This window comes from Brachionichthys hirsutus, unplaced genomic scaffold (genome assembly GCF_040956055.1).
Source record: "Brachionichthys hirsutus isolate HB-005 unplaced genomic scaffold, CSIRO-AGI_Bhir_v1 contig_863, whole genome shotgun sequence".
NCBI lineage: Eukaryota > Metazoa > Chordata > Actinopteri > Lophiiformes > Brachionichthyidae > Brachionichthys > Brachionichthys hirsutus.
In genome coordinates this window covers 100226-169529 of record NW_027180390.1, presented here as the reverse complement: position 1 = coordinate 169529, position 69304 = coordinate 100226, and the positions used below count along the sequence as shown (strand labels likewise).

General features: G+C 41.5%; 8 protein-coding genes across 8 annotated transcripts in view; 4 read left to right on the top strand and 4 right to left on the bottom strand.

Moving 5' to 3' along the window:
* LOC137914491 (tumor necrosis factor receptor superfamily member 16-like) overlaps positions 1-4889 on the bottom strand; it is a 22457-nt gene extending 17568 nt beyond the window's left edge. The window contains exons 1-2 of the mRNA XM_068758029.1: positions 4839-4889; positions 863-1004 (exon numbers count right to left, since the gene is read on the bottom strand). Of these exons, the coding sequence (XP_068614130.1) occupies positions 863-1004; positions 4839-4874 (178 nt within the window). The 5' untranslated portion in view covers positions 4875-4889. The remainder of the gene's footprint in view (positions 1-862; positions 1005-4838) is intronic.
* A 7220-nt stretch (positions 4890-12109) lies between these two features.
* LOC137914483 (band 3 anion exchange protein-like) lies at positions 12110-19012 on the top strand. The gene is made up of 17 exons (XM_068758021.1): positions 12110-12196; positions 13061-13199; positions 13574-13709; positions 14130-14202; positions 14918-14960; positions 15048-15232; positions 15651-15861; positions 15939-16142; positions 16233-16381; positions 16489-16683; positions 16817-17065; positions 17194-17283; positions 17519-17685; positions 17794-18035; positions 18136-18305; positions 18517-18690; positions 18773-19012. Exons 1-17 carry the CDS (start codon positions 12110-12112, stop codon positions 18851-18853), a joined length of 2595 nt encoding a protein of 864 aa, XP_068614122.1. The 3' UTR covers positions 18854-19012.
* Positions 19013-24183: 5171 nt separating this feature from the next.
* LOC137914494 (ataxin-7-like protein 3) lies at positions 24184-25764 on the top strand. The gene is made up of 7 exons (XM_068758032.1): positions 24184-24234; positions 24328-24460; positions 24634-24805; positions 25080-25180; positions 25300-25322; positions 25484-25529; positions 25685-25764. Exons 1-7 carry the CDS (start codon positions 24184-24186, stop codon positions 25762-25764), a joined length of 606 nt encoding a protein of 201 aa, XP_068614133.1.
* A 2149-nt stretch (positions 25765-27913) lies between these two features.
* On the top strand, positions 27914-35106 carry LOC137914492 (SWI/SNF-related matrix-associated actin-dependent regulator of chromatin subfamily D member 2-like). The gene is made up of 13 exons (XM_068758030.1): positions 27914-28045; positions 28793-28986; positions 29642-29684; positions 29783-29905; positions 30844-30963; positions 31501-31596; positions 32088-32189; positions 32300-32461; positions 32855-32952; positions 33054-33189; positions 33263-33385; positions 33755-33856; positions 33950-35106. The coding sequence occupies exons 1-13, from the start codon at positions 27914-27916 to the stop codon at positions 34001-34003; spliced, it is 1485 nt and encodes a 494-aa protein (XP_068614131.1). The 3' UTR covers positions 34004-35106.
* A 312-nt stretch (positions 35107-35418) lies between these two features.
* On the top strand, positions 35419-38399 carry LOC137914493 (26S proteasome regulatory subunit 8). The gene is made up of 12 exons (XM_068758031.1): positions 35419-35456; positions 36042-36113; positions 36209-36278; positions 36370-36467; positions 36555-36611; positions 36812-37042; positions 37116-37242; positions 37350-37540; positions 37633-37731; positions 37806-37916; positions 37993-38079; positions 38263-38399. Exons 1-12 carry the CDS (start codon positions 35433-35435, stop codon positions 38314-38316), a joined length of 1221 nt encoding a protein of 406 aa, XP_068614132.1. The 5' UTR covers positions 35419-35432; the 3' UTR covers positions 38317-38399.
* A 35-nt stretch (positions 38400-38434) lies between these two features.
* On the bottom strand, positions 38435-44070 carry LOC137914488 (MAGUK p55 subfamily member 3-like). The gene is made up of 18 exons (XM_068758026.1): positions 44034-44070; positions 43683-43801; positions 43496-43573; positions 43281-43361; positions 43064-43201; positions 42696-42777; positions 42148-42233; positions 41982-42056; positions 41639-41835; positions 41484-41548; positions 40934-40951; positions 40697-40732; positions 40291-40449; positions 40099-40179; positions 39649-39742; positions 39455-39563; positions 38898-39014; positions 38435-38779 (listed from the first exon to the last, which is right to left on the bottom strand). The coding sequence occupies exons 1-18, from the start codon at positions 44068-44070 to the stop codon at positions 38600-38602; spliced, it is 1752 nt and encodes a 583-aa protein (XP_068614127.1). The 3' UTR covers positions 38435-38599.
* Positions 44071-57307: 13237 nt separating this feature from the next.
* Positions 57308-59772, bottom strand: LOC137914480 (protein HEG-like). Its single transcript, XM_068758018.1, has 6 exons — positions 59661-59772; positions 59520-59562; positions 59290-59327; positions 58760-58847; positions 58373-58568; positions 57308-58241 (listed from the first exon to the last, which is right to left on the bottom strand). The coding sequence occupies exons 1-6, from the start codon at positions 59770-59772 to the stop codon at positions 58071-58073; spliced, it is 648 nt and encodes a 215-aa protein (XP_068614119.1). The 3' UTR covers positions 57308-58070.
* A 7797-nt stretch (positions 59773-67569) lies between these two features.
* The window catches only part of LOC137914490 (zinc finger protein 281-like), a 3654-nt gene continuing 1919 nt past the window's right edge, over positions 67570-69304 (bottom strand). The window contains exon 7 of the mRNA XM_068758028.1: positions 67570-69189. Coding sequence (XP_068614129.1) covers positions 67570-69189 — 1620 coding nt within the window. The remainder of the gene's footprint in view (positions 69190-69304) is intronic.

The following is a 69304-nucleotide window of genomic DNA, read 5'->3' as shown; positions in this document are numbered from 1 at the left end:
GCTGAATCAGTTGAACACTGTACGTTTATGCTAGATAAGGTTCGTCTGTGTTAGTTAATAATAATAATGATTTCCAGTTTAAAATGTTATAAATGCCCAAAGTCGAGGACCACCTGTATCCCAAATACTTTTGGGAGATAAGGATAAGGATATCACTGCGATATCTGCTTTAGACCAATATACTGCAGCAACTACTATTATCATTGACAGCTATAAAGCTGACTACAAACTACTATATAGAAAAATATTGTTTCTAAGATAGTAAGTCAAAGTTACATTTAACATTTATTATTGTAGAGGATTGTGTAAAACACCGCCAACAGCCATGAATAAAGTGCTTCCTTCAACAAATATAATGGCTATGACTTCTACAGGAAAGAAAATGTTAACTTAATAAAACTATTAATGTCATATAAAACAAGATGCTTGCCAAAAACTACATAAACCATCAAGGGCTGGATTTATAAACGGTTTTACAATCCAACACGGTTTCTGGATCGTAACCCGTGAAGAATCATTGTAATTTACGATCCCGCGTGATTCTTGTGACTCAGACATAAAATATCAAAACTGTTGCTTGACCCGAAAGTACAAGAGAAGATATATGAGAGGAGAAATAACTTACAGATAGATTGTCAATTTAAGCAATTTAATGCTTTTGTGCATTAAATCACGGCCGCATGACCAAAACATCAAAACACACGTGACACGATGAGCATGTGTGTGTGAATCTAGGCGTAGGGCTTACTTACTTATTCTGCTCTCTTCAAATGTACCTATCGTTTCTTGTGCTTCTGCATCACTCAGACTTTATAAATTGTGTACATGAAAACCAAACAGTTGTTTTTTGTGTGCGACTCACTGTCAAGGCAGGGGGAGCAGACGGTCTGTGTGGCTCCGCATGGTTTGATGACGCCCTCACCGGGTTGGCACTGCAGACAGCATTCACCGCTTCTTGTGTACTGGCCCGACAAACAATCCTCCTTATTGGCCAGAACCCCAACCTGCCAAACACCAGAGAAATAACTTAAAATGGGACAAAGGATTGCTGACATGGATGTATTGTCATAATCATAACAACGTTATACCACTCTGAAATAAGCAATTCAACAAATAAGTGCTTTTCCTTTATTTTCACCACTTTCTTGGGCCTGAAATTGTAAAAAAAAAGGGGGAAAAAAGAAAAGCACATAAATAAACAGAGTTCAGTGAATAAGACTGTTTCTTCTTTTCTTCTTCCTCAAGTCATATTCCATTCCCTTTAAATTTATTTAAGAAGCCGCAAGCTTTCCCAGCCAGCAAAAAGCTGCAAGACAGATATAAAGGATTGTGCAACAAATGGTGGGCTGGGAAAATAACAGAATTCTCAGTTATTCCAGCTTCATTCCCATGTTGATGTGTATTTTTAAACTCCATCCAGTAGTTTATCTGTAATCCTGCTAATATAAACAGACAAATAGACAAAGGCATCAAAAACATAACCTTGGTGGAGGTAAATATATACTAAATGCCAAATCCTCATCAGTTTCCTAAAAGCACGGAGGAAAAGTCACACTTTAGTTGCTGCTTATACCCATCAGAACATGCCTGGGACCTGTCATTTTTAAATGATCGCAGAACAAAAAGCTTGGAAATCATTTTCTAATCCTGCATCAAATATGTGTATTTTGTGAGTACTAGTCACACACACGGATACAGTAATAAAAGCAAATGGTATTACACACTTAGAACAGAGAAAGATGGAGTATGTCTTGTCTGCATTCTTCAAACATTGACCTGTTGAGTGCTTTAACTTTTGGCCTTTAGCAACTTTCTGTCTTCACCTGAGACCTTTGAGTTGACGTGACCTTCATATCACTTCATGCTAATAACAGGTCTTTGTTACCTTCAGCACACCTTTATCCCCTAAGGAAGCCGTGATAACTGCAGCGCCCTCTGACACCAAACCAGAGAGGTCTGCTTTCATAGACAAATCAGAAGTTAATGACTAATGATTAATGACGATTTTTTTATGGAATTTGACACAGTCATGTAGGGTGGGGATCTCTGTCACCACCGAATTCCATCCGGATCGGATCCATAATGGAGTCAGTAAAAAATATTAAATTTTAACATTGAAAACTCCATTTACAGATTCAAAAATATGTTACAAATACTGTACACATCAACTCCGATTCACTTTTACTTTTCATGGTTGGCGTATATAGATACCAAGAACAATTTAGAACCTTTTGGTGATGATCCAGATCACCATGTGGATGGTCTAAATCCAATTAGGAGGGGAATGACCTGCTTGGCAGAGGTCAGCGCTCTCTGCGTGCTTTTCAAGTTGTAAGAGCGACACAATCAGCTCCAATTCAGAGTATCTGCATCCATTGAGAGCTGGACTCAACTTTAAATCATCGGGTTTCCGGTGTGTTTGGAATGTTCTAAAAAACATCAAGTGTCCCCTCAGGCTCCTCTGAGTCAGCTTTAATATAATCACAAACACCCTCCTAGGATCTCGATGGTGGTATGGCCCATTTACATTCACTATGGTATTGTTTAAGTATGCGGTCCATATTCAAGAATGTATCAGTGGCCTTTGATTTGGACGTTTCATGCAACATGCCCGTCTTAATATTTAGCTGTTCCCTGAAACCTTTGTATTATTGCAAAAAAAAAGGTTTTTTAATACAAAATCTCACATGACCAATAAAAATGTGAATCATGAAAACGTGATATTTATTTAGTTGTCCTGACGACTGATGATAAGATCTTTAAAACAGTGAGACTGCTCTGATAATTTACTGCAGCACTCTCTCCTGCACACGGCTTGTATAGGCAATGAACAGTTTGAGGTTAATCGAATCTGTCACTACACACACACACACATTAACCCCTCTCTCACTTTGTGTGAGCTGCCCCCTTATAGGCCCACACTGTCCACACCCATCGGCCTACATGCATTCTCACACATGCATAAACAACCTCACATGTGAACAAACCTGCTCCAAAATGTCTGTCTGACACCTTTGAAATGTCTTGGAGCTGTCAGGTTTTTGGCTTCTGCTTTGTTTTGTTTGACCCCATCACCCTAGCTCCAGGTGTGGGTGCAACACCAGAACGTCCCAGAGACGTTGAGCTGTCCATACAGATTAATTATTTGGTAATAGGATTTAAAACTCGCACAATAAAAGAACAGGGTGCCCAGCGAGTTGCTGCTCTACTGGAATGTTTCCTGTAATTGGTTTTACGGGGATCTTGTAAACTGTGATCTTCGACTTTGTCAACTGATCGCCCCAAAGCTAAAACACAAAGGTCATTGTGTATAGCAGGGCGGCAAGTGCATGCAAAGTCATGCACAAAAGCATCTGGACACATAACTTCTCTGCTCCAACCAATCTCACTAATGCTTCAGTCAATTTTCAGTTGGAGGCACTTAACCTCTGGACCTCAGCTGTCGGCACTCGTTAAGCCATTAGAGTTCCACTATACAAGCCCGCCTATAAGCTTGGGCCAATTTAAAGTGAACTCAAACTGCTGCTATAACACAGGTGGCAAAGGCATTTGCAGCTAACACCCTTCAAATCAATCCACCACCTCCAGGAGGTGTGGATTGGGGCGCACTGCAACCCGGATCCATATACCAGTAAGTGGCTGAAGATGGACGGACTGACTCTTCTAATCAACTGTGTGAAGCACAGACAGATGGATGGGGGAGAGACGATGTGAGGGTGAGGTGGAAGGAGGGGGGTGGTGGTGTTCGACCTGTATAAATATTGCATGTGCTGAGGCAGCAGGAGATGCTTATCCATCAGTGGGTGCAGCTGTCATGTATCACGGATGCAGCCATGTTTCTAAACCAGAACCTAGCCGGGCCTGCAGCCCCACCTAGCCTGGAATGGTCACGTCCTGCGAGATATAGAAGACAATGCATGAAAATATTTTTTGCTTCCTGGGCCTGCATCAAAGCAAGAGAATCACATCAGCATGTGACTCATTAGAAGTGTCTTCTTGAGATTCCTGCTGTACCTTTCGACTGCATGGTTGGAAGAATTCAGGGAGGTCACTGGAAGCCTCATCGCTGAACAAACGGGTTATTGGTGAGACTGCTGAGGTATTGTCCTTCCTGTAGCACCATGTGTTACTGAGAAGGGTGGAACTGCCCCCCTCAGCAAGTGCAAATATAAAGTATCAACGTCCGGACAGGTGCAGGTTCAGGTTAGTGCGTCAAAAATGGACTAAAAACTTGTAACATTTGAGTTTTAAGTCAGTTATGGTACAAAAATTCACTTAGACTTAACTTACAACTGCCCTCAAAACATGCACCTCTTTGGCCTCATTCGAAATGGCCATGCAAATTCACCTTTCAGGGGGGCACCATCACGACTCTCTTCGGATCAACCCCCCCCCCCTTTCTTGTCCACCTACCTTGTGCATATTATGTGTCTTTTTAATTTTAATTATTTTGCACCTGTGGCGTAATTTATTTTTATTTTATTGTTATTTTGCATCAATTGAGTAATTTAATATTCGTTTTATTTGTATTGTTAATTGTCGATGATTTATGTACGAAGGACTTTCAACGGAAATAAGACCGCAAGGGCTTTTTTGAAATGCTCCTCTAAGACAGTATGCTGGACTGTACTTGTACTGTAATACATGCTACTGTGTGACTGTACTTGTACTCTAACATTCTAATAAATATATTCATCATCATCATCATCATCACATTGTTTTTGAAGTTTATAACAAACTCTCTGCACTATCTAGCATTTAGTGTCCGCACACTGGAGGGATTTACGCACGGTAAATGTGTGAGAAACATTAAACTCACACTTTAAGAGGTTACTCACCACTCCGAGTAACGCTGCTATGAAGACGGAGTTCATCCTGTATCTGCCCTGTGTCTTCAATGGAGAGTCAGATCGGATGCAGCGCAGCAGGATGCGGCTCCTACCGGACTCTCATCGCTGCGTCCTTGCGCTTCTTCTGAGATTACTTCTAGAAAAAAAATAAAAAAGAAATTATCCAAGTGACTTGTCGTTACTGAATGTCTTTTGCAAATCCGAATTCTGTGATCGCCAGCAGAATCCAAACGGGGAGCAAACTCGCCGAGACTGGCCGATTGGATGTTCGGCTCCGTGCGCTTTTCTCCAATTGGGCACATATGTCAGGCACGCTCACCTCAGAGGCGTCGGGGAAGAGGCCATCTCCTTTTCCACGCCCACTAAACACACACGCGCACGCACGCGCACGCACGCACGCACACACTTGAGCCTCTCTCTTTATCAGCATAACATCCCGGGATGTTCTTGGTGAGCGGACGAACATACCACCATAATTTATATATTATTTATCCTGACAAATTTAGTCTTGCAGTAATCATCGATTTAGGATGTAGCAGACAGACCTCAGCAAATGCATTTAATCCTGATTAAATATGTTTTATCAATATCGCCCTCTCTTCAGCAACTTCAAACAATGAGATTAATTAATTCTCTATAGTTCAGTCTCGGGCAAATGTACATTTTATCTATACATTTGAACACCACACAGGTTTGGATCCAATTATTTGCAGCAGTACACATTCAAGAGCCAAGTGAAAAGCAAATGTTGGATAAGAGTGTGTTCTCACTAGCCCTGAATTCCTCATTCCATCACAACCCAGTCCCCAAAGGGTTCATAAAAAAGTGATTGCTGTGCTCACTCTTCTTGCACACAGACATATCATTCATTTGCACAAATTTAGACACATCACAAGATAACACTGCTGCCTTTATGCATAAAAAGCAACTCAGTTTAATCTGGGATAACACCTGAGGCCAAATGTTTGCCTGATATAACCCCAGCAGCATGTCTTGTCCTACGTCTGATCATGCCTGATCATGTTTGGTGTGTTTTGTGCATAAGAGCAGCAGGTTGATCGGAAAAAAAAAATGACAAGGTTTACGAGCAAATGTTGTGACTGTCTGTCATGTTTGTGCATGGTCGTCACTGAGTGAATTTCTCTCTCTTGTGTGGGTTTTTTTTATAAAAAATAATAATAACTGAGCTCACCTGGGCACGGTGACGCAGCAGGTTGTGACGTTGCCTCACATCGAGAAGGTCACAGGATCAAATCCAACTTGTGGCCTTTCTGTGAGGAGTTTGCATGTTCTCCCCGTGTCTACGTGGGTTTTCTCCAGGTTGTCCGGCTTGCATTTAAATATTTTCTTATTTTACCCCCCCTTGAAAACAGGCTCAGATTATTATCAGGTACCGGTAGATCATTTTCATGAGTCAGAAATTATAAAATTTGATAAAGAGAGAGAGTGTTCGGTGAACCATTCAACCCCTCGCTGCTAATAAAAACATTCCAAATTGTTGTTGCCCTCATGAAGGAAACGTTTGTGCCTAAATTTGAGTTGCGCCTCAATCATCCCGGAAAAATAGTCCCTCAAACACGGTGGGTGCTGCTCTCTATCTGACCATTATGCACATGTGTGTTTAAGACTGAATAATGTTGCTGCTTGTATCATCACCATGAGACAGTGATTTAGATAAACCCTTTCAGGACTAAGGACTGTAGGGCAAAGGAGGCAGGAGAGAGGCGCTGGTGTGGGTGGATAAATAATGCATGAATGACAGAGACAGACAGGCAGACAGACAGACAGACAGAAAATCATATTTAGAGTCACCATTAAAGCCAAAAATAGATTTTCAGTATGGCCTCTTAAATTCCCCCCCCCCCCCCCCCCCCCAAAAAAAAGAGTGCAATTAATTCCATCTGAAATCGAGTGTTTAAAAAAAAGCTGATGATACCAAGAAGGTGATTTCGAATATCAACTGAAAGGAAAACAGAACGGACAGAGGTGCTCAAAACACATTAAATACAAGAGCAGCAACATAAATGGAAACATGACTATTGCTGATTTTATGATAAAATATTTTTTTTTATTAATATTCGGCATTTTCTCACGATAATGAAAAAGAGAAACAAAAATGTATAGATATTTCACTGAAAGAGGGATGTGAACTGTCTACTTTTTTGACACAGTTCACATCCTCTCGTATCCTCAGTTCCATACTCTGTGTACTCAGACACATGGGCACACACACACCTACACACACACACACACACACACACGCACACACATTTATCCACAGGGCCAGCCACCTGGAATACAATCCTTTTCTCGGAACCTGAGATGAGACGGTGAATCTCCAAGACCACCCATCCTCGGTCCACTCAAACAGATGGTCTTTGTGTGTGTGTGTGTGTGTGTATTTATGCCCCGTGTTTATATTTCACAGCGTTGTGCATGATCTTACATTCACCTTCAACATGTGACCATTGTTTTACTTATTATTTTTTTTTACCAGTGATGTTCTGAGGAGGAAGAAGAGACCACCTGTCAGGCACACAGCAACGGCAGCAGCAGAGGAGCACGAACCACCCGGGGATGTGATCCACAATCTCCCTGCAAACGTTCCTTTCTAACGTACTGTAAGAGATAAACAAGTTCAAAGAAGTGACGTCTATGTGCAGAAAAGGTTTAAGCTTCTAGGTATGTGCAGATATTCCCAATCTCCTTGCACACTGAGGAGATGAAAAGATTGTCTTCATTTTTTACAGTGACAGAGTAAACCTTGGACATGCCAGATGGCAACTAGCCCCTCTTCTTCCCTCGGGGGTCCCTCTTCTGAGTTTTATTGATCTGATCAGTTCCTCTTTTCTTTTCTCTCTTATCTTCAGCTCCATACTCTGTTTACTGCTTTCCACAGACACGTTACAGAGCAGTACATTAGAATGTGTTGAATATGTTGAAAAATCTGATTCATTAATACGGGTACATTTGAATTTGAATATTTGTTTTCCTGTTTACTGTTACATCCGACCAAATGAGGTGTTTAACATTTCCATGTACATTTATTGGTTCCACAAATGCACCAGAAATGAACTGGCCAGAGTGATTAATTTTAAGACAAATTTGATGGTTACAATTATTTTTGCTACATAATACAATAAATGTGTTTGAAACAAAGGCGAACATGATTTGAGATTTCATTTCTTGAATAGTCATCTTCAAAATAATTGCCATAAGCTTTACTAATTCCCAATACACCGAATGAATGAATGAATGATTGTGTCTCCCTGTTGAAGCTGTGATATGACCTTTCAACTGTGTCCTCGGCCCAGAGACAATATGAGCTCTACTTCCTGATTAAGGCATCTTGACATAATTAGAGCAATCATTGCTGCTCTTCTAATCAAACTGATGCCCATATGTTTGTGCATGATATGTTTGTCCCTAATGGAACAACAATGAATGTATTGATTTCAAATGTCTTTTTGACTTCTGATGCACCACAGATATTGAAGGTCGTTTTTAAACAGGCCTGTGTTGATCAGATTTGAGCAGACCCATTTTAGACCTAAAATTTAGCCTCAGGCTTTTGATGCTCAGTGCAGTCCATTATACATTTAGAGACACATTCACCTGATGTGAATCTAATATACAGTATGTAAGTACTCTGGCCACAATATTAATCTACTGGAATCAGACTCGAGGTTTTGTTGTACTGTATCACAGCAAACTTGGATTCAACCAAAGCATCTAAAGATGATTGAAGTCTGGGAAGAGGCTACCTTAGAGGGATGATGTTTTTAAGTCATTCTTTCTCCATCCTGTATTTGATTTAGGTGGATGTGTGACTTTAAGTGCAAATGCATTTCATTTCTGGTTTTATTTTTGATAATAAAGATGTGTGGTGTTTTTTGTGCCGGGGGATGTTGTCAGAGCTGTGTAGGGTAAGCAGCTGTATAGAAATCAGATCATGATTTAATTTCATTTAAAGTACTTACTTTATCATAAAAATCTTGCAGTTGGGTAACATAGTTTTGAATAAACTAATTTTTTTTTTCTTTCAGATTAATCAATTAAAGGATCAGAAAATTGAAATAATTAAACAGAACTAAAACAGCCAAAATAGATAGAACTTAGTAAATCCTCACATTTGATTATTTTGAGTAATTAATGTTTGGTACTTTGTAAAAAAAAAACACACACACAAAACTGCTAATTCACTTTCTGTCAAATATTAATATCACAATAGGAGCTGGTAACTAAATGTGTCAAATTATTATTCAGTGTCAATAGATTTCTGGTCTACACTCATTAATTATAATCAGGTTGCAGACTGAAACAAAGCTGCCCCCTGCTGACCATTATCCTGTCTGACATATCTAAAAAAAAAAAAAAAGCCAGCTAACATCAAGCAGTAGCATTGCCAGAGATGTATTTATTTTTTGCCGGTGCTATGGGGTTGCTCTTCAAAGAAGGTGTTCTGAATGTATTTTTCATATTTCATCGTTGTGTCGGACGTCTTAGTGTTCTATTACACCCCAGACTCATGTACACTCAGACGCATTTTAAAAAGTATCCAGCAACACATGGGCTAGGGATGTAAAAATGATAAACATACTTCAAAATATATAATTCCACGCAATTATGCCACGGACAGGCCCTAAACACAAACAGCAGCAAACAACAGAACTGGGACTTTTCTGTGCTGCTTTGCTTCTGGGTTCTCTTTGTGTTCCGGCTTACTGCCACTTCCAAACATGTACAACGTAGGTGAATTGGCCACTATAAATTGTCCGTAGGGATGAGATTGAGCGTGAGTGGGTGTGTGTGGCCCTGCAATGAACTTGTCCAGGGTGTACCGCGCCTCGAGTCAGATGTAGGCTCCAGCGATACCTGATCAGTTTCTTATTTTTCTTCTTGTTTGCTATGTTCTTGTTTTTCAGTCTCTTCTGGTTTTTAATCTTCTCATTATTTGTTTTTGTCATTATGATCAGCTGATTATTCTAAATATTTGCCTCATACATGGGCAAGTTTTTTTTCATTTGTTTAAGCAAATGATAGAGGCATTGGAATAGTGTCCAGTTCATTGTAATATTTCTTGTGATTTTATATGGTATGCCTCATCTTCCTGTTCTGCTTAGTGAATGAATGACAGATCACACCTGCTGCTGCTGCTGGCTTCAGGTTGCATTTTATACTGTTTCAATACTTAATACTAAACACTCTACATTTGCTGATGCATGCATAAATACTCTATGTGGGCAAGTAAAGAAGTCTGATCTTGCCTTTATTTACTGTGTGTGGATAAATAAAATGTTATGTTGCACAATATACTGTAATGAATTGGGTCGGGTCAATTACATCTGCACATCGAGAATATTCATTTGATTGTGTATAAATGTAATGTACTCTTTGTTTTTGTGTATTTTGTCATTTCATACTTTTTAATTAACTACATTTCTATGAAAGCATTAAGAATCAAGTTTTTAAATATTTACATCTATATTCATACCATTCTATACTGTATACTAACTATACACAAAGATTATTCCTGTTGTAGCTAGATAATTAATTGTAATATCTCAGGCCTTGGTTTCAGGAGACTGATAGATCCGAGATGTTTACCGTCTTAAAAAGAGACAACGAGAAGATGGAAGCTGAACAAAGTTTCACTGTCCATCCTGGTGATGTTGGAGGTGAGCAGACAGGCACGACATTGAAGTCCAAGCCTTTGTTTCCTCCAAACACAGGTATTAAATATGATATATACCAGATGCTGGCAGGATAATGACACATGGGACCTTTTTCCAGCACATATCAAGCCATTGTATTTACTGTCAATATTACGGGCGAGAGCAGGTCACTTTTGGATGTGTGTTTCACGGAGAGCTAGAGCGTTCGTGTCCACTTTTCTGGTGTGTGTGTGCGTGTGTATTAGTCCCACCTATTGCCAGGCTGCTTGTACAAATACATAGAGAGGCAGTTTTAAAGAGCTGCTGTTTATAAAGTCACGCTTTTTTGCAGTTCTGGCGTCAGTCACTTGTCACTGCTGCTGACTTGGCGAGTGCCTGAAGGAGGTAAGTGTCACCTTTTCTGCCACAGCTCTGAATGGTATTTGTCTAATAATACAAGCAATGTTGTCACTGTAACTTCATAGCATGCTCTAAATGGAAGTGCAGCTCTTCTTGGGAAGTACAATTTTGTTGTCCAGTGGTCAAAGCTGCAGGAGAGGGATTTTAAGCCAATATAGTGTGCAGAATAAAGCTTTGCAAATCCTTCAAGTGGAAGGAACTCCCAGAAGTTGTTAAATGTCCCAGATGTCATGCTTTCATATTGAGGTGAAACTGTGTAGAAAATGCGCATTTACTGCAAAACATGTTGAGGTGACCAATAAATAGAACCAGTTCAATCTGGGAATCCTTCAAAACACAGCAAGACCATTTTGACTTGTGGCAAGTGTTTGTCATGCTGCAGCTTCAACTTAATTAAAGACATCATTAATTAAAGAGTTAAGAAAAAGCCTTGCGTAATATAAAAACGCAAACTCTTTATTTGCAATGAAGTTTCCTTTGCAGTCAGATTTTCTTAGTAAGTGAAAATGCATCTCCTGTATATTATTAGTATCTGTGAATTACCATCGTATTATTTTACCCAATGTAAAGCAATGATTACAAAAATAATCTTTTCTCAGAAAAGGATGCTCATCTTGATTTTCAAAATTATTTATTTTCATTGTGGTGCATTAAATACCTGCATTTAAGTGTTTACTGAATACAAATGTACAATTGTGTATTTAATGATTCACATAAGAGCACACACACACAGAGACACACAATGTACAATCTCCCGTCCCTTTGAACATCCATGTTTTGGAAATAAATCACTCTGTAGTTACAGACAACTTCATCGCTCTGCTTCAGTCTGAGATGTATTTCAACACTGAATAGATTTTACATAACCACAACCTGAATCCATGCGATTTCTGTCTTTGTCATTTATTCTGCTTACACTGGTTTATTTTTACTTTCAAACACTTAGAACGGTGAATGTAAAGAATAAACAAGGAATATATTCGTATTTAACATTATTTACTGTGTTATTCTTAAAGTGTGTCAGCGTTGGTTTGTAACCAGGTCCATTGTGCTCCAGCTGCCTGAAACATCAACACTAACACCAACCCCAGTGCAGAGCATCAGGTAAAAGCACACACACACACACACACACACGTACACAGAGACACACACTCCAGGCACACGACATGTATTGATAGTCCAAACATGTCCACAATGAGCCATCAGCCATGTCCATGCTGGAAACTATCAGTGGCCCAGAGCCTGGAGCCTGTGGGCGGCGACGCAGAACAAGTGACATGTTTACCTTTATAGACACAAAATATCACCTGGATGTCGCCTCACACCTGATTCTGATCCATATCCAGAGCAGCAGTGAAGCCAAGTAGCAACAGGAATGGAAACAACTGCTTCATGTAAAATAGAAGTGTCTTTGTGATGTATTGAAATATAAGGATGATCTTATCTGATCCAATCATGAAGGGGCCAGAAGATAAATTCAGACGAAAAGCTGCAGAAAATATTCGATGTTTATATTTTGACTTTGGATAATCTGATCGGTTTTGGTCCCATGATGACAGCAAGTCAGACAAATATGTTGGAGCAACACAATTAAGAGCATTAAAAACAAACATTAAAATCTGAAATCAATTCTGTAAACTACCGGAGAAGTGAGTAATGGATAGCACATTTCATGTGTTACAAATAAAATATTGCACAACTGACGTCTCATCCCCTCATTGAGTTATCTACATTAGAACTATCAGTTCATCTGGTGGTGACCAGCAGTGATACTGTCACCAGACATAAAGGGCATGTTGACATCTTTTTTGGGTTGCTGCTGAAAAAACACTCATAAGTACTGCAAAAGTTTAAATACATATTGAAAATATGAGTATTTTGCAGTCTTTTAGCATTAAATTCACTTTGGAGTCCAAGTATTTAGAGATTTGCCCCAATGCTTCGCTACAGTAGTGACTTTCACTGACAGCTAGGAAGCAGCAGCTGATAAACACACACTTAAGTCACACCTGTGGGTGGTGCGAGCTCGATTTTTCCACCTGCTCCTTCCAGATTTTCACTCTGTGCCTCGAGGACACAAGCATGATTGTGCCTGTGTTCATCTCAATATTTTTGTGTTTGTCTCTGTGCTTTCAGATGGACGTGGACCCGAAGGAGCTGATGAAGGACCAGAAGGACCGATGGGAGGGACACGAGGATGGGGTGTGGGGTTCCTCACACATCTCCTACCTCACCTTCAAGAGCCTTATCCAGTTGCGTCGCAGCATGAACACAGGTCGATCAAATCATTGTCAGCACATTAGAGTACATTTACTCAAGTATTTTTCATAAAGTAGATTAAGTATTTGTACTTTGATAGAGTCCGTCTATTTTGTAATGTTGGAGTTCTACTGTACTCCTTTAAGAGGAAAATATTGGATTTACAAAAACCCGACAGATTGAGTTCACTGTTATTTTATGATTGCCATTATTTAAAGTATAATAAATAAATACAAGGGGCATTGCCACAAATTAATATAATCAAATCTCATCCAACTTTCTTCACCAGTATTTAAGTGATGCTTAAACTTTAATGCTTTGATATTTAAGGTCTACCTATATAAAAACTCACAAAACTACTCTCTCTTTTTTACTATTATTGTACAACAGGTGTGACAATTTTCGATCTTGAAGAGCGGACTTTGGCCGGCATGGTAGAAAAGATGGTCAATGAAATGGTTAACAAGAAGGAGATCAGACCCGGCGACCGGGAAGGCGTGCTCAAATCTCTCCTTCAAAACCGCAGGTATCTTCTGAGACATCACCAAACACTGACTCAATAATAAATGACCTACATTTAGGCTTCCAGCCGACGCTGTTATCCAAAGCTGCAAATGACACTGGAAGCTTTCAGTGTCATTCTCAGATAAAAGCTGAACAGAACATAACGCATCAAACCAGTAATTATGAACCTCTGTCTCTGACCACCCTGTCTGTCTGCTTAGGTCTTTATTAAAGGTGAACACTGTCTTGTAGTGAACTCGGTCACGACATTTGCATTTGCTTGTTCAAATTGTTTGTTTTTTTTGTCAAATGAAGCCCATTTCAAAGGTATTTAATTTGTTAATAATCACCAAGGATGTTGAAAAACTGCAGGGAATAGATCATCTGTGAATGCGTAATTTCTGTGTAACAGCCAGTGACATGTGTCGTTCCCCCCCCCCAGCAAATCAGACGACCCGGAGAGCCAAGCTCTGACTGAAGGGGCCGACCTGCAGAAATTTTCAGTCAAAGAAAGGGTAACATTTTCCACTCGTGTGAACCTCTCCTGTCACAATGTCACGATCTGATATTGCAATGCTGAGATGATGGCAGTCATCGTGAAGTGAAAGCAACTTTGCAAGAATGACATGAGAGAACTTAACTTGTTTTAGAGACTGTTGTTTGGGGGGTTTCTGTTGGGCTTCCTCTGTTTTTTTTATTTGATTGTGATGCATGTATACTTTCTAATAATTATTGAATACTGGAAAAATTGCATGTTGGATCTTTTTTCAGCTTTATAGGTTGCAAAAAACAAAGTGAAAAATAAATTTGCTTTTTTACAAACAGTATATTATTTACTGATTGTAATTTCACACATGCAAAATATTTAAATACTTTATCTAAACCTGCAGCTGCTCTTAGATAATGATATATAAACAATGGCCTTCAGTATTTTAAATGCATGTAAATTTGATAAACGTTTGATGAAAAGTTGCACATTTAATGTAAGGTTTTTTTTCGGTTATGTCACTTTAATGTGAATAAATCAAATCGATTAAACATAGTGTCATCTAAATGCTCTATTATTATATAATTTAAACACATTGACTCAACATAACACAAAAAAATCCCATTAAATGTGACCATTTAATATAAATTAACACATTTTACTGTTTTATTTTTTTAAAGATGCTTCAGTAATGTGAGGATGGGAAGGTCTTACTCGCGTCTGTTTATTCTCTTTTCCTTCAGACGGATGAATCCGACCGTGTGGAGGCCTCCATGGTGCTCGTGGGTGAGCTCGCGTCTGCATTGTTTGCTTGAATGTTTCCATGTTTTTCTTTCCATTCAAGAGTTTGACATTTCTGTCTGTTTGAACCAGGAGCTTTGGACTTCCTGGAAAGACCCACAGTAACATTTGTGCGCCTGAAGGAACCTACAGTTCTCGAGTCTGCCTCGGAGACCCCAATGGCTGTACGCTTTGTCTTTGTCATGGTGGGCCCCAGCAAGGCTGACATGAACTACCACGAGACTGGCCGCACAATGGCCGCCCTAATGGCGGATAAAGTGAGTCAGCTTTCTTTCTTTTTTACAGGCCTGGATATGTGTGAGCAGCGACACAGTAACAGAACTCAAAACTATTATTTTGCATTTTCATGTTCAGTTTTTGATGCAGAAATCCAAGAGTCTGAAGTCATGTGGAGACTAAACCTGAGTAGCTTTAATAAACAAATTAATAATATATTAATAATTAATAATAATAAACATTTCTATCAATGCATCTATGTTTTGTTGAGTGGAGCACTATCGCTAATAGAATTTACCTCTGGGATCAATAAAATATTCTGATTCTAATTAACAAATTAGTCCAATTTTAATACTTTGTTAATGTAAGATGAGCTAAATGTAGTTAAACTTAACTACTGTTGTCTGGTATAAATTCAGTCATCAAGTTTCTATACCACTTGGACTACGTCCATCCCAGGTGTTCAATCAAGCAGCCTCTAAGGCAAAGAGTACCCGCGAGCTGACGGACGCCGTGGCCGACTTTACGGACTGCAGCGTCGTCATTCCGCCGACTGAAATCCAGAACGAAGAGACGCTCACCTCTATAATCAGATTCCAGAAGAAGCTGCTGAAAGGCAGGCTGCAATCTTCCAGTCCACCGCCTTGCCAGGAATCCAAGCCTCATCAGGGTGAGAATATTACACATCTAAAAACGGTCCCTTTTTTTGATTAGATTGTCGCATTGACGTTATCTCCCCCCCCCCAGTTTCCGACTCTGCTGCGCCTCCACCTGATGACCCGTTGTCCCGGACTGGTCGACCGTTTGGCGGTATGATTCGAGACATGAAGAAACGCTACAAGCACTACAAGACTGACATCACAGACGCTCTCAATGCCCAAGTCCTCGCTGCCGTCATCTTCATCTACTTTGCTGCCCTGTCACCGGCCATCACCTTCGGAGGATTGCTCGGTACGTGTGCTAAATTCTTTCAGATGTGGTACAGTTGTTTTACGTGACAGATTCTGTAATAAAATATTGTTTAAATCTTTGCTACTACAGCTGAAAAGGTGGACGGTATGATGGGTGTTTCAGAACTCCTGATCTCCACCAGCATTCAGGGGATCATCTTCTGCTTTGTTGCAGCCCAGCCCATCCTGGTGATCGGCTTCTCCGGTCCTCTCTTAGTGTTTGAGGAGGCCTTCTTCGCCGTATGTTGCGCAGTGAACCGTATCCGCATGTCCGTCAATTATAATTGTGCTTGGTTTATCCATATGATCACACTGAACTCAACCCATCCTCTTCTTCCTTCATTCAGTTCTGCCAGACTCAGGGCATTGAGTATATCGTAGGGAGGGTCTGGGTTGGAGTGTGGCTGGTTGTCATAGTTGTGGTGGTTGTGGCCTTTGAGGGCAGCTTCCTGGTGCGTTTCATGTCACGCTTCACGCAGGAAATCTTCTCCATCCTTATCTCCCTCATCTTCATCTACGAAACCTTTGCCAAGCTAGCAAGGGTAAACCCATCTTCACCCAATTCACATACTTCATCCCTCCGAATAAATAATAGATATATTAGTTTGTCATTATATTGCATTTTCTCATATCCGGGTTATAATGTTTTTTCATCTCTCCTGTTTTTCTCTTTAGACATTTCAGGCCCACCCATTGATCATGAATTATGATCACGTGAATTCAACTCTCGAAAACCCCTGGCACCCAAAGGTGGTGGAGACACTCGTGTATGACAATGCCACCAGCAACACAACAGTTGTCGTCCACACCATTAAACCGCCTTACCCCAACACAGCCCTGCTGTCCATGTGCCTCATGTTGGGCTGCTTCTTTATTGCTTTCTTTCTGCGCCAATTCAAAAACGGCACTTTTCTTCCTGGAAAGGTGAGTTGTAGGAGATTATGTAAAAAACCTCTTCCTAATTACGCAGAAACTCGGGATCCTCATTTGCCAGCCATTTCATTCAAAGTTCAAACTTTTAAATTATGTTTCTTTGTGTCGCTGCTTAACAGATCAGACGTTTAATTGGGGACTTTGGTGTGCCCATTTCCATTTTCCTCATGATTGTCGTGGACTACGGCATTCAGGACGCCTACACACAGGTTAGTTCATTAGTCTCATTTTCCAAAGCCCAGTTCATGCAAATATTTCTGATTACATTTTAAAGTAGACATTTGTATTTTGACTTTAATCAATTATCAAGTGCCCATTTAAGCTGTTTCATGAGGCATTACTGTTCTCAAAACATGTTCAGCATATTTATGGAATCTTATTTTTAAGATGGCCATTGAAGAATTATGAAACCAGAATTAAAGATTGAAAAAAATCATTTTACAGAAACTAGTGGTTCCCAAAGGTCTGATGGTGTCCAACCCAGCCAAAAGAGGCTGGCTCATCAACCCCTTTGGAGAGCATGAGACTTTCCCTGTGTGGTTGATGTTTGCATCCTGTGTCCCGGCTTTACTCGTCTTCATTCTGATCTTTCTGGAGTCTCAGATTACAACGTGCGTCAACAATATTCACTCGGTGATTTGTCACATACACATTTGTCAGTGCCAGAAGATATATTTCCCGGGTTAACTCATTTTGACTCATATTGCATCCATTAACAGGCTCATTATCAGCAAACCTGAGAGGAAGATGGTCAAAGGATCTGGATTCCACTTTGATTTGCTGATTTTAGTCACCATGGGAGGATTCAGTGCAATATTCGGCCTGCCGTGGCTCAGTGCTGCCACGGTTCGATCCGTCACCCACGCCAATGCCCTCACCGTCATGAGCAAAGGACCAAAGCCTGTGATTGAGAAGGTGATGGAGCAGAGGATCAGTGGCATTCTGGTGGCACTGCTGGTCGGTACGTGCTATTTAACGATCCCATCCTATCCCATCATTTCTCTGCATGTCTGGAAATCTAAAGGTGTGTCCTCACCATGTGACTCCACATCTGCTTTAAGGTGTATCCATTTTCATGGAGCCGATCCTGAAGTTGATTCCCATGTCGGCTTTGTTCGGGATCTTTCTTTACATGGGAGTTACCTCACTCAGTGGCATCCAGCTGTGGGATCGCATGCTGCTTCTGCTCATCCCAAAGAAATACCATCCTGATGAACCCTACGCGACCAGAGTAAGACTCTCAGGATTGTAGGATAAACAAAATACAAATGCATATAAAAAAAATACTGGATGATGTGATATGATCATTTCATTCATATAATATATGAATATTAGTAATCTTATTATTGTCTCAAGCGCTGGTCACTAAAATAATCACAAACCAAAAATGTTGTGAAGTTCTCTGTAATTACACAACTAACACATCTACATGTTGGCTTCAGGTGAGCACAGGACGAATGCACTTCTTCACGCTCATCCAGATAGTGTGCCTAATCATTCTGTGGATTATAAAATCCAGTCCAGCATCCCTGGCACTTCCCTTCATCCTCATCCTCACCGTCCCTCTACGCGTGCTCATGACTGGGCGTCTTTTCACTCAGCTGGAAATGAAATGTGTAAGCGGTTAATTCATTTCATTTCTGAAAGGGGGCGTGGAACGTGTGCGTTTTACCACTAATTGTCTTCTATCTGTTTTAGTTGGATTCTGATGACGCCAAAGTGACTTTCGAGGAGGAACCGGGACAGGATGTATACTATGAAACTCAGATGCCATTGTAGATGTCATCTTATTTGAACAAAGAATATTTAATTGTTGTTCAAAACACAGATTTGTGCTCATAGATAAATGGGTAGAGGCGTGGATTGTGTATTTTTGAAGAAGATACAGATGTTACATCTTTATAGTAAAAACTGTTTGTCAAACATTCCTGAGGAGTTTCCAGCAATTACACATTGTTGTTGTTGTTTATTTCATCATGTTGTATTGTTTCAAATGCCTTGTGCTTTACATCACTAAAGCTGGAACTATTCAGAAACATGTTTTTACAAAACTGAACAAAAATAAAGAAAAGATTCAGGATTCCAGATTCTTTATTGTCATTATGCTAACATAATAAAATCGTGTGAAGGCCCACGGCTTAAGGCACACATAGGTACATAAAGGAAATACAAAATCTCTCTTAAAACAACGATATATATATACACATCAGAGAGATTGAGACAGAGAATCAAGCAAACAGTGCAAAACAGCAACAGCAGCACAGTGGGACAGGCACAGAGCGTCCATTCCGAGTCCCAGATCACCACAGGGGAACGACTGCTTTCCCCGCGCTGGGGAAGAAGTTGTTCCTGAGCCTCGTAGCGCTGCTTCTTATTGTCCTGAACCGCCTCCCTGATGGGAGCGGGACAAACAGTTTGTGGCCCGGGTGGGTGGGGTCTGTGGCGATGCGTCTGGCCCTCCTCTGGACTCTGGAGGTGTAAACTGAGTCCAAATCAGGCAGACGGTGACCCACAATCCCCTGAGCTGTCCTCACCACCCGGGATAGGTCCTTCCTGTCCTGCGTCGCGCAGCTGCCGTACCACACGGTCGCACTGAGACACAGGATGCTCTCTATCGTGGCCCGGTAAAGGTTTGCAAGCAGCACAGAGGAGAGTCCAGCCAGCTTCAGCTTCCTGAGGAAGAAGAGCCGTTGCCGGGCCTTCTTCACCAGGTGTCTGGTGTTGAGTGTCCAGAAGAGGTCAGAAGAGATGTGGATGCCCAGGAATTTAATGTTCTGCAAATTTACAGATGAAAATGCAAATATTATAAATACAATGATTTTTGAATACTTTTTTTAAAACATGAAACATACATGAAATAATCATGAAATAAAATAATGAAAACAATGCTTAAGGTTGTAGGGTAGTGCAAAAATCATGTATTTCCAGGTAACCTTACTATGAATGCAATGTTGAATCATGCCCTGCATACATTATATTTTTTATTATATTTTTTTTTATAATATTTAATATCAGATCAACCCATTTTTGTATTTATCTACTTAAATTTAAATTATCAGGCGGGTTGGGGGGGGGTTAATCCAGGTGACAACTTTCCAGTTCATCTAATCGCCTGTTCGAAATGATAGTACACAATAAAGTGAAATACCAACTCCAACCACTAGGCGGACACACCAGTGAGTATATCAACAGGAAGTACAATATATAGAAGGGAGACTAAGAGAAAAGCTACGACCGGGGAAGTTTTCATTCAAGAGTTTGCTAATGAGGAGCAGTTTCTTTTGAATTTACTAACATAACATGGTACCGGGAGTGTTCAAACTCAAGTATGGAAAGTGTTAAGCCGCCTGAACATCTGAATTGGACTAGAAACATGGACTGCGAGTGGAGAACGTTCAAGCAGCGGTTCACGCTCTACCTGCAGGCCGTCGGGCTGGACGACAAGCCCGACGCGCGGAAGATCGCGATGCTTCTCACCGTGGCGGGGGCTCGGGCGGTGGAGGCCTTCAACACGTTCGTGTTCGACAGAGAAGAGGACAGGGCGGACTACGACGCGGTCGTGACGAAGTTCGACGAACATTGGTCGCCGAAGAAGAGCGAGGCGTTCACGCGGTACGTGTTCCGCTCGCGCGTACAAAGGGCGGCGGAGAGCTTCGGCGCGTTCGTGACGGACTTGAAGCTGAAAGCGGAGGCGTGTAACTTCGGACAGCTGCGAGAGTCGATGATCCGCGACCAGATTGTGTTCGGAATAAACGACGAACGAGTGAGGGAGAGATTGCTGCTGGAAATGGAGCTTACTTTAGCCGGTGCCATAAAAATGTGCCATGCTAACGAGCTAGCTCGGCAACATCAAAAGACGCTCGGTGAGCCGAGGAAAGAAGAAGGGGGAGGAGGAGGAGGAGGAGGAGGAGGAGGAGGCGTCGCTGTGGCAACGGTGTCAGGAATGACGCTGAGGTACAGAAAATCAATAAACGAGCAACAGGAAGGCACAGAAGAGTTTACGTGCGAAAGATGTGGATCCCGACACGCACGTAAACATTGCCCAGCGTCCGGAAACGGCCTCCGGGCTGATGTCAAACAGGAAGAGGCTGAACAGTTAATAACAAACAATGTGGAGCAGGACACGTGGAACGGGCCATTGTATATAAAAGAGGAAGTCATTCCTGTCAAAGTGGAAGCGGAGACCGAAGACGACTTGACGGTTGAGCGTGACGTCAGACCCATGAAGGTAAACGCCGCACCTTCATCCCGGCGAGGGTAGAAGCCGATGATGGAGGGTAAATCCACGCAGAGGGGAAGCTCGGAGACGGAGGACATCAGCTTGTGTTTGTTGTTGTTGTTGTTGTTGTTCCAGATGGAAATGACTCGATTCGCTTCAGTGAGTGACTCGTTTAAACTCCATTCAGTAAAAAGAATCGAGGTGGCTACACTAAATATATCAGCAGGGAGTACAATATATACAAGAAATATATATATATATACAATATATAAGAAAGAGCCCCGAGCGATTACTTTTTCCTTTATTGAGTTTGCTAACAAAGCACCTGTTCAGAGAGTTTTTCTTCTTTAAGGCAATAACGTTGTTCTGCTCGTACATCCAGATTCAGGAGCTCCCGGCGGTGAGCGTCCATGAAAGGGTGGAAAAGCGTGGAGACGTTCAGTTTGTCATGCTGTAAGTAACGGACAGAAGATGGCCTCGCTTCGTTTCTCTGCTCTAATGCCTGTCGTCTCCGTGAAGGAATGGACAGCCGTTCTACTTTGTCCCGCATTCTGTGATTCCCGCCGTTGCTGCTGCTGCTGCTGCTGCTCCTCCAGCAAAACCCGCTAAAGCCAAGTCAAAAACGTAAGTTCGCTCTCTGCCGTGTTTTCATCCCGCTGCCGTCTGGTAACTTGAGCTCTCTCGCGTGTCGCAGGAATCGTTCCAACAAGAAGTCGGACGGCTGTCATCCGTACGTGAAGAAGCCGCCAAACGCCTTCATGCAGTTCCTGAATGAGCAAAGGCCGCACGTGGACCTCAGCATCCGGCTCCTGGGGAACGGGGCCGTGAACGCGGCTCTGGGGCAGAAGGTGAAACCTTTAGTTTCTGGATGTTTTTTACGCTCGCATTTAAAACATCTCGCCGGGGTGCGGGATGCGTCCTGACTGACTTGTCCGTTGTCTTCTGTCCGCAGTGGAAGTCGCTGTCGCAGGAGCAGCAGGATGTATATTACACAAAAGCTAAACTAGACAAAGAACTCCACGAGCAGCAGCACCCAGAATGGTCGGCGAGCGATAACTATGTAAGCAGAGACGCGCGCCTCGTGCTCCACAGCATCCCCGTTTGTCTTGAGCTGAGATCTGATGAAACGTCATGTTTGCTTCTGTGCAGGGCACGAAGAGGAAGAGGAGCAGAGACAGAAAGCGCTCAGACCTCAGTCATTCATCTGCTTGAAGATGACATTATTATTGTTGTTATCCTGATAAAAAGAAAATAAAAAAAAATTGAAAACGCTACATTTTTGTTTTTACTCACATTATTCATCAGCTGCGTTCAGAGATCTGAAACGTTTTCCATATTCAAAAGAACATTTCTCTCAAATGTTGTTTGTAAATCCATCTAAATCTGTGTTGGTTTACGTGGAAGCATTTAGTTACGCCTGGAATAGTTAGCAGGCCTGAGGATGCAGATGCCACTGATGTCTGATGCTGATATGTTAGTGCACAGGGGTTACATCCAAAGACAGGTAATGTAGGATTTACCATTCAGAATGAAACTGGGAGCATCCAGGAATTTGGAAGAAGGTCCCAAGTAACAGGTTTGTCTGATGAAGAGGAAGAACAGGAAGCAGAAGGAACCATCAGCCCTGACCGATATATTTAGTTTGTGCCTGTTTGTGTCATCTCTTCTGTATGAATGCTAATGTGTACTTCCTCTGTTGGTTGGTTACTGTGGACAAGAGGGCGGGGGGCGGGAAACGTATAACCAAGGCAACGAATAAAGAGACGAGATGAAACGAACGACGCAAAGAACGAATTGGAAAGGGTTGTAATGTAAGATGAGATGAAATGGAAAATGGGAGCAGAAAAAAGGATTGTTGCTCTGGAAGAATCAGGACTCCTCTTTGAAATATTTATGGGTGTTGGCTGAGGTGTGAACATCAGAGTGACATCAAACGGCTGCTGCCTAAAGCATATTTCTAATAGCCACATTTTGAGTTTGTAAATGTTTGAGGCGATTCTCTGCCTGAAACGTGACCAAAATAAGTTTCAAATCTTATTCGTATTCTCCCTGGGAAATGTCTTTCACCTTGATTTCACACCAACAACCAAGTCCAGGCTCCTCTCAGGCATTAATCAGGAATAAGATTATGAAGGCTGCTTCTCCTCCTCCTGCCTGCGCGCCCCTGGTGACGCGCGTTCACATCGATGAGTAGCCGCTCGGCGGAAACCCGGTGCAGCGATCGATTGTTACTGTCTGATCTCTGTGATGTAAAGATGGATGCCTTCCCAAATAGGTAAATAAACACAATTAGCCATTCGATGCGCCGTGATGGCGGCGTCCGTCGACAGGAGACTTTCCTCCGGGACTTCGGGGCTAGTTCTGCGCCCTTCGCGGTGCGTCTGAGGCGCTGAGAGGCGAACAGCCGCAGTGCAGTCGCGGTGTTGAGTTCAGGGACCAGGCTCGCCGGAGCGTTAGTAAAATGAAACTTAACCCACCTGCGGGCGTGGAATGAGCCGAGTCCTGCGTATTTGTGACGGTAATGTGCTCGCTTTACCCGCGGGAGGGGGGGGGGGGGGCTTTTAACCTCTGTTGGAGCCCCCCCTGGCACGTTCAGTTCCTCCAGTCATAGCCGCGCTCTTTGTTTTCTCCGGCCAGGTCTGAGCTCAGCGACTCTTCATTGGACGGGAACGCTCGCTCTTTCTATTGTGTGTTATTCTCAGGTTATAAACGTGGGACGCGTCTCCCTGGCAGCGTTCCAACGCGCACTAGCCACATCACACGCAAGGCATCAAGCGCCGTGGCACGAATCAAAACGTCCTTTCCTCCCCTTTTCTTTGCAGCCCTGTTCTGTCCGACGCTTCAGCATGACCGACCACAGCAGCGTCGGCTCGTCTGCTAGCTCTGGCAAATGAAAATGGAGGAGGTTTCAATGTCCAGCCTGGACAACAGCAAGCTGGAGGTACAGTTGAGCAAAGTACGTGGCTTTGGAAATGCAGATTGCATCTGCAGACAGTGGTCTGACCGGTGTCTCTCTGTCCCCTGTCCCTGCCAGGGCCTGGCGCAGGACATCCTGTCTGACCTGGTCGAGGACGCGTGCCTGGGTCTCTGCTTTGAGGTCCACAGGGCTGTCAAGCAGGGCTATTTCTTCCTGGATGACACGGACCAAGAAAGCATGAGAGGCTTTGGTGAGGACAAAGTCTACATTAAAAACACAATACAATTCAACCACCCTTACCCACTTGGTGATGAACGGTTCATATTAATGACAGCGGTGGAAAGAAGTTTGTATTTTGAGCTCCAGGACTGTTCCTTGGTGATTATGAAGCAGGACAGTCGATTCATCTGTTGACATTTTCAGAAATTGTGGACCAGCCAGGATTGGACGTGTTTGGCCAGGTGTACAACCAGTGGAAGAACAAGGAGTGCGTGTGTCCGAACTGCAACCGAAGCATTGCTGCCTCGCGTTTTGCCCCGCACCTCGAAAAATGCCTCGGGATGGGACGCAACAGCAGCCGCATAGCCAATCGCAGGTGAGACGGCTTAGAGATGGATTTTTGACATTTGTCCTGCAAGAGCAATAAAACTCATCCTTTTACAACGAGCATGATGACACAATTATGAAAGTATTTGTTGTAAATTGTAGTATTAATCTTGTGGTGGCACATTAATCATCACGTTATTCTCCTTGTCCGTATAGTACACAAAGTAAGCGCAACAGACATCTCAAAATCCAGTTTTAACAAAGAAAGTATTTGTTTTATAATCCAGCCGTTATTAGCAGCACCATTGTGTAATCTCCTACAGAATAGTCACTGGTAACAACGCCAACAACAAGTCGGAGAGCGACCAAGAGGACAACGATGACGTCAATGATAACGACTGGTCTTACGGGGCAGAAAAGAAAGGTATTGATGCAGCTTCTTGCCTCTTCATCGGGACGCTCGATGCCGATTGACGCGATCAAATGAAGTTGAGCACACGTTAGATTAGTGTAACCTGAAATGTTCTGACTTTCTTTCTAAAGCAAAGAAAAGAAAATCTGATAAGGTACGTTCCTATTCTCAATATTAAAATCAAAAATGATTAGCAGAACAAACGTGGGGAGTTTTATGCTGTTTAATTGTCAGAAAGACATAAAAAAAAAAAAATATTCATTCATTTTGATTTGTCCACTCGACGAAAGAAAACATTTTGATTTCCCATCTCAGAACCCAAACTCGCCCAGAAGATCCAAATCATTCAAGCATAAGAACAGTAAGTTAAAGAATCCTTAACCTTATTTTTTGTTTTGTCTTTTCAGCAGTTTGTACTTTATGTACGTCAAATATTTAGAACATCAACTTCAAGAAAGCCTTCCCTGAATCTCTGTACTCATCTTGTGAAATCCAACCCCCTGTTTATTCCCACAGACATGATGGGTCCCAGACGTCGCATTGACAACCAGGAAAGCCCTCGCATGCTGATGAAAGACGAGACATTCCCTCAATGAGGCTCTCTGCCACGAACAAACATTGTCCTACCATTGTGTGTGTGTGTGTGTGTGTGTACATTCAAACGTACCCACACACACACACACACACACACACACACACACACGAAGGCCGAGAACAATTCCCTTTGGTCTTTATGTGAAATCGATGGACGTTGATGTTGTAGGTGACATTTATGCTTTCCTGCGCCGCAGAAGCAGGTCCAGACCTCCCTTTCTATACTTGACAGATTTTTCTTTCTTTCATAAAATCATCTGAGACTTATTTTCTTTTTCTTTTTTTTTGTTAATTTTGTTTCAGGTTTTTTTTGGGGGGGGGCTTGTATCATCGTATGTGATTCTCACCACGCAGAAGTTGATTCTGGAGTAATTCGGTGGCCATGCAGAGGAAGCTGTGTGAAGTGTGAAAGTGTGCATACGCAGAAAGGATTAGCCATTAGGTGTACGTACTTATATTTCCTCACATTTCTATAAGATCACATTCTTTAAAAAAATATCAGAGACAATCTAATGTCTTAGCTTTTATTTTCACACTCACTGTCAGGCCCATAATTCTCCAGTTGAGCTACTTTAAGTGTGTGTGTGTGTGTGAGAGAGAGAGAGAGAGAGAAAGATACTCAGTTTGACATTCACCTGTGGAAACATGTTTTAAAAATGTAAAATCATTGAACCTCTAAATGTACGAGCAGGCATTTGCTACAGAAAGTGTTTTTTTTTTTTTTTGTGGATAGATCTGCTTGTTTCTTGTCTACATATCATGTGTTTACATTGTAAAGGGTTACATATATCCTTGGTGTGAAGTGATAGTGTAAATATTCCAATAGTTGAATTGCTGCTATCATGGCTCAGTTTGTTTCATCTGTCTAGCATAATAAATGATTTGTTACCTGTTAGGACTTTGGCATTTATAAGTAATGACCAACAGGGGGCGCTGTTGTTCGAGGGAAGAGGCATCAGTTCATTTTTATGCACTTTTTCTTGAAACATTTTTTGTTTCTCCCTAAAGGTTTAATTTGACCCTAACCCAGGAAGACACTGGTCTCATGCTACTGGAATTGAGAAATTTTAATCGCAACAAAGTTCACGCAACTCTTATCTTCTCAGAACTGATGGCGATGCTGCGTTCAAACGCTCTTCTTAAACTCGGATATCCTTTCATCTGATTAGCAGGCCTTAAAAGTAAACCTTGGAGTCTTTAATGCAGGCTGTGAGAAGTACACATAATGACAGAAAAAAAGTTTCCCCAACATACATATAATACATATCTACAAAAAATACTAAATAGAGTAAAGAAACACATGATTGATTATTGCTTTGTACATGATTTGTGCTGTTTGAAATTGAATTAGGTCAGTGAATTTTAATAGTTTTTATTTTAAGAATAGTGAATTGGTTTCATAAAACATGTTTTAAATGCTTGTAATTATTAAATTAATGTTTTCATTTGACAAACAACATGACAGAGTGCTACACAATGGATTAATAGAGGCTTTTTCATTCTGTATTAATAATTATAGTTCGGGTGTGTTCATGTATAAAATATACATTTAATTAATCGAAAGGTAGAAAAACATTTAGGAACATCTAGGGAAACGTCTTGTTTAATAAAATACACAAATAAATTCCGTGAGATTAGTGAGAACCGTAAACGTGTGGCGACACTGGAATTACCGACACTCTTGAAGGCAGCACTTTCGTATCGCGGGGAGGCAGTTTTTACTTTTTAAGAGTACTTAGACTTTGTCACAAGTTAGACCGTATCACGATTTTCATTAGCCTCGCTGTAAATTAAGTAATATCTGGCGATGCGAATACTCGAGAACAGCGGGAGGGGGTGACAGACAACAGCCGCAGCCGGGCGTTCGTTAAACAAGCGGCTGTGGGAAGAGCCAAATGCCGGAACTTGAAACGAACGGATAGCAGCTACCGCTAGCTAGCTAGCTAGCTTCTTGTTGACAGCGTGCGGACGTCAAACAAGGAGCTGACCTCCTTTAACGCGGTCTGCGAGCTCGCCGAGTCGCGCTCGTGACGCCCCCTCCCCCCCGTTGAGCAGATCGATAGATAGATAGATCGATAGATCAATAGTCTCGCAGTCGAACCGACATTCACTAAAGTTCGTGAGACTTTTAACCACTTCTGGACCCAGAAGATGGCATCGAGAGGAGGTTTCTCGGGTTCGCCGATGAATCCCAACATGCACAGTTTGAGCGTCGGGCACGCCGCGGGCATGCGGATGGGATACCCCCCGCGCAGCGTGAACAGCTGCCCCCTTTACCCCCAGGTTAGTTCCGCGTTTAAATTAACTTTATAGACAGTGTCGCTGAACATCGTGCGGCGTGGTCTGCCTTCACTCGGCTCAGCTGAAAGTCTCCTTCCGCGTGTGCTTTAATTAGTAAACAAAGTAATAGAGTTGGGTTTGATCAAAAGCGGAAAAGAAGTTAAAGGAAACATTATTATTGTTAGTTTTCTCTATATCGTCAAAATGTCGATTCTACTTCCGCATTAAAAAAAAAAAAAAAAAGGTGTGCAATTCCTTAGCAAACAGTGTTAATGCGCGAATAATAATAGATCCTGAAACATTTCTGATCCACCCATCGATCAGAGCCGCCTTGCGTCCATTCTCCTGCTTTTAGCCGCTCTGACAGCTGTCCGGTTTGTCACTGCGGGCCAAACAAAGAGATCAGCAGGAAGGAGAGGAATCAATTAGTTTGTGAAACTTCGGGCTGCGTGTGCATCTGTGCAAGAAGATAAAAGAGAAATGAAAACAGCCATTAGACACGGTTCACTCTGGATTTGTGTTTATCAATCAAAGTAAATATCGATCAGCATCGCTTTCGGAGCACAAACCCCGTCTTTTGTTAGCTGTGCGGTCGGATGAATATGTTCCTAAAAGTAAACAGATGCATTATAATTCGCTTCATTTAATTTGAAAAGGAACAAACTCGTTTATTACGCAGCAGTTTTTGTTTTAATGCAGTATTTAATGAACTTTGGAGCAGTTTCAGCTTCTTTTCTTTCTCTCCTCTAGCGCTCGGGGATGTCGCCCAACAGAGTGGGGCCCCCCTTGGGGTCGATGGGGGGCCAGCTGCCTGGCCCGTCTTACGGCGGTGGGAACGTGTCCATGCGGCCGGGCATGGGCCCCCCCAGCATGGATGCCTCCAGGAAGCGGTTCCTTCATCATCAGCAGCAGCAGCAAGAGGCGCTGGGAGGCCTAAGACGAGGGTAAAGTGTTGAAAGCTGTTTCTCCGATGAATACTTTGATGATGGTACTTTCAAAGTGCTTTACAAAGACTTGAATTCTACTTTAATAAAAAAAAAAAAATGCACAAACCCATTTTCACAACACAATAAAATGTTTTCTTCAGCTTGTAGAGAAGCCGAAGAAGGAATGCTTCTTTCCCCCCCCCCCCCCCCCCCATTTGCTGTTGGCGGTCTGTTTGTGAAGTTGAGCTGCAACGAGCACGGCCCAGATCACGCAGACACAATCCCATGACCGGCCTCTGCTTACGAAGCGGCGCACATGATGGCCCGTTTCTCCGCGTCAACCTCCGCGCTCTTAAATGTGGGCAGTTGTGATGTAAAGCAGGATTTACAGGTTTTTTCTCTTTCTTTGACAATCGAGCATTTGTTCTCGAATGTTCGTCTCGGAACAAGGTTCTAAATCGAGCGGGATCAATGAGCCCGAGGGCCCGAAGCAGATTCCTCAAGTCCCGATGAATTTAATTAAAGAAACACACAAGTGAATTTTAAAAGATGAGACAACTTTATGAATAGTACACACCACGTCCTTTGCGTGTTTGTTGTTGTTTTTATTAATTTTAAATAAAGTTAACATGCATACTTGTACAACCATCCTTTTTCTTGTGGATGTTTTTAGACCAAAAAGACGCAAAATGGCTGACAAGGTCCTTCCACAGAGGGTAAGAAAGTATTTAATCATGCTTCAAACACGCACGTCCAGCTTTACATGTGGCTGCGTTTCCTCGACGTTCACGTCCTGCTCTTGGCCCCCTCTTAGATCCGAGACCTGGTCCCGGAGTCTCAGGCCTACATGGATCTCTTGGCCTTTGAGAGAAAACTGGATCAAACCATTGCCCGAAAGCGTATGGAGATTCAGGAGGCCATCAAGAAGCCCATTATGGTATCTCTTAATGACGGGGCGAAATGGGGTGTTTACTGTCAGGCCTCGTCACCATGGTAACATTATTCCCCAGCTTTATTTCAGGGTGTTAACATCCGTGAGTTTCCTGATGATGCTCAACTCGACAGCTATGAGTGAATTCTTGAGGCGGACCTGTTGACAGTAACGCTTCATTCCAGTATAGACTTGCATATGAAACTTGCACCAATTAGAGGTTTAAAACAGGTTGCATTTAAGTATGTAATTAGATGGCCTATACCCTCAGGCAGCACTAACAAGTAAATAGTTCTAAAAATTAATAAGATGCGTTTTACAGAACAGGAATAGTTCCTAGCTGCGGTTTCAGGTTTCAAATGAACGCATAAGAACATGTAAGTCATGGATTTGAGAGCAGAAAAGTGCAACATTTTAACTAAACTTTCTTCTCTACTAACATTAAAGACATGAGATGATAACAGATTCCATATGCCAAGGCTGCCTTCCCCTGAGGAGGGGATCGGAGGAATGTGGCTTGGCTTTAGTAGCAAGATGAAAACGAGGACAAGCCCCTTTCTGCTTTTAGACGTCGGTAAAATCAACTCTAAAACCGGGAACATTTTTATCTGCATAAGGGTAGAATATATGGCAGAGGTGTTTTGTTTGATCCGGTTACAGTGTAAAAGTGTAGCTAATAAAATGGCCACCGAGTTGGCGCGTTTCTTTGACTCTAAAAGCAGCTCGCGTTTCATAGTAGTTGAATATCTCAGTCGACTCCAGCTCGGTGTGGCTGCAGGAGGAGATTCCACATGTCTCGTGAAGAGCGTTCTTTCTCCACCAATACCCAAGTGTGATTTGTTCTTTGAAGCAAAAGCAATCTATGCACCAAATGAACAAACATGATTATATTTCATGGCTGTGCTGGACTTCCTCTTATATCTGCTCGGTCATCCCTACGACAGCAAAAACGCAAGCTCAGGATCTACATTTCCAACACGTACAACCCCAGCAAGCCCGAGGGCGAGGAGGCAGAGAAGGTGTCCTCGTGGGAACTGAGAGTGGAGGGCAAACTTCTGGAGGAAGTAAGCGAATAACTTTCTTGTTCCGTTCGAATCCTCCTGATCCGTTTCACCGTTGTTCCGGTGTGGTCTGGCTCCAAGTGCGTCAGCCTCTGTGTTTCTGAAAACTTCAGTCTCACGGCGCCGGTTGGCTCCAGTCCTTGGCAAAGAGCTTGCAGCCAGATGTCTGTTTCTCTCTGCTCACTCCACCCAGCATCTTCTAACAGGCGCGCACACACACATGTTCTCTTTTGGAACGGGGAACTGAAACCACTGGCTGTTACATATCATACGCTGACATGTCTCCCCTCCCTCCATCAGTTTCAACCCAAAACATTGTGTCATCCGGGGCCACACGGCGGAGGGGGGGGGGCTCTTTTCTGTCTTAGTTTCCCCACAGGCATGTGTGGGAGTGTTGCATGGAGCGAGAGAAAAAGCGTTTGTGTTGTGCAATCTGTCTTTGTCAGGGCTGGAGGGAGGGCGGGGGCCGACGGCGTAGAGAGATGGACAGATAAAGTCTTTTTGCTTTCTTTTCACATGCTTTGCCTTTTTTGTTTCCAGCCTGGCAAGCAGAAAAAAAAGTTCTCGTCTTTCTTCAAAAGCCTCGTGATCGAGCTCGACAAGGAGCTCTACGGACCTGACAACCACTTGGTCGAGGTACGACGTCACATTGTAGCTCACCAAACCCATGCGGCACCTGGCCAGAAAATGAAGCTCAGCTGGAAGCATTCAAAGTTGAAACAGAAGGAGGAGAGGGTTCAGTCCGACCTACTTTGAATTGTCAAAGAAATATATATATGCACGGATAGGAGGACCTCCTGGATTGGCTTTGCTGGAGGTGCTCTTTGGATAGGGATGGAGGTGCAGACATGAAGGACACGAAACGCTCAGAAGGCCTTTATTGTCACAACATGGCCGTGTTAGACCTGAATACAAAGGATTGATGGCGAAACACGGCGATTTAGTTTCAAGGTCAATTGTCTTGATCTCTCGGATGGGGTCAAACCAGCCTATTCGAAGCATCAGTATGATTGGCATATTGGTATAAACACCAAACTGACCCTGGGCCTTGTAAGTTTATTGTAATATTTCAGTTTGAGTTCTCACCTCTGGCTCAACTGGAATGTTTCTGTTACTTTTCTCTGCAGTGGCACAGAATGCCCACCACTCAGGAGACGGACGGCTTCCAGGTGAAGAGGCCCGGCGACGTGAACGTTAAATGCACCCTCCTGCTCATGCTCGACCACCAGGTGCGCCTCCCCCTCTTTCTGAATCGCTGCCAGGCAAACAGTTGAACGGCTTTCTGGTCCTTTTTCCTCGTACACATTTTTATCTTCTTCTTTTTTTTTTTTTCTCCAAGCCCCCCCAGTACAAACTGGACCCACGTCTGGCCCGTCTGCTGGGCGTTCACACACAGACACGGGCCAACATCATGCAGGCTCTTTGGCTCTACATCAAGAACAACAAACTGCAGGACTGTCATGAGAAGGAGTACATTAACTGCAACCGCTACTTCAGACAGGTAATGGAGCCATTTTGATGCGGTGCCAAAGTAACTCAATGTTTTAGAGTGTTCCTTTGGCAGTAAAAATGTATTAAACATCTTTTTTTCTTTTGATCAAATTAAATGTGGAGACATTTAGTTTTATTATATTCCACAAATTAACATTATTAACTGATGCATGAGCCTAGTTGAAGGAGAATGAAGTTTTTTTTTGTGTAGGATCAAGATTCATCATGTAAAGTCGTAGAGTATTTATTTGAGCAATAATTTAAAATGTGTAGTTACTCATGAATTATAAATTGTGCATCAACTGGATTGGATGAATGTGCAGCTCAAATGTATTCTTTTTTTTATGTTTAATTAACTTTTTTGTTAGCATGTGATACTAAATTCCACATCGATGCTATTCAGATCTTCGGCTGCCCTCGCATGAGGTTCTCTGAGATTCCCATGAAACTGGCGGGCCTGCTGCAGCACCCTGATCCCATCATTATCAATCACATGATTAGGTAGGGATGTGCACGTGCATGTGCATGTGTTGTGTGTATTCTTCAGGTGCTTCTAAATATCTTTGCCCATCTTTTTGAATTCTGTGCCCCCCCCTGAGCAGCGTGGACCCCACAGATCAGAAGAAGACGGCGTGCTACGACATCGATGTGGAGGTTGACGACCCGCTGAAGAGCCAGATGAACAGTTTCCTGTCCTCCACAACCAACCAACAGGAGATTGCTGCGCTGGAGATGAAGGCAAGTCTGACTGCGCCTCAATGGCGTTTTTGGAGAATAGTTTTGAAATGTCTCATCTATGTATCCGCTGCAGATCCACGAGACCATCGAGTACATCAACCAGCTTAAGACTGAGAGAGACTTCATGCTGAGCTTCAGCAATAATCCACAGGACTTCATCCAAGACTGGCTCAAGTCTCAGAGCAGAGATCTTAAAGTAAATGTTTGATCCCACTTGTAACGTCACCTGTTTCAAATCAGGAGTCTTTATAGGATGGCAAAATACTACAATCCATGTATAAAGTACTACGAAGGTCAACCTGTGTATAGTGCACTGTAAAGTTATTGTTGAATTTCTTCTCCTTAGTTTCTTTCATGCCCCCCCCCCCTTCTGAATTAATTCGGAACATTTGTTTCTCAGAAATGAGTCACAGAGTTCACTGTTGCTTTTCCGGTATTTGATAAAAGCATGCTCCGATCACAAGAATCAGACGATATGCTGCTGATCGCCTGGCCAACACCATCCTGATTTTCTGTGTTCATGAAGCTGATCCCCGTGTTCAATGACTCGTTCCTTTTCTTACAGCTGATGACAGATGTGACAGGAAACCCAGAAGAGGAGAGGCGGACCGAGTTCTACCAGGGGCCCTGGGTACCAGAGGCAGTGGGCAGATACATTTATTCCAGAGTAAGGAATTAAACTACCTGATACACTGCTTAATGTAAATACTTGATGTTTTATTGTGTGGTTTCCAACTTTGACATTTCGTTTTCCTTTCAGGTGCAGCAGAGAAGACAAGAGCTGGAGCAGGTTTTCGGTATCCGACTAACCTAAAGACGTGTTCCTCAGCCATTCGAGTTCATGCATCAAAAGCTGATGTCTGCTCAGTTAATAGTGGAATGAGTTAGTGGGACCCACTTCCAAGCGAGGTGCATATAAGGTTCACTCACAGTATGTCTAATTCCACATGATTATATCGTATTAATCTAAAGTCTTCAACATAGGTGGGACCAAAGTGGTATTGAATATGTTCTTAATCATTTGTTTGCCTTGCTTTTCTATATTGAGCCTCTTTGAGTAATCTTTGCCTTCTTTATTATTTGCAATATTTTGGTACAATATGTGTAAAACATATTAAGCGTTGGTGCTGTCCAGGTGTTTGCCACCATCGCGTTTTGTGCTATTTTGAAATGGTTCATGTTTACCTTTATATTTTCAAGCCATATTTTCTTTTAGAAAAGAAGAATATCTGATTTTTGGTCTCAGGCAAAAATACAAATTTGAAAATAACTATCATCTACAAAAATGTTTGCAATTGTTAAACTGCCTTACAACTTACACAGGAATTATTATGAATCAAAAGAGTCATTTTATCAATTATATTTTGTTTTGGAGTGGTTGTGTGTGTGGGGTATTTTTTTTGGGTGGATATGTTATGAAATATAAGATTCCTTTAATACAAATACAATGTCGAGCTGTAAGTTCGCATTTATTTCCATCTTGAATGTTTACATGCTTTTTTCATTTGTTTTGAGTTTAATGTCTGGAAGATGAACTGTGACATATTCTTTGAATTGAAGGCTCCGTCCTTCCAAGAGATGTATCCAGCCTAAAATACATATAACAATCGTAGTATGTCAACTAAGAAATGCACCAAAAACTTCTTTATAAAGTTTCATTTGTTAGCTTTTCATTGAAATGCTGTGTTGAAATTGCTCTCCATGAGATGGACTGGGTTTCCTTTTAAACATTCCTTGTTATCAGTTTTCGGTGTGCCATTTTGTTTTGTGGGAAGCGCTTCAAATTTAAGAAATGTGTACAAACTGTTTTTGTACAGCCTCATTCTAAAATGTTTGCATGTTATGTATCAATCAGAGGCCTTTAAAGTTTTTGAGAATTTCTTTCTTTTTTTTTAACAATAAATTTGCTTAAGTTTTACTGTCTTGCACTGAAGTTTTATTATTATTTTCTTGTAATGTTTTTCACAATCTATTTCAAAAGTTGTATATATTTCATGTAAAATATTCCGGAGGGTGTAGTCTCAATTGTTAAAACCATTTTATTTTTTTTGCATCATAGTTCTTTTTTGTTAACCAGGATCAGGAGGCCTTCAGACTAATTTGAGAGAGAACGTTACAGCCGAACATTTCTGTGTATTATTTAAATGATACCTGTAGGTGGCGATGTGTGCGTTACTATCATATCGAAGAAGAAATTCTACGGAAATACGTCAGTACCCAAAACGGAAGTAAAAAAATCCAACATGGACGGTGAGGTTATTGATCATGTAAGTATTTTTTGTTGCCGTTTTGTTGGTTTTATTAATATGTTACCAAGCGGTACTACAAATGCTCTTTAATTTGCATTCTTTATTTAAGTTGGCGACATGGATTTAATTGAGGAATTATCTTTCAAATGTCACTCCTTCCAGACAATAACTTGGTATATGCTGCCGGTTTGCTGTCTCATTGTAGCTAACCTCGCTAAGCTAGTACTCGCTGTGAATTGAATGAATAGTTATCTTTATTTTCACTACTACGATGGAAGACGCTAATCTCGAAGTAAAGGAGGCGTTTTGTTGCAGTTCAAATGTCGTGCATTTAGCTGCTCGGATCGAATTTGTGCGTAATTTGCGTCTCCTGTTGCTAATTAGGCTCAATGATATGTCTGTCAGTCACCATTTCCCAGCGATTTAGTTTATTTTGAATTATTCCGTTCATGAATTTGACCAATTGAAAATTATTTCTCGGCAATTTTTTATTCTCCATTTTGAAAGCTCGAAATATTATTTGGTTTTAGTTCATTTGGGAAATGGCAGTGGATCTGGAAAGAAATCGGCAATGGATTTTTAAACAATTTCTTTTTTCTTCAGATGGAGATGGGGGAGAGTAAAGGTGGCTCGGGTCTGCGGCAGTACTACTTGTCCAAGATAGAAGAGTTGCAGGTAAGGGAATAATGTGTCCTCAAGCCTGATGGAAATGTCTCTGATTGTAACACTTCTGTTTGTCTGTACATGCTAAACTGTTGTTTAACTTACAGTTGACAGTGAATGATAAGAGCCAGAATCTCAGGCGTCTTCAGGCACAACGAAATGAACTTAATGCCAAAGGTACTTTATTCAGCATTTGTGTACTTTAGATTATGTTCCTGCTTGATCGTATAAATCCATAGAGAAACTTCATCCCTCACGTCTCTCTTAGTGCGTCTTCTTCGTGAGGAGTTACAGTTGCTGCAGGAGCAAGGTTCCTACGTAGGAGAAGTGGTTAGGGTCATGGACAAAAAGAAAGTGCTGGTTAAGGTATTCTGTGTACTTGTACTCATTGGCACACAAATGATTTCTTTGACAGTTTCGGCTTTCATATACGCGTGTTCTCATCAATCCTAGGTGCATCCAGAAGGAAAGTTTGTCGTGGATGTGGACAAGAACATCGACATCAACGATGTTAGTATTGTAGCTGTCTTTTAATTACGGTTACACATAACGGGTACTTGGATTGTTTTCAACTTTTCCATAACAAAAATGAACTAGCCTTTAAGCCACCACAGTACAAACTGAATAGCAGTGAGAAGTTAAATTCGCTCCTAGCGTGCAAAATCAGGACACAAGAATCCTTAAATAATCGTTCATCTCGTTCTCACCAGGTCACTCCAAATTGCCGTGTCGCGCTGCGTAACGACAGTTACACCCTGCACAAGATCCTGCCCAACAAAGTGGACCCTCTGGTCTCCCTCATGATGGTAGAGAAGGTGCCCGATTCCACTTACGAAATGATTGGCGGCTTGGACAAGCAGATCAAGGAAATCAAGGAAGTGATCGAGCTGCCTGTGAAGCATCCGGAGCTGTTTGAGGCTTTAGGCATCGCGCAGCCCAAGGTGGGAGTCTCCGCTCAGATTTAAAGCGTGCCCGTCATCATGCGGCAGATACTGATGCGTTTTGTCTGTGCAGGGCGTGCTGCTGTACGGTCCTCCCGGTACAGGCAAGACTCTGTTGGCCAGAGCTGTGGCCCATCACACCGACTGTACCTTCATCAGGGTGTCTGGTTCTGAGCTGGTCCAGAAGTTCATTGGCGAGGGTGAATGCTTCAGTCTCCTCTCCATACAACGTTCACATTGATATCTCTTCTTCCTGAATACAAATACCTGGCTGTGTAACTCGAGACGCGTCCCGCTCTCGTTCCAGGCGCCCGCATGGTGCGCGAGCTGTTCGTCATGGCCAGGGAGCACGCTCCATCCATCATCTTCATGGATGAGATTGACTCCATCGGGTCGTCCCGCCTGGAGGGAGGCTCGGGCGGCGACAGTGAGGTGCAGAGGACGATGCTGGAGCTGCTGAATCAGCTGGACGGCTTTGAGGCCACAAAGAACATCAAGGTATTGCGAAACGGGTTTATTCACACACGATGAACTAAATGCTCAATGACCTACGCATCGTTCTTTCATTTGTCTAAACTTAACTCCTTTAGGTCATCATGGCCACCAACCGCATTGACATCCTGGACTCTGCTCTGCTCAGGCCAGGCAGGATTGACAGGAAGATTGAGTTTCCTCCTCCGAACGAAGAGGTAGGGCTTTGAGAAATACCAGCATTAAACGCATTTTTGTTTTGTATCTGAAGATATTAAATCTACGTCGATAGGCCCGTCTGGACATCCTGAAAATCCACTCCAGGAAGATGAACCTGACGCGTGGCATTAATTTGAGGAAGATTGCCGAGTTGATGCCTGGAGCTTCTGGTGCCGAGGTCAAGGTGAGAATCAAGCCATCGAGTTGTAGCGGTCGGTAAAGAGAGAAAGCGGCTGACCGGACTCTGGTGTATTTTTCAGGGTGTTTGCACAGAGGCGGGAATGTATGCTCTGAGAGAAAGGAGAGTTCACGTCACCCAGGAGGACTTTGAGATGGCCGTGGCAAAGGTTTGTGTAACCCGTGTTCCGCCTCATCCCTGTACTCAGTTACACTTTAGAGATTTCAGACACGACTGAATCTCATCTAGTTGTGAAGTGATTCCTCTAATCCCAAGTGCTCACATTGTGAAGGTATGCAGTGATTTTATTTTACCTTTACCTGCTTATTAAGACTTGCGTCCTCTTCTTCAGGTGATGCAGAAAGACAGCGAGAAGAACATGTCAATCAAAAAGCTGTGGAAGTAAAGGTGTTTTCCCACGCACAATACAAACATGTATATTTTCCTTTTGTTTATCGTTATTGCAGTAAATGGTTTCCCGAAATACTACAGAAAGGCTCATTTGTTTTCTTTCTCAGTCGTATTTAATTCTGGATTTGGCACTTTACGTCGTCGTTGCTGTTACAGCCGACGTCTCGTAACGGATCTCTGCTTCAGGAGTCTCGTACTACAAACCTGGCAGAGCGGTTATACACTCAGGCTTCCTGCGATCTTCTGTCCGCTGAATCAGTCCGGTACAGCCAACCGGGTTAGCGCCTCGCCCAGGACACAGGCACCCACTGAGGCTCCATCTGCACCCTCTCCAGGATGACCAAGAGCTCAGCCAAGGCACTGGCTGGGTCCTTCTTCACCAGAACGTAGTCCACCCAGTGGCCATTGCACTCGTCCATCTTCTCAGCTGAATGTTTCATTTCCTGCAGGTCCTCCTCCTGGTTGGCGCAAAGGAGAGATTCAGAACGGCGCAGGGTCGAAAGAAAAACGCATTTAATAATTTACAGTTCTTATAACTTGTTTAAAAATCATACTCGTGATGTTCATTCATCTCACCGTCACCCCTAAGCTGAGGGAGGAAGACGAGCAGAGTAGTTTCCCTTGATCATAAATGTGAGGCCTTACAAAGATGATATAAGGTTTGAACTCTGCCGTCCGTAGAGTCTTCAGTGCCTGCATGCGGAGAATAAATGCATTCGGTCAGCCGGGCAGCCGGAGCACTAATACGGTTCCATCAAGATTCAACCTGATCCAGAAACCAGGAGACAGAAGCATCAGTTCAGCTAAATCCTGACTTGTTGGCTAAATCTAGACTGAGTTAGGATTTTTTGTCATGTTGATCTTGACTATTAAATTTCATATGCAAGGCATCTGCACTAATTGTCTGGGTCTTTGAGACCAGTAAAATGATTTGCAATAATCTGTTTCTGTAATCCTTGTAAATGGATTTATGGCGGCAGAACCAAGAAAGGAAGTGATGGATTATTTGAAATCCTCCTTTTATAACTATTCTGACCGTGTGTCCGTCCTGAACAAGAAACCAAGATATGGCTGCATTAAATGAAAGCCTTCGTACCCGTCAGGTGATGGACGTAAAGAGCCGGGACACTGACCTCTGGTTGTAGATCCACCAGACAGACCTTGTTTTGATTCAGAGCTCTGTGGATGGACTCCAAACTGGTGCCGTAAAAGTTATCGTTGTACTCCCCAGACTCAATAAATCTGAAATACAACACCGTCATGAGTTCATCAGACGGAATCACAAAGAGACGCTCATGAACAGAGCGGAGGCCGTCCCAACACTCACTTGCCGTTCTGAACGTCGGCCTCGAATGCCGCTTTGGAGATGAAGTGGTACTCGACTCCTTCTTTCTCATGGCACTTCCTGGCTCGAGTGGTGTCTATGATTTTATACCAGTTATAAAATATGTACATAAATATTGCAAGTGTTGTGTGTTTACTTGAACTGATTATCAGATATATGTGGAGGTTCTCGGGCATGCAGGGAATGGTAGATCGAGAATAAAGTCAACTTGTAGGAAACGCTTGACGGTGCTTCGTCTCATTTCATTAAAGCAAATGTCTTCTTTTAAAAAAAAACAAAACAAATGCAGCTACCCTGAATTTAAATCTTGTATGTCCAGGATTACGTCTACTACTGGATCCCTCCGGTGACTGCCACAGCGTTTTAATCACAAATACAACAAAGAGGGTACAAAAGTCACACAAAAAATTAGGTCAAGGCACAAAAACTTACGCGGTACGGCCAAACCGAAAGACCGAGGGTTTTCTGCAATCGCCTTCTGTTTGAGCTCACTGATCCGAGCTCCCAGGGAACCTGTGAACACATAATCACCGATCATGTGATGAGGACTGATTCTACCCTCTGCAGTATTTTTATTTTTAACGTGGCAGCCCCCCCCCCCCCCGACTCCCACTGTTGCCATACCGATCAGCACAATGAGGCGAGGCCTTTCGCCGGGGCGGGGAAGATATTGTGTTACTTCTTCATAAATCAGGAACGCAGTGCGATTGGCATCCGGAGTACGAGGCTCTCCTGGTGAACTTTGCCCATCTTTCCTGAGGTGGACGTTTTTGCGCAGGCCAGCTGTGGGAAAACATGCAAATGTAAGCCGGGCAGAGTGCAGCGATCTGACCAGTGACGAGATCAGATTCAGATCAAGGAACAAACTCAACTTTTATGTGATTTGGTGTCTGCGTTTGAAAGCAACTTTTCCTCACCAAACCAAAGCATTCATTTTAGAAAGCCTCGTAAGAAAGAAGGGATGGATGAACACGCGGCTCGAGCAGGAATGAGATGCTGCTGTGTCCACGCATTGACGGCGCCTGCTCACCTATGTCTTTCCCATTCAGCGTACCGTCAACGTCTTCTGCAGGACGACATGCGGGGAGAGAAGGCAGGGTAAGTAGAGGAAGTGTAAATGCAGTAACAACTAAGATTTGGGGATATAAAAAGGTAAAAAAAAATCGGCAAATTAGGGAACCAAAATTAATTTATGAAGTTTTAGGTGGAGAGCCAAATTAATTTGATTTAGAAATTCTGATTTCTAACATGTTTTTTGAATACATACCTCTTTCAGCACAATCATCTGAGGTTAGCATTGCAAGGAATAACACACAAAATTATAAAGGAGCAACAGAGTACAGCGATACTGTAATGTTACCACTATCATGATTCTGAAGTATATTTACTCTGAAAGAGTTCTTGCTGTCAAACTCTTTTTATTTATTGCAATGGTCACAGGGAGACAGCGCATGGAAATACTTCACAGGTTTAACAAGTAAAATTACTTATAGACATCTGAATTTCTATTTGATCGTCTATAAAAATAAAACTAATTTAAAGTGCTGAAACATTTCCCAACATTCTGCAGCATTTCTACTACGTCGAGGGTCTTGTTTTTCAAGCCACCTCGTTTTATTTCATTGTATTATAAGGCGATGGATTATTTCTTTTTAGAGGTTAACCTTAAATCCCCTGTTCCCTTTCCATAATCTCTCTTTCTTTATCTCCTTGGCCAAATGAGATGTAAGCCAATACACGCTGCATCTGCAGGTCTAAGCTCATTGTGCATTTATGCGTATCCTGTATTTTAGACTGCAGAAGTCAAATGGGCTTACATGGAGGAGCTTTTGGGGACATGGGGGCAGGAAAAGGACCCATTTTCATCCTGTATCTCAGGCGTCTGGGGAAAAATATAGAACGCAATCATCATTTTTTCATTTTCAAATCCCACACACTGTTATAATTTGACAACGGAGCCGATGGTGAGTACCTCTCCTGGAACTGTGTGGACGGGATTAGGGCAGCACGCAGGTTACAGTCAGCCACTCTCTTGGCCTGCCACCAGGTGGCATCCTCCTGGCTAACAACCTGAAGAATGTCTCTCCTCTTAAATGGCAGTCCTGCCTCCTGACACGGGGTGGCCTTGTCCTCGTAGGGTGTGTAGTCAAACAAAGCCCGAAGGTAAACCTTCAGGGAGCAGGAATATCATCGGCAGAGGAGATCTCAATCGAGTATTGGATCTAATAAATAAATAAACGACACATCCTTTCCCAGTTTGGTCGTTATCGCCTCTGAAACATGGGCTAGATAAAGTTTGGATAAAGTTTCCTCACCCTGCTTTCCTTCAGCTTGTCTTCTTCTGCAACAGCTGGGATAATCTTCAGCGTGATGGAGCCTTGTGACTGGGACTGATGAAAGACATCAGAGCATGATCACCATGACGATCGGGGATTTAATCCTGCAGCGTCTCGAGTACGACACGGTTTTTTTTTCCTTTACCAGAATCTGACTAATTTCGTCGGGCCTCTTGTGGGTTATCCGATTTCCATTGACCTCTCGAAGCTCATCCCCGACATGCACCAGACCTGGAGACACAAACGTAACACATACCCACAAATGTGCTGAAAGCAAGTTTACTAGCCAAGAAAAACACAAATGCAGTGACATTTACAGTAAAGGAAGTACAACTAACAGTATTTTTGGTTTATGAAGTACAATATATGGATAAAAAATTAATTTCCATTGGCACGAAGTCAATAATATCTCCATGGCAAACAGCCTCGTTTGTAATCTCAAAATATGAAATCTTTTGGCACTAATCTGAAGGATTTCATCTCATGAGGTTACACGACGTAATCCCTCTCCTCCGTGTATGAATCGAGACAGGAAGGTCCATTTGGAGCGTAAGGTTACGATTCGACGTCAACATGAAACAGATGCTTTCACTTTGGTCTAATCATCTTGCTGCAGCTGGGCCATTTCATCATCTTGCCTTTTTCTCCCCCAGTAACATAACAAGCGATCTGGGCGAGCGCTGCTCGTCTCACCACTGCGGTCGGCTGCCCCCCCCTTCATGATTCTGGCCACGATGACGGCTCCGGTTGCCTCATCTCTCCTGATGGTCGCTCCCTGGTGGAAAAGATCAACATTGCATTTCCAAACACAATAGAGCTGAAGTTAGACATCTATCTGTATGCTTAATTTAAAAAGGGGGTGTGGTTATCTTAGCTTAGCATAAAGGCTAGCAATAGGGGAAACACCCAGCCTGGCTAGGATATTGTAATGATCTCATCCAGCCCCCCCCAAATTCTTTTTTCTAAAACATAAAAATATTTATTTAGACCATTTAATTGCCACACGATTTTAAAAGTGGTAAACCGCACCAGAAAGCTAAGCAGCTATTATTTAGCCTCACCAGCGGCTCCTTGTTCTTCACCAGGCGGACAATCTTCACAGACTCTTCCTCCAGGTCGTCGTCCAGGTCGTCCGGCAGCGGCGGCAGCACCGGGTCAAAGTTCTTCTGAGCCACCGTGTCGTGGGCCGACAGCACCGCCTTCATGGGCCGGCGCACAGACGGACAGGATTTTAAGAGCTTGTAAAAGAAGAAGAGCAACCGTACAAAGTGTGCGTACCTTGAGGTGAGGAGTGCTCAGCAAGCGAAGCAGTTCCCTCTCCGCTTCCTTCAGCGCTCCGTTCTGAAGCTCTTCAGCCAGCTACAGAACAGATTCAAAAACACAAAAGCATTCCCAAATGTTCATCCGAATCTACTTCACAAGACTTGCCATAGCTGAATAAAAAATGAACGTCTACTTGGTGTTTAACATTATCGAGGAAAGATGGCGCCTACGTCATCTGCAAGACAGGAGGCGCTGTGTAGAACTGGAGCCGGACTCTGCTTCTCATACTGCCTCAGCTTGTCGTGGATCTGGGGAGCAAGACGTCATTAGATACAGACACATTGTGCCGCACGCTTTGGCAAGGCTTGCGTTCGTTCGTGTTTGTGCAAAGGTCAAATATGGCACGAACTCTTGTACCTTCATGAGGTAACTGAGGCTCTTCTCGCTGAAGACACTTCTGAGGAAGACGGCGTCCTCTTTATGGTTGGCATCAGGGTGCAGCTGAGCGGTAAGCAGCGCCAGAGTCTCATGCAGCCCTAAAGATCAGGAAAAAACAACAACTCATCATTAAAAACGGTTTAACATGGACCACGAAAGCAATGATGTTACGGTCAATGACAACAGAATCATTAGAAATGCATCAGATCAACCAAAGAAAATCATTTTATTGCACATCAGGGTTTTAAAAAAATTAAAAATATTGCATTTTCAACAATATTTGCACAATGTCTATGCAGGTACTGTATATAAAGTGTTGCGTTGCCATACCTGTGCTTGCAGACATGGTGGGCAGGGATTCAATCATTCAGAGAAGGCAGGAAGGAGCAGACGAGGGAGGGAAACAAAGCTGGAAATGTTCCTCCCCTGGTTTTGTTTTTGGGGTGAAAAATGTTGCTGAGAATAGAAAAAAAAACACATTCTGAATATTTAATCTGCATTTATATACAAAAAAATAAGTATTTTATTCAGATTTTAAAAGTTGCAGTGATAAACAAATATTAGCATGCTAACGCTAGCCATAGCTTCTCAGTCTGCAGCCTGCAGACCAGTGGCGGCCCCCAGGTATACACTGTGCTGCTTTTGAACATGGGAAGAGTAACGTCTCACTGTGGATGACTTTATGTCTCTCCAGCCCCTCTCTTACACACACACGCGCACGCACACGCGCACGCACACACACACACCACCTGTTTGCCAGACTCATTTGCTGTCGGAGGGGTCCCAAGAGGAAGACAGAGTGGGGCGAGGTCGCCGACACACTGCTGACGCCATCTGCCCTCCTCTGTGTGTGTGTGTGTGTGTGTGTGTGTGTGTGTGTGTGTGTGTGTGTGCATGTATCCATTCACATCGCTGACATCATATATTTAGATATGACAGATTTCACCATGTTTGGGGGGGAAAAAGTACATATTTAGATAATCTACAGCACAAACTAGTTTCCCCGTCTCAAATTAAACGTGCCCTATCCGCTTATACAAAAGGTAAAAACAAGTACTCTGTCCTGCAAACTGGATTACTTATTGAGAAAATAGTGAAAGTACACAGTACACAGCTGAAATGGTGGATGGACTCTAAATGAACTCAGTCTGCATCGTTCTTGAGTGGATCATTCTGTTGACCCAGCACTGAGAATCAACCTGCTGGTCAGGAGGGAAGGTAATTAAATCACTACGTTATTAATATTGAGATATGAGACACCGTCTGACACTTCAGGCATCGCGATACAAGTGTTCTGTGTTCCGAGCTTTAAAGGCTGCAACATCACAGAAATATGATATTTATTTCTGCCCATCTTTGCCGGTCAGGGGCCAAATTTAAGAGGCTGTAAAGAATGTTCATTCGTTTAATCCCTTAAATAGCTTGGCCACGTTTTAATCAAGTACATTTCTGGATGAATACATTCAGCATCCTGCCCTATAAAGCAGGGCGACGTTCTGACATTTAATTATTAATGAAGTCTGTGATGATGTGTGAGGGACACGAGGGGGGGGGCGGGGCAACCACAGGTGAGGCTCAGCCTTAATTTGCATACATCAACCTCAGATCCCACATTGCTTTGCGAAAACCTTAAAAGAACGAAATGAGCACGCGCGTGAAACGCGTTTTAGCCCGTGTTCAAAAAAACACGGGCTAAAGGCCTCAGATATAAAGAAACAACGCGATAAAGAGCTGCAGAGTTTAAATCACCTCACCTCGGCGCTTCCTGCTAGCGCGCGCGTCTCTGACGTGTTGTCCCTCTGTAACGCGACACGGAAGCTGTTACACCTCTCCTCTCTCTCTCTCTCCTTCTTTTTTTAATTTCCGTATTTATCTCCGTCTTCGGTTCTGCCACACACGAAGGTTTTATTTCCCGTTTCACCCAATTAATGTCTCAGTAAGCGTCCCCTTCCCCCTCAGCCGCTCAGTCCGCTCTCTCTCTCTGCTGCGTTCAGGAGAGCCTCGTAATTTTCCACATCTAAAACTCGCCGATTAAAAAAACAACAAAGAAAAGAAAGGAGAAATGCGTTACTTTCATATTTTCTTTCATACGAAGTTTTTGTAATACGAAATTTGCACACACAAAAAAATCTGATCAACGTTTCTTGATTATCTTCAATTAATATCAACACAAACGTGCCATAAATATAGATTTACAAATGCGTGTGGTGCATTTCCAAAGTATTGAACAAATGTAATCTCTTGCAGCTGTCTTGCTGAGGGACTTTGTGTTAAACATATCATTTGGAAGCCATGTAAAAAATATTGAGTGTTTCCTGGGAGTTAGGAAGTCATAAATTGCCTACCAGCACATTTTTTGTAATGTTATCCCCTGACAGTTGTTGTCTATTAGGTATCAACTTAAAATGGCACAAAATAAATTTCAAACTACAATATTTTTTGTGCAAAAAATGTGAAAGACTATTTCTGATATGAAAGCATTGCAAATAAAAAGTAGTTAAAATTCTGACACACCAAAGCTGATTCACATGATGTGAAGCATGACTTGTGTCATAATATGAACTGCAGGGTCACGGGTGTTGCTGGAGCCTATCAAAACTTACTGTGGGGGGGGGGGCACACCCCGAATTCATCGCCAGCGTCAGCGGATGGTATCACGCACACGCTCATACACTACGATCAATTCACTTAAATTGCATATTTTTGGAGGTGGGAGGAACCCAGAGAACCTGGAGAACATCCACGGGCAGAGCACCAACTTGGTTATTCATGGTTTGCATCTTTCCGACGGCTCCTGAAGGAAGCACAGTGTGCACGTATGTAGCGCCGCATGCGTGCGTTGTACCAATGCATGCTTTGTCTCAGGATCAGAGACACCTAGTCGGACACCAGTTCCATGAAAACAGGAACTAGGAATCATTCTGGACCAGTCACCAGCTCCCTTTACAATCCCCCGGCCTATTGTGTGCCCCCCCCCCCCCCCCCCTGTAAAAAAGCTATAAAAATGTCATCTCCAATGGGTTCAAATTGCTATGGGTGAAAAAAATAATTCAACAACAAATACACAAAATATCACTGCTTCCAATTCGCTGCTAAATAGATTCAGCTGCAAATTCTCAAAATTGTGATTATCGCTTTCAGACGTTGAGCTTTATCCCTTCAGCAACATGTTGACACGTGTTTTTATGGTACTTTGGCGTTTGATGTAGCTGGCTGAGCAGAGGTTGTGACTTCTATGGGATATGCTGGGTTTTCAACCTTGAATGACCACAAGAAAGAAGCGATGAAAGTGGTTTAATGTTAAACCAGTCAACAAAACGAAAATGCTCAGTGGTAAAGTCGGGAAAGATCGGAAAACATTTACATTTATTAAAATCATAATTTAATAAATTATTAATAGACACACACACATACGCACACACACACACACACACATACGCACACACACACACACACACATGCACACACACACACACACACAGTCAAGCATTCTGATTGTTTTTGTAGGAAAATACTCGTATACTAAATCACACCTTTCAGCTGAATCCACAGCTTTCCTTTCCTTTGCCTCTTCCCAGAAAAGGGATGAGATGAGCTAGCCAATGCCCAAAAACAATTTAATCTCCCCTCAGAATAATTTGCTCAGATAGACGTAGAAGCCGATTATGCAACAATGTCATAAAACAAACTATTCCCCTCTACCTTGTCCATTTCAGGCTTTGTTGTCTGCACAGATGCACTGATGTCATTTTAGGATTTTCCATTTTACTAGAGGAAGGTTCAGGAGGAATTAGTGTCGACATTAGTTTTTCAGAAACATGATGATGATGATGAAGAGAATATGCATATAAAAGCAATAACTTAACTATAGAAAAGCACTCAGAGAACACAGACCTCCGCGGAGCGGCTCATTCGGTGAATCGGAGTTGATTTTTAACAGATTCTTTCATCCGTAAATGGAATTTTCAATGTTAAAATTAAATATTTTTTACTGACTCCATTCTGGATCCAATCCAGATTACGTAAATACGGTGGTAAAATAGAGATCCCCACCCTTCATGACCGTGTCAAATTCCATAAACATCAGTCAATAATCAACCGAGATATTGAGGAACATACTTTGAAGCTCCATTGACTGTAATGTTAACGTGAATTTCAACGTGATCCAGAATCCAGGATCTCTTCTCGATCATCACCAAAAGGATATAAATTGTTCTTGTTCCACTTACTGCAGATTTCAAGCGGCTCGTCAGATTGAACCCCCACAATCATCCTGGGTCACGCAACCCAGTATCACGGGCAAATTGTGAAATATAACTGACACGGGCGACACAGATACGACCGGCGTGTATATTTCACAATTTGCCCGTGATACTGGGTTGCTTTACTGCTATTAAATAATTAAATAATTGTCATCATGCTGCTTCTTTAGGACATTTTACAATCTGTTTTTATCCACAAACAGCACCAGTTTATGAACAAAATAAAGTATTTTACACATTTATCTTTTGACTGTCTAATTTAATTACCAACAAAAGTGACCATTACAAAATGTTATCGAGTAACCTGCCATTATTCTGAATTGTGCAATTCTGTGTAAAATGTACATCGACATTTGGTACTTCAAGTATATTCATATTTGATACATCATAAATGTGATATTTGTTTCCTGGAAAGCCGGATGTATACAATCAGACATATTTTCACCTATTTATTTTTCGAAATAGCCTGGTATCAAATATCAAAACTATGATCATAAATACACAAAGTACACTCAATAATTTCAGATTTCAATGCAATAACTATTTTACATAAATTATAATAAAACATTAATGTAACGTATTTGGAGCTGGTGAATGAAATTTGAACATGTATTGTTACTCATCAAAAACAAATATTTTATTTTACTATTACATTTTAAACAACAACTATTACATTTTTCCATTATTATTAAGGACAGGTGGTTTGATTCCCTGTCCCTGCACTGTACGCTTGCATTGGCTATAGCTCCAAATGAAAAGGTGCCAGTAAAGTGCCATACAAAGAACGTAAAAATCTAGGATGCATAGATGTAAATACATTTAACATTCTGTAAGTATACAGGAATTCAATGACAAAACTTTGATTATAGTATTGTGCTGTTATTACAAAAATACAGCAATCTGCTGCCAGTCATTTACTGTAAATTTACAGTGTAAAGTTTGATTCCTTAATAATTATATTGTCTTCCATCATCATCCGCATAGTGAGGGTTGGTCCAGCCTTGGCTTGGCTTGATCTGGGGTCGACTCTGGGCATAGGGGTTGCTTGGGGGAGTCCTAGCATTGATGTTGTCCTGGGGTCGAGTCTGAGCAATTGGTACTACGTAGTCTTCATCTTCGTACAATTGCTGCAAATGAAAGATAATTTATTTGTGAATGAATTGCAAAGCCATTTCTAATCTTCTAACCAAGATAAATTAAAATAAAAATTAAATGTATTTCTTCAACTTAAGTTCCCTAAACTAATAAGTCAAATGCACAAAGGGACATTTACTGGCTTCTTTCCGATAGGGACCAGGTTTTGCCAGCTGTTTGTCGGCGTCATCTCCAGGTGGCCATTGCGGTCCAAGTTGCTTTTCATTGTTGCTCTGGGAATCTTAGGTATCCCAGCTCCCTGGTTTTTGGCCAAGCTGTTAACAAATGTTGGCTCAGGAAGAGAGTGGGTGACATGAGGCTTCCCAATATCTACATTTTCCTTCTTCTGGGACCTCTTCTTTAAGGATCTATAAAACAAAAAGAACAAATTATTGTTGCTGTTGACTGTTACTCTTTTTTGATTTGCTTTATATTATTAATTTATTACAGTTAGATTAGATGTTTTGATTCAAATTTTGCCTGTTTGGTAAAAACACCTGGCTGTCTTACAATTTTTTTTTAATCTAAACCAAAAACGTAGATATCTGAGGCTGAATCTTTACAGAGGTAATGATGAGTGGTTGGAAATCGGTTAATAAATAGATGAGAAACTCACCTGCGTGCCATTAGAGGCAAAAGAATCATGGCGATGAGCAGAAATCCCCCAAAGATGGAGCCAATGACTACAACAGTCAGCTTCCATGCTAAGAAAGCCCAATGAAAAGACTCTCAGTTACAAGCGCACAATGTTGACCCCGTTACCATCAAATATTCTATGCCATTAATTTAGTACCCCCCCCCGCTTCAAATATCTCTTGAATCACAAATGTGTGAGCAAATCCTTTACGTCTTGACTCAGGTATTTTAACAATTACATTAATTCGATCTGCTGTATATATAGCAGCGGTCAGAAACATACATTTAGCATATGATTTAAATGTAGACGTGCAGACGTGCATCCTGAATGAAAACAAGTGAAAGGCATTGACAGATTGAGTGATACAATAGGTATGTGTGAAAACACATATATTTATATATATACTCACAGTCCTTGCAATTGAAACCAGAATAACCAAAATAACAGCTGAAAAACAAGGACAAATTGATTACACATTTTGATAAATACCCAAGCTCTCCAACAGCACACGTTTACACTAACTATGCACGCAGCTTTTCCCTCCCTGTTGTGAGCTCTATGAAGTTGAAACATAATTACTGCCCAGATGTAATGCAAACTGTTTCAGAAGATGTGATGCTATTTGAGCACTTACTCTTCGCATTTGTAATTCACAGCTTGTTGGCCACTGGGACAAGCTGAGAAAGGAGAAAAGTTTGAGATTTGCTGCAGTTTACATAATACACACACACACACTCACACACACACACACGCACACTGAATTAAAACTCCTACCAATGCACATTCTGCTGCTGAAGTTCGCTTTAGCATAAGCTTCCAAACAGGCGCATTGAAAAGATCCATCTTCTGGATGGCACTCCATAGTTTTCTTATCACAAGCCTCCATAGCACACAAGGAAGTGTCTTTATGTATGATGGAAAGAAACATATTCAGTTGTGCATACAATACATTTATCATATATTCCATTAAGATTTGGAATGTGGTCATGCTAGATAAACTTACTAGAAAAATGTGTGCCTTCCAGCAGACAATTAGTACAGTTATTCTCAACAAATGAGACAATCGTAGCTTTAACTTCTGCTGTTTTGATGGAAGAGGTTGCATCGAATAGGATCTCTACAGTTGCATTGACATTATTTTTTGACCTTGACCGAGCATTTGTTGTACTCTCTCTATATAAAGAAAAAAAGATCACATTAAATGTTTCTTATATTGTCAGCAAATGGAATATATTGTAGTTAATACTCTACAATACAGACTCACCTCAGTTCCACAACTTCCGATCCATAGTAATCAGGTGTTTCATTAAAAACTTCGAATAGCTGTGTTTCAGAAAGAAAACAATATTTACTGGGGATGCAGAAAAGTTTTTTGCTAGGATAATTTTTTGCTTTGATAGATCTAAGTAATAATGCAAGTGTGGAGATCAGTATTAACTATTTTCACACCTAATCAAGGGGAAGATGGGTGACAAATATTGCATATAACATCAAATATAAATGCAATGTGTTCATTTCTACATTTATCCCTTATTTACAAAAATGAATAAGAGACAACACAGAAAGACGAGAGACATGACACGCTTACCACAGCAACAATTTTTTGTGAAGTCTCTAAAAATTGTTTGGATGACTTGATGCTCATGTTAACATTATAGGATAATTCAGGCAGGTTTAGATGTCCGGGGAAAACTTTGGCTAAAAAAGGGGGGGGAAAACAAAAAAACAGCAGAAAGGTTGTATGTACTCCATTTTAAAAATGTATTTCAATGTTAGTCTTCTCGCCTTTATTAGCGAGGAATCTGTGAGTACCAGTGTTATAGCTAGTTTTCTCACCTTTCTCACAACTTTTACTCATGTCGTTGTAGAATTCGCCGGGGAGGCACAAGCACACAAAGGTGTAATCGGCGCGAGGCTGACAGGTGCTGCCATGGCCACACTGGTTTTGCAAACAAGGGTCTTCAGCGTCAACGGGAGAAAAATACACAACACGATAAGCATGTCCATCGGTGTGTATAAAAAATGAAACACGGGACAAATAGGAGATCAATGAATGGAGGCGGAGTTACCTGATGGGGTTGGAGATGGGCTGGACGTAGCAATTGTTTTGGTGGATGTTGTCAGTGTAGTGGCCGTGGTAGAGGGATGTGTGGTTGTTTCGGTTGTTGTTGTCAGCGTAGTGTCCGTGGTAGAGGGATGTGTGGTTGTTTCGGTTGTTGTTGTCAGCGTAGTGTCCGTGGTAGAGGGATGTGTGGTTGTTTCGGTTGTTGGTGTCAGCGTAGTGGTCGTGGTAGAGGGATGTGTGGTTGTTTCGGTTGTTGTCGTCAGCGTAGTGTCCGTGGTAGAGGGATGTGTGGTTGTTTCGGTTGTTGGTGTCAGCGTAGTGGTCGTGGTAGAGGGATGTGTGGTTGTTTCGGTTGTTGTTGTCAGCGTAGTGGCTGTGGTAGAGGGATGTGTGGTTGTTTCGGTTGTTGTTGTCAGCGTAGTGTCCGTGGTAGAGGGATGTGTGGTTGTTTCGGTTGTTGGTGTCAGCGTAGTGGTCGTGGTAGAGGGATGTGTGGTTGTTTCGGTTGTTGTTGTCAGCGTAGTGTCCGTGGTAGAGGGATGTGTGGTTGTTTCGGTTGTTGGTGTCAGCGTAGTGGTCGTGGTAGAGGGATGTGTGGTTGTTTCGGTTGTTGTTGTCAGCGTAGTGGCCGTGGTAGAGGGATGTGTGGTTGTTTCGGTTGTTGTTGTCAGCGTAGTGTCCGTGGTAGAGGGATGTGTGGTTGTTTCGGTTGTTGGTGTCAGCGTAGTGGTCGTGGTAGAGGGATGTGTGGTTGTTTCGGTTGTTGTTGTCAGCGTAGTGTCCGTGGTAGAGGGATGTGTGGTTGTTTCGGTTGTTGGTGTCAGTGTAGTGGTCGTGGTAGAGGGATGTGTGGTTGTTTCGGTTGTTGTTGTCAGCGTAGTGGTCGTGGTAGAGGGATGTGTGGTTGTTTCGGTTGTTGTTGTCAGCGTAGTGTCCGTGGTAGAGGGATGTGTGGTTGTTTCGGTTGTTGGTGTCAGCGTAGTGGTCGTGGTAGAGGGATGTGTGGTTGTTTTGGTTGTTGTTGTCAGCGTAGTGGCCGTGGTAGAGGGATGTGTGGTTGTTTCGGTTGTTGTCGTCAGCGTAGTGTCCGTGGTAGAGGGATGTGTGGTTGTTTCGGTTGTTGGTGTCAGCGTAGTGGTCGTGGTAGAGGGATGTGTGGTTGTTTCGGTTGTTGTTGTCAGCGTAGTGGCTGTGGTAGAGGGATGTGTGGTTGTTTCGGTTGTTGTTGTCAGCGTAGTGTCCGTGGTAGAGGGATGTGTGGTTGTTTCGGTTGTTGGTGTTAGCGTAGTGGTCGTGGTAGAGGGATGTGTGGTTGTTTCGGTTGTTGTTGTCAGCGTAGTGTCCGTGGTAGAGGGATGTGTGGTTGTTTCGGTTGTTGGTGTCAGCGTAGTGGTCGTGGTAGAGGGATGTGTGGTTTTTTCGGTTGTTGGTGTCAGCGTAGTGGTCGTGGTAGAGGGATGTGTGGTTTTTTCGGTTGTTGGTGTCAGCGTAGTGGTCGTGGTAGAGGGATGTGTGGTTTTTTCGGTTGTTGGTGTCAGCGTAGTGGTCGTGGTAGAGGGATGTGTGGTTGTTTCGGTTGTTGGTGTCAGCGTAGTGGCCGTGGTAGAGGGATGTGTGGTTTTTTCGGTTGTTGGTGTCAGCGTAGTGGTCGTGGTAGAGGGATGTGTGGTTTTTTCGGTTGTTGGTGTCAGCGTAGTGGTCGTGGTAGAGGGATGTGTGGTTTTTTCGGTTGTTGGTGTCAGCGTAGTGGTCGTGGTAGAGGGATGTGTGGTTTTTTCGGTTGTTGGTGTCAGCGTAGTGGTCGTGGTAGAGGGATGTGTGGTTTTTTCGGTTGTTGGTGTCAGCGTAGTGGTCGTGGTAGAAGGATGTGGGATTTTTTCGTTTGTTGATGAGTTAGATGAACCTGTTGTTCAATGAAAATAAATGAGTTAATGCAGCATTTTCCTTACTACTCAACTACGATACTAAAGACATTCACATAAAAATTACATCTAAAAGGGGAATTCCAATAATTTCAGATCTTTTGTTTTGTTTTGGAAATGACTAATACGTACTAAAAGTTACAATCTGGTTGATAATGATGGCCATCAACCTCTGAGCTAAATTTAACTGTCACTTAAATTCACTAAAAGCATTTATTTTTGGGCCCTTCAAACGGCTCTGGAATTCATATGTTATAACATTATGAAAAAGATGCATACAGAGATTCAAATAGTAATTAAATAGCCGTAACAACAAAAGGCTGCTGCTGTGAAATGGACACACAATTCTGTTAATATTCAAAACAAATGTTTAGGTTTACTTCGGGAGTGTCTCATATCCCACCACTAAAGGTATCAGTTGATTAAAACATGAATCGCAAGACAATTGCTGAAAATAATTACTGTTATAGCTAATACTTTTTAATACCATTTACTTATATACTATTTACACATTAGCTGTATTAATAATAGATTTGATTTGGGTGGCAACATTTTTAAAACAAAATCCAGTGATTTCAGATTGAAGATACGAGCAATGTAAAATATGTGAAAAAATAAATAAATAGCTTAAAAACTAACAAATGATCATTTTGTTTGAAATTTAATATGAACTTACCAAAGCTGACTGCGACCAACCACAGCACAAAGAAGAGTTTGAATTTTTGAGCCATTGGAAAAGAACCAAAGGAGCGCAAGTCAGCGCAAGAACGAATGCCAGTCAAAGATCCCAGCTACAAGTCTTTATTGCCCTGAAACTTTGGATGATGTTTCCTCAGAGGTCATAAGTTGTTTTAATCATTAGCCACGAGTCACAGGGTGGTACATTGTGTTAAAGTACATTCCCAATATGGAAAGTCAAGTCAAATCATTCACGTCAATTATCAATTGTCTAGATCTTTTTCTTTTTTCTAAATCTCAGAGCTAAGAGCAGGTCTGTCCAGGCTAAGACAGGAATAGCTATCATGACTATAAACATGAAAAAACATTAAAAAAAATTCACTACGAGATCTATGATAAAAGAACTGGATCAGCTTGTTTTCCAGTGTTTTGCCAATCTTTGGGAAGTGGTGTGTAAAATAATTTTGACAAAAACTGAATCATCAAACTGCTCTTAAAATTATGCAAGTACGGCACACTATTGACAGTATAATGAAGTGCATTTTTCTTGTTTTCTTTGTTATTTAGCTCACAGAAAATAAAAATAAGAACAACAATTCAACAAATGAGTTTTGACAAGCGGAGTAAATTTATGGAATGGGCTAGAAGTGAAGCTTAAAAGGTGTGTGCATATAAATGAATTAAAAAAAGCATATACAAACAACATATCTTAGACTTGTATCTTTGTGAAATGATTGGTTAATTTCTTGTCTTTAGGAATCATGATGTAATCATTGTTTTATTTATTTTTGTTAAATTAGGCTGAGTGCTAATATTTATAAATGCTGTAAAAGAGGGGTAGGATTTAAATAAGCCTGGCTTCTTCCTACACCCTTTTGAACATTGCATGATGTAATGAACAGAAAGGTCAAGCATTACACAAGTGAATAAATTAATTGATAGAAGTTCAACCAGTTATCATAAAACCATAAGAACTTTTATAACATTAATTCTTCACTGGTCTAATTAAAAATGGTAATGTATACACAGAAGTGTCTATTGAAGCAAATTAAACCGCTAACAAAAATCTAAAATGACTGTTACAGAGAGTGACTCAACCCACTTATATGATTGTTTTGCGTATCTAGGCGACGTATAACAAAGGGTGGGTCAAATGACATTATGACATATGAAGCATGATAGATCATACAATCCTGCTGCAAGCAAATAAGAATTAGATAATAATACTCTGTGTTTTAAACATTCCATTCATTGATGTTTATATTTGAAATGTTAAAATTATTTCACAGTTTAGATGAGGTATCGTCCCATGACCACCCCTAGAATTACATTATTGCCATGTGACGGAGATCCTGTTTGGGCAGCTTAAATTGCACAACCGAACTTTATCACCACTTCAGTGTAATCATCTTTTTGGCTTGAAATTCAATCACTACACACGGATCGGTGCAGTTGTGTTGGTGCGTCGTGGTGAAGAAGGAGCTGAACCGAGAGGTTTCAAGTTGTGTGTCAATCTCTTGAATTAAAATCATGGAAAGGCATAATTAAAATCCACAATTTAAGTTTTTAAATATTAATGAATAACCTTTACTTTATACAGCATAAGATGACTTTCACAAGGATAATGTTTTGTCTGAAACGCTGATTATATTCATTTACAGATTATACTGCCTTGAGACGTGTTAGCATAGATAAGGCAACAGTGTCTTATCTATGCCGACAAGTTCAAAGTAAGCCTTGTCTGTCACTTGAATCTTGATTCCAAAATCCACTTTGTATCACGATAAGAGGCGAAAAAGGATAAACGAAAGCGTTCAGTAGCTGGATCATATAAATTTGACCAAATGTGAATTGCCTTCAAAAATATGCAATTAGAATCAGATGTAGTAAACAACAACTCATTATTCAAAATGGATTATTTCATTGTAAATGTGACAAAGGATTAAATATATAAATATATATTACAATTACAATATAGGAGACAAACAAACCTGAGTTTAATGTGTCTACAATGTGTGTTTTATGAAGAAAAGTACATAATTTCATACAAATGCAAAATACCATGGAACAGTGCACCACAATAACAACCTTTCTGCATTTGAGGCACATTTTTTACACAGCCATTAAGATCAAGAGCGTGAAGTCAGTGACAAAACAAACAAATTTTGCCAGCATGTTCACCTTTGTCACCCCAGCGCTCACTGATGAAGCCAGTTGTACGACCAGTTGTACGAAAAATATCCGGGAACTGCTTTTATATTGCCAGTATCACAGCTCCATCTTCTGGCTGCATAAATTCACACTTAAAGTTCAGAATTAAAATTCAACATTTAATTGAAAAGAAAATACTATTGGTGAAATATTACGACATGGTCTTTACTGAATTCTCTCACAGCAGAGGGAAAGAGCTGAGACTAAAGTCAACTGTAATGGTGCAAGTCTTTATTTCAAGATGGTTTTGGTATCGATTGCTGAATTTTGGAGAAATTGGTGATTGAAATATCTGCCTTCTGTGGAATATAATGGAACTTGATTGTACTTTGCTTGTGGTGGTCAAATCACCAATAAGTTGTAATAGATAATAAGCTGTTGCCTCACAGCAAGTACTGGGTTCGAATCCCATCTGTGTGGACTTTGTGTGTGTCCATGTGCGTTTTATCCGGGTTCTCCGGTTTCCTCCCACCTCCAAAAACATGCACTGTTGACGCGTCCGCGGTGTATCCCGCTTCTCACCCATTGACTGCTGGGATAGGCTCCAGCATGACCCGTGACCCGATAACGGACGAAGCGGTTTGGAAGATGAATGAATGAATTATATGATATTGTGTGTGTTAGAGGAAAATACAATACAATAAGTGGTATAGTATTTCATTTATTTAAGCATTATTTTTTAAATTCAGCTTCAAGTACCATCTTATTTTCAATAAAATGTGAAAGTGGTCATAAATGTAGATTTTTTTAAACACCAATTATCGGTACTCATTGAATGCAGTAACTCAATATAATAAAAGATTGTCACCTCATTCACAAATAAGTGTAATTCTTTATAAACTAAAATCATTTTACATATAATCAAGACATTAACTGGCATGGAAACATAACATCCTCATATCTGGACTTCATCCTCATTAAAAGTAGAAGGATTACCAGTGTTAATTATTCCTCGTGGGAAAATTCCTATTTTCACTCAAATTACACACTAGCCTATTGACATGACACTGATTATATAAATGTTCAATTTTTTTTGATTTTTCCCATGAACAAAAAAATAAAGAAACGTAAAATCAAAATTGTTTTCAGATCCGAGAACTGTATATTACATATTACAAGTGGATCCAGTTTGATTTGATGCTGCAGAACATCAGAGATTGTATGAAAAACCAAATTTCAAAAGATTTACAGGATGTCTCATAAATAAACCTTTCACAAGGATTAGTCAAAGCAAAACAGATATGTTTCATGACAGCTTATTATTGGTCAGAGATGAATTTAAAGTGTGAGCATTAAGGGTTACTTTCTAGAACAGTAAATAGCAAATAATTAGTACTTTTTTCATGCCTTTGATTATCATATCATATTAATGGTGTGCAGATGTAAGCATTATTAATGGTAATTGAGGTGTCTCCAGTAAATTCTGGTTCTGGTAGTGTCCTTTGTGGATTCCTGTTATTAGAATCGTCCTCCATTGTCGTGCGTGTAGTAAGGGTTGCTTTGGCCGTTACTTGACGCAGAGTTCATCTCGGATGGATTCTGGGCATATGGGTTGATTGATCGTTGACTAGGGAGGCCGCTCTTGGATCGAGCATATGGTGTCATGTCATCTTCGTCTTCGTATATTCGCTAGAATGAAAAGACGTTTCCTTGTGTCATAATGGCCAAAAAAGTGTAATTTTCATTTCATTTTCATCCCGAATCTACTGATGCTTCTTAAACTTAATCTCACTGCACATCAAACACAGATGGTTTCTTACAGGAAGGTAGTTTTGTTGGTCATTGCTCTGAGTCATCTCCAGATTGTTCTTATTGTCCCAGCTGATGGTGGTTGCAGCTCGTGGGATTCGAGGCACGCCAGTCTTGTTCAAGGCGTCAGCCAAGGCTGCGTGGCCATTGGAGACACGGTTACTAACCAATGGAACTTCATCTGCATTTTTGCTCTTCTTTGAAGTCCTGAAAAGAAGGTACCTCATGTGACTGTCGATACTGTTACATCGTCTACATGTATTTTTAAAAAGGATTTAGGTTAAATATACCGGGCATAAAGATGAATGTGTGACACTAACAAGCAGGGAAACATTGCAAATACTTGGCACAGGCAATATTAAATTGTAAGTGTATTGGGGAACAGACGAGAAACTCACCTGCACACCACTATAGGCAAAATAATGATTATGAGGAGCACCAGTATCCCAAAGATGGTGCCAACGACTAGAACCGCCAGCTTCCAGGCTAACAAAGACAATAACACAGTTAAAATTGCCTTAGAAATATTTAAGCCGACCTACTTCCTGATTTACGGCAAGCATAAAAATCCACTGCAGTCCATAGTTTAATGTTATTTATTAAATCAATAGGCCTGAATAAGTAATTAGGTTGAACGGCACACTTAACAAACACTTTAGTCTTACATGTTGTCTTTAAACTTTTACTGTCATTAGGATTATATTTTTGCCAGAACATAATGTATATCAAAATTATATTAGGATGTTGTATATGAGCAGAAATTGGATTGAAGATGAAGAATATTGTAATTTATACTTGCCTGATGAAAAGCATTATACAGTATCTTAATCTTAAGAGCTTGTATACTCTTTAGAAAAACTATGACCATTATGCATTTTATAGTTTTATTTTTGTCGCCGTCACTGTCAAACACATGATCTATACTCACATTCCATGCAGTTGAAACCAGAATAACCGTACGGACAACTGAAAGACAAGACGATGTTCAACTTCCAATTTTTGTTAATATCCAACATGTTTACCGACACACATTTATCGTCAATACCCACAGCTTTTCCCTCCCCGTGATGATTCACATGAAATGTTGTTTAGTTTTTAATTAATACATTGATTGATAGATATTTTTCTGAATATATGTGATGAAATTTAAGCACTTACCCAACACATTCAAAATCCACAGCTCGTTGGCCACTGGGACAAGCTAGAAAAGGAGAAAGGTTTGAGGTTATTAATTTGACGTGCGGATTGACACAGGCACACACACGCACACACACACACACACAGGTTAAACACTCTTACACGTGCATATTCTGCTGCTGAAGTTCGTTTTAGCATAGGTGTCCAAACAGGTGCAGTTAAAAGATCCATCTTCTGAGTTGCATTGCATAGTTTTCTCATCACAGGCCTCCATGTTGCACAGGCTTACATCTTGAATGAGGGGAAAAAACATGGTTAAGCAATGAACGCAGCGGCACAAAATATACAGAAATATTCTTACTTGAAAAACTGCCATTTGACAGAATACACTCAGAACAATTTAAGCGAATATATTCCTCAATTTTCGCCTCAACATCCACTGTTTTGATGGAAGCGGATGCTTTGAATACGATCTCTACAGTTGCACTGATCCAATTTTCTGAGCTTGACCGATCTTTGCTCTTCATGGGCCTGTATAAGAAAAAAAATAGCTCAAATAATATTTTTTTTATTGTAAATCGGATATGTGGAGGAAGTATAATTTAAGACAGAGACATAAGAATGTTAAGCACATTGTCACCCAGAGACTCACCTGAGTTCCAACAATGTAGAGCCAAGGTAATCAGGGTTGGAAAAAATAACAAATAGCTGTTTTGGAAAGAAAATGCATTTATTTTACTGGGATACTCCTTGGCTAAAACTTAATACAGGAATGTTTGAAAAATAGGTACAGCACTAGGTAGTTTTACAATTACACATATCTGCTATCGTTGTTTCCAGTGAACGAAATAAGCACAAATATTTTTTCTTTTCTAATTTGTGCATTACAGAGCAGGATTGTAAACTCTATGTTTGCAGTAGGAAACCACAGCTCGATGTGGAGTCAAAGATTTGTTGAAAAAGTAAAAGGTGAAAATCAGCATTAAATATCACAGTCAATGAAGGCGATGAGGCATCAAACGCTACGGTGTAAATATACAAGCAGTATGAAATGAAATGAAAATCAAGACACACTAATAACAAGAGAAACATGAGTTCTTACCACATCTTCAATAAGTTTTGAAACCTCCAAAAATTCTATTGATGTTTTGTCGTATATTTTGTCAGAATGATTTGATTTAGGCAGGGTTAGCTGTCCAGGAAATACTTTGGCTAAAACAGAAAAATATGATGTGATAACAGGCCATTTCAAACATTTATTTAAATTCTTAATTATATTCTATATACTGTAGGTATTATGCTTTTAGCACTGATCCTCTAAAAGCGCTTACAAGGGTGACTGGCCTGACAGTACAGTTATAACTATATTCACAAAGTTCCATGAAGTAACAGTTACATAGTGGTGGCATGCACTTAAACATCAGTACTCACCATTTTCGCAGCTTTTGCTAATGTTATTGTAGAAATCACCAGGCAGGCACAAGCACACAAAGGTTTGATTAGCACGTGGCTGGCAGGTGCTCCCGCGGCTACACTGATTTGCTCCGCAAGGATCTTTTAGGTCAAAGTGAAGAAATTATGCAACAGAATATGTAATTACAACATTGTGTGGGCATCTCTGAAATAAGGAAAAAAAAAGTTGACCTTAAGTGGAATTACCTGAAGGTGTTGAAGAAGGTGCACTTGAACTTCCGCTGGTTGTTCCAGCTGTTGTTGGAACAACTGCTGTTGTTGTCCCTTCAGTCGGAAGTGCTGTTGTCACTGTAATTGTTTCTGTTGTTGTCCCATCAGTCGGAACTGCTGTTGTCACTGTAATTGTTTCTGTTGTTGTCCCTTCAGTCGGAACTGCTGTTGTCACTGTAATTGTTTCTGTTGTTGTCCCTTCAGTCGGAAGTGCTGTTGTCACTGTAATTGTTTCTGTTGTTGTCCCTTCAGTCGGAACTGCTGTTGTCACTGTAATTGTTTCTGTTGTTGTCCCTTCAGTCGGAACTGCTGTTGTCACTGTAATTGTTTCTGTTGTTGTTCCTTCAGTCGGAACTGCTGTTGTCACTGTAATTGTTTCTGTTGTTGTTCCTTCAGTCGGAACTGTTGTTGTCGCTGGAATTGTTTCTGTTGTTGTCCCATCAGTCGGAACTGCTGTTGTCACTGTAATTGTTTCTGTTGTTGTCCCATCAGTCGGAACTGCTGTTGTCACTGTAATTGTTTCTGTTGTTGTCCCTTCAGTCGGAACTGCTGTTGTCACCGTAATTGTTTCTGTTGTTGTCCCTTCAGTCGGAACTGCTGTTGTCACTGTAATTGTTTCTGTTGTTGTTCCTTCAGTCGGAACTGCTGTTGTCACTGTAATTGTTTCTGTTGTTGTTCCTTCAGTCGGAACTGCTGTTGTCACTGTAATTGTTTCTGTTGTTGTTCCTTCAGTCGGAACTGTTGTTGTCGCTGGAATTGTTTCTGCTGTTTTTCCTGAAGCTGAAAATGTTAAAGACCAACAGACATGAAGGAGAACAACTCTACTGAAATGAGCTCCACAGTTTCTAATGTCTGGCTGAGAGAAGGACTGATTACATGAGAGAAAGGAAATTATTCGTTATAAGACGTATTCAGGTAAAGTATATGATTGTCAGTATTTAATGATCAAATAATATGCTTTGATGGAAATATATGCCAGCAGAATGAACTTTTGTTTATTACCTGATATATGGTGAACTAATAGTCAAAATATAATGTACACTCATATTCTGACTGTCTAAAAGGCTGAGTTTTAACATACAAAAAAGGTTTTCTTTTAATAATAAATCAATACATCAGATTTAAAAATAAAACGTTGTTATGAAGTTATGCTGTTAATTGGACCTATAAGCATCCTAGTTAACAGAATTTAATAATGATGAGTTTTTTTTCATGGTTAGAATTTAATTTTAACAAACACTTCGATAACTTACCAAGACAGGCTGCAACAAGCCACAGGACAAAGAGGTGCTTTAATTGTAGAGCCATCGGAAGGTCATTTACTGAAAAACCGTCCCAAGAAAGAACATCAAAGAGGAATATTCGTGTATGAGGCTTTAGTGCCCTGAAGACCTGGATAATGAAGGCTCAGTTGTCGTGCAATGACAATTTTTATAAGCCACTCCTCCGAAGGCAGCAGAGTGTCACTAAGTAACCCACATTTCCCACCCAGTAAAGTCTGTTTATCACCCATAGATTGGCAGCTAGTTTATGTCCAGAGAACATTCTGGGAGTTGACCAATCCAAGCTATAACAGGGGAGGCTGTAGTGTGAAAAGATTAATCAGCCACATAGCGAATAATCAAATTGCCCTGAAAATATCATTAAATGATACCACAATCCAAGCCTTACATGCTCAATGATTAAATATAAACCCCAAAGGAACTGGCCCGGAGATGATGATTATTTTATTCTATTAATTGCCTTTGTACTCATAAGTGTTTGAATGCCTGAGCCTGAGCTCACATTAGTTGGTTTCCAAGAAAACGGATAACAGAGTCTAAGGCGCTAAACTGTTTGTTTGCAGACTTCGTCAGGAGTTAATGATACCATATGAAGACCAATAAACATAATGACATACAGTACATTATACTATATTTACGTAGGTGGATGTGATATATCGGGGAGGTGTACTGACAGACATCATTATCAGGGTTCAAAATCAGATCAACATCTCTGGTAAGTGATGTCATGCACATATTTTTTTTTTTTTTGGGGGGGGCTGAACTTATCTCTATAGCTGTAAACACATAAAACAGAAGTACTTAGGCATCATTTCAAAGGCCAATTTAAACCATGACTAAAGTTCTGTCCTGGAAGTCTTGTGGCAAATAGAACTGGGTGGGACAATATAATAATATGACCTTTGGTTAAAAGACATCATAAAATATGAGATAAAAATAGAATAATAAGGAAGCGTGGTTGAAAAGAACTGACACAGGAAGGTAAACTCTGAGTTATCATGCATCGCCACCCATAGAGTACATATCATCTCAGTTACGTATAAATCAGTGTGACAAATGTCTTTTTTTTTCAGTGTAGTTGAAATAGCTCACTAGTATGTGCTCATCTAAAAAAAACAAAAAAAAGCTTAACATTTTAAAGCATTCTTTTTACAAGTAGGTTTTATGAACACATTGCTTTTAGGAGTACCAGCGTAGATCACTGAGCAATAACTGCTTCTCGTTTCCTTTGTTGACTGTCGGTCCAAAGTCACACACGGTTATGGCCATCCTCAACTCAACTCCACCCTGCTCTGTCAACATAAAAAGTTAATGAGGGGGTGGAGGAAGAAAAGGCAGCTAATAAAACAGATGACATGATGTCTCCAAAGCTTTATCAAGAAAAGGAACAAACCAAACAGAGTATGAAAAGAAGGAACAAAACTTCTGCTTCCGCATAATGGTTCATTCATCCATTCATGTATCCCCCCCAAAAAACTGTTAACAAGAAAATAAACACATCAAGTGTAGCAGATTTTAGTTTTTATGCATTCCTCAGTAGTTATGTAGAGTTTCTCACTTCAGAATCAGGTGTATTACTGGATTCTTATTAATTCACTATTTTCCATTCTTTATATGCTCCTTTTTGGCAGATTCAAATTCAGCTCTATTGTATTATCTGGCAGAGAAGAACCCATTAAATCTTGGAATGCATCAGGATTAAGGGGTGAATGCAGGAATTAATTACATTTTCCTGAACACAAAGAGGAAGGATTTTATTTTATTTTTTCGTCATCATTTTAGACTAATTTGTGTAAGCAACTCACATATTTGGATTCAACTGAAAAGGATGGTGCACACGTAGAAGGGAAGAACCTATATTAATTAATCCAACGTGTATTCATATTTATTCCATATAACGGATAAAGATTACCTTTACAGTACATTGTGGGCTGCTTGTATGACATGCAAAAACATTTTGAGGAACTAGTTTTTGCTACTGCAGTTAGTCAGTGTAACAACCCCATCTTCTGGTGGCAGGGTCTCATTTGATCATTTTAGGGTCTGTGCCACTGTAAGGTGATGTCACCTGTAGCCTGAGCTACTGCCACCCTAGTGTTTTAATGCATCAGTCTGTCGCTGTTAGGATGAAAGCTATAGAGAGGCTCAAATCTAGATTTCATTTGTCATACGGTACAACAGGAAGACATAGTCTACATGTCAAAGTATATAATATTTAACCTGCCAACCTTTGAAGCAATTCACTTGAGCATTTCTAATGCCACTACAAATTCTCTCTGTTCCTCAGTTTGTAGAAGGGCAATTTAGATTGAATAACGTATCATGGTTACTAAACAGGTTATAAAGCAATAAAAAATATATTAGATGGCCAGTAGCCTACTTTTACTTTTATATGTATTTTAACTCTAAAACACAGGACAAAAGTGAGACTTTATTGACTCATTAATTCTACAAATAAACAAGATTTTTTTTTGTTTGCTGCCCCTGTCAGAAACAGTGAAAGAGACAATTTAGAAAGGTGACTTACCTGGTATTATATTCAGTGATCAGGTCATCTGATTTTCAGCTCTGCTATTGAGATAAAAATCCCACACATGCACTTTTATTTTTGTAACAAAAGGTTTTATTGGCTTCTCTAATCCATTCATCATCTCAATAACAGGTACAGCCTGGGAAATCATATCACAAGGAGTCTAGAACAAATAAGACAAAGGAATCGGGGAGGCTTCTGCTACAAAATTTGGTATTGAGGTGACTGTCAGGGGGACAAAAAGCCATACAAAAATCTTTAACATGCATACTGGAGAGAAAAAAAAAAACCTTGACACACAATTTTAGTGTTTTTGTACATTTTTGTAAACAATATCCTTCTAGAGATCATATCAAACACATTATGGCAAGTAACAAAAATAAGGGATATAACATGAGAAACATGAACGTTCTGAGGCATCTAGAATGCAACACTGCTTGGTGTGGCTGTTTTTACAGAAAACAAAAACATACATTTGCATTTTGACGAGTCACTTGTTCTATTATTGTAAACACAGGCAGTGTCAAATGATTATACAACATGTCAAACCTATACTACAAATATTTCCACTACATACATGAAACGCATGTCCCTGCTTTCTTACGCTTTATTGATATGAGGTATATTTAGGTCAATCTTATTGTCTTTTTTTCTCTCCGTCTCTACTTTTCGTCTCTTTTAAAAGCATAGTGTCTGTTTGGAGCGAGGCGGCTGGTCAGTCTTTGTTCCCTGTGATCTGAGCAGCATCAAAGTCTCTTAGCTGTGGAGCTCACAGACATGGGAAAAGGAAGGGGGGGGGGGGGGGTACGGTTCACAGGAAATCAACTAAATTAAATATCAACCCTGGCTGCCGGGATAGAATGGCTTTAGCCATGGAAGACAAAGAAGGCCATTGTTTGTTCTTGTGAGTGCACAGCTGCATTTTGGGGAGGGGTTGCAGGTTTAACTTTACTTTTCTGTTTCTTAGCTGAATTATGGACACATTTCCTTGCACATACTAATAACAGTAGGATTTAAAACACCTGATCACTTGCAGAAAAATGTGTTACAGACTTGCGTTGCAGTTAGTGGAGAATAAATAAAAGGGTTTGGGTATGCATCCAACATAACCTGGGGTCTAAAGACAAAGGGGTTCCAGCATGTCAGCCCGTCACTCAAAACACTTAAATACAAAGAGGTACTCTAAAATATTGTATAACAAAATTATGGCAAATTGTCTTTTTACATCACATGAGGAACCTTCAGAAAGAACTCCCCACCTTGAATGGAATTCTAACCATTCCATCAAAAAACAAACAAACATTTAGTTGCCCTTGATCATGCCGAACAAATCCCATTTTATAATCCAGCCTTTCACTTCTTCCCTCTAAACCTTCCCATCCCGCCCACCCACCCACCAAATCCCTGTTCACAGTTTTCTCCTTTTAAAACATGAATAACCATTAACAATAATAACCACTTATTACATATGCAAATTGAATGGGTTGCTTTTCATTTCCAATGATTTGTTGTAGTTTTTATTTTAAAAAGTGCTTGTTTGATTCCACTGACACAAAAGAACAGCAAGGAGTGGCGATTTGTTTAAAGACACATTAGTGCAGCAACAGTTGATGAATCTTGCAGACTGACGTCATTGCAGTTTGATACAACACAATCAGCCACGGGTCGTATTGTTGTCTAAATTGTGTCTTTTCTACAAGCGAGCACAAACCAGATGAGTGCGTGGTTAGACCGGCTTCACCGACTCACAACTTCAAGTGGACAAACGAGTCTGTTCCGTTCAAACAGCCCCTTCCCTTCAGAATAAATTGTGTGCGTGCCGTGGCCTGAACGCCGCAATAATGTATAAATACCTCGTCTACGCGTGGCTCTCAGGAAAGATGTGGATGTCTTCACGTTGACACAACAGTACCGTCCATAATCTCAACGAAGCTACGCGCAGCAGAAACCAAACATGATCGTGTATTGTAATTTGCCGTTCCGAGTTAAAAACACAACACAAAAACAAAATCAAAGCTCTGTAGGCTCAATGTACACCTGTAAAAACTGTGCTAATTGCATCTCATAATACAAAGTCTCATTACACAATTTTGCCTATTTTCCTGAGTTAATAAGTTTCTTGTAACAGACAATATATTTATTTTTTTTGCCATTTGAATTCTGGGCCTTTCCCTGCCACAAATGTTATTATTGAAATTATCAACATTATACATTATTACTTTACAATGGTATGTTGATTGGTAAAACACAGTCCAGAAAAAAGAGAGCAAAGAAATCAAGCAAGTTTATAGCTACCCTATAAATGTCTTAAATTACATTTCAATCTACGGCACGTTCATATCAAAACCACTACCCATATAAAAAAAATAAAAAATTGAGTGACTAAATACATAATATAAATGAAAATATTTTTTAAAAATTGCATTTGAGGCCATGTAAGACCCTCCCTGGTCATTTTGTGTCAATATTTAATGGCAGTGTTAAAAAAAATGCTACAAGAACAAAATCAGGATGGTACAGGGACCATATGGACAGCAACGCAACAACCGATTCCAGAAATCACCTCGTTCGACCCTTATCTGAAACTTTGGCGTGTCGGGTTTTTTGATCCTGTGCTCACTGGCTCACTGACGTCAGCTAACAAACTGGTATACCCTGAGAATTCTGACACTGGAGTCCGTATCCGGTGGTCAACCTCTGATCCAGGATCGCTGCCGTAGCTCAGAGGGGTCCGCCGCCCTGACTTGAACTGGGAGCCAAAGGCCTGAGCGAAGTTCTCAATCTGATAGGTGGTTTCTTTAGGGGGATTCAGTGGGGACAGGTCTGGGTAGCTTGAGCCGTTGGTGGGCGCGGCGTTCCCTCCCACCTTGGGCTGCTGCCCCTTGGAGCCTTCTGCCGAGACAGTCAGATCCTGGGGAGGTAGGTTGAAGGCGCCGGGCGAGTGCTGCTTCTCCAGTTGCTCTGTCAGCTCCTGAGATGGAGTCAGCTGCTGGTGAGTTGTAGATTCTAAGCTGAGATGGTAGCCTGCCTGGGAGGGGGAGCCAACGAGCATACCGTAGTGGGACTTGGAAGAGGATGAGGAGGTTGACGAAGGGGCCACGATGGAAAGAGGGGAAGAAACTGTAGGGGGGTAGCCACAATCCAGTGGGGATGAAGTATACGCGTGCTTGTCAGAGAACATGGGACCTGTAGGACTGGAGCTGCTGGACAGGAGTGGAAACGGACCGGTGGGGCCAAGGCTGGGGAAGGGTCCGCTATGGCTGGTGCGCTCCAGCGCCTGCAGCAGGAACTTTGAGTACTCGCTCATCACTGCCGTCTTGTCGCCGCCATTGGGCGAGTCATCCTCCAGCTCAGGCGTAACAGGGGCCGCTGGCTGTAGGTCCACGTGATGCGGATGGTCCGACAGGTCAAAGGTCACGTCGTGGTGATGTGTCCCCTCTGGTTTATGGCTATAATGGTCTAGCAGGCTTTGTAACACCTCGTCTGGAATGCCCGACTTGTCGTGCTTTAGTTCTAAAGGTGAGGTGTCCAGCATGGCCAGAGTGGGTTCTGGCCCAAGGGAGCCCTGAATGGCACCGCCGCCCTGGGATGCCATGTGCAGTGAGCCGGCTCCATAGTCATTAACTGCATGGAGGTAGCGCCGCTTTTTCACAAACTGCATTGCATCGTCATAGTTGCTGGTGGTCGGCCCCTGCTTGTTGTTTCCAGTGCTTTGGAGTAGACCTAAATTATCAAGACCAGAACCCTCCACATGATCCATGGGGTCAGGTTTCTGGGCCAACCCTTTTTGTCCATTGACACCATCTTCCAGAGAAAGTAGGCCCTTGTCCTGGCACTTACGACCAGCCTTTTTAAAGACCAATTTGGGATTACGTCCCTGCAAGGCGGGGCCAGAACCTGTGGGATGCTCCATGCTGAAGTCCTGTAGGCCCAGATCACGGACCATTTCCCCAGAGGGCGAGGCTGCGGCCAATGTCGCAGAGGCATTCTTCTTCCTCTTGCGTTCGCCACCCTCGTTATTTTTGGACTTGGCCCTCTTGCGTCCGGAGGTGGTGGAGTTTCCCTGAGTGAGTGAATAGCTGCCATGGCCGAGCTCTGCTTCGCTGAGCTCCAGCATGCTTGGGTCCAGGCCTTTCTTTATGGCTTCTCCACAAGTCCGTTTGTGCTTCAGTAACCGGTCTGTTCTTGAGAAAAACTGGACAGAAGGATGGGGGGAAAAAAAGGGTGCAAAGGCTTAGTTTCCACAGGAAGGAGGAAGCAGAAAGGAAGTAAGACGATACACCGAGTGAATTTCATGTGAGAACATTAAC

What these genes read in the sequence shown, in the direction of transcription:
- LOC137914483 (XM_068758021.1), top strand. Translation starts at nt 12,110, where the DNA reads ATGTCCACAATGAGCCATCAGCCATGTCCATGCTGGAAACTATCAGTG. An exon ending in CTGGAGTCTCAGATTACAAC is followed by an intron (nt 17,686 to 17,793) that starts GTGCGTCAACAA and finishes ATCCATTAACAG; the next exon opens with GCTCATTATCAGCAAACCTG. An exon ending in ATGAACCCTACGCGACCAGA is followed by an intron (nt 18,306 to 18,516) that starts GTAAGACTCTCA and finishes TGTTGGCTTCAG; the next exon opens with GTGAGCACAGGACGAATGCA.
- LOC137914493 (XM_068758031.1), top strand. Translation starts at nt 35,433, where the DNA reads ATGGACGGTGAGGTTATTGATCAT. An exon ending in AAATGAACTTAATGCCAAAG is followed by an intron (nt 36,279 to 36,369) that starts GTACTTTATTCA and finishes CGTCTCTCTTAG; the next exon opens with TGCGTCTTCTTCGTGAGGAG. An exon ending in AGAACATCGACATCAACGAT is followed by an intron (nt 36,612 to 36,811) that starts GTTAGTATTGTA and finishes CGTTCTCACCAG; the next exon opens with GTCACTCCAAATTGCCGTGT.
- LOC137914488 (XM_068758026.1), bottom strand. Translation starts at nt 44,070, where the DNA reads ATGATTGAATCCCTGCCCACCATGTCTGCAAGCACAG. An exon ending in TGAGCACTCCTCACCTCAAG is followed by an intron (nt 43,202 to 43,280) that starts GTACGCACACTT and finishes CGGCCCATGAAG; the next exon opens with GCGGTGCTGTCGGCCCACGA. An exon ending in GCTGAATGGGAAAGACATAG is followed by an intron (nt 40,450 to 40,696) that starts GTGAGCAGGCGC and finishes GTTTTCCCACAG; the next exon opens with CTGGCCTGCGCAAAAACGTC.
- LOC137914492 (XM_068758030.1), top strand. Translation starts at nt 27,914, where the DNA reads ATGGCATCGAGAGGAGGTTTCTCGGGTTCGCCGATGAATCCCAACATG. An exon ending in ATTATCAATCACATGATTAG is followed by an intron (nt 32,953 to 33,053) that starts GTAGGGATGTGC and finishes CCCCCTGAGCAG; the next exon opens with CGTGGACCCCACAGATCAGA. An exon ending in CTCAGAGCAGAGATCTTAAA is followed by an intron (nt 33,386 to 33,754) that starts GTAAATGTTTGA and finishes CTTTTCTTACAG; the next exon opens with CTGATGACAGATGTGACAGG.
- LOC137914480 (XM_068758018.1), bottom strand. Translation starts at nt 59,772, where the DNA reads ATGGAGGCCTGTGATGAGAAAACTATGCAATGCAACTCAGAAGATGGA. An exon ending in CAGCAGCAGAATATGCACGT is followed by an intron (nt 59,563 to 59,660) that starts GTAAGAGTGTTT and finishes CTCCTTTTCTAG; the next exon opens with CTTGTCCCAGTGGCCAACGA. An exon ending in GTGGATTTTGAATGTGTTGG is followed by an intron (nt 59,328 to 59,519) that starts GTAAGTGCTTAA and finishes CTTGTCTTTCAG; the next exon opens with TTGTCCGTACGGTTATTCTG.
- LOC137914494 (XM_068758032.1), top strand. Translation starts at nt 24,184, where the DNA reads ATGAAAATGGAGGAGGTTTCAATGTCCAGCCTGGACAACAGCAAGCTG. An exon ending in AGAAAAGAAAATCTGATAAG is followed by an intron (nt 25,323 to 25,483) that starts GTACGTTCCTAT and finishes TTCCCATCTCAG; the next exon opens with AACCCAAACTCGCCCAGAAG. An exon ending in ATCATTCAAGCATAAGAACA is followed by an intron (nt 25,530 to 25,684) that starts GTAAGTTAAAGA and finishes TTATTCCCACAG; the next exon opens with ACATGATGGGTCCCAGACGT.